At 39.4% G+C, this 72,011-nt stretch overlaps 1 protein-coding gene, 1 long non-coding RNA gene and 1 pseudogene across 2 annotated transcripts; all 3 read right to left on the bottom strand.

The window, feature by feature from the left end:
- Nucleotides 1-28,918: 28,918 nt before the first annotated feature.
- LOC130215768 (uncharacterized) lies at nt 28,919-35,478 on the bottom strand (annotated as a pseudogene).
- A 9,960-nt stretch (nt 35,479-45,438) lies between these two features.
- LOC130216011 (complement factor H-related protein 1-like) lies at nt 45,439-52,627 on the bottom strand. The gene is made up of 5 exons (XM_056447895.1): nt 52,478-52,627; nt 51,965-52,144; nt 47,983-48,150; nt 46,159-46,335; nt 45,439-46,067 (listed from the first exon to the last, which is right to left on the bottom strand). The coding sequence occupies exons 2-5, from the start codon at nt 52,026-52,028 to the stop codon at nt 45,883-45,885; spliced, it is 594 nt and encodes a 197-aa protein (XP_056303870.1). The 5' UTR covers nt 52,029-52,144; nt 52,478-52,627; the 3' UTR covers nt 45,439-45,882.
- Nucleotides 52,628-53,679: 1,052 nt separating this feature from the next.
- On the bottom strand, nt 53,680-54,219 carry LOC130216012 (uncharacterized). Its single transcript, XR_008835755.1, has 3 exons — nt 54,068-54,219; nt 53,874-53,979; nt 53,680-53,775 (listed from the first exon to the last, which is right to left on the bottom strand). It is a non-coding gene; the product is annotated as an uncharacterized LOC130216012 (long non-coding RNA).
- Nucleotides 54,220-72,011: the final 17,792 nt, after the last annotated feature.

Genomic DNA, 72,011 nt, shown 5'->3' with positions numbered 1-72,011 from the left:
TCAGCAGTCTCAGATACATCACTTCAACGACCAACCAACAACCAGTAAACTCATGTGGGAATTCAGCTCCACAGAGGGTCTTCCCCACATCACTAAGGAACGCAAATACATCACCAGATCCATTGCTGAACTAATGTATGATCTGCTAATCATGTTAAATGATAAATAACCCTGTCTAAGACACAATGAAGGTTGAATTGATTATTTGGTTCACTTGGTTAGGTTTTACATCTTGAAGTTTTACATCACATCTCTCCTAAACTCTTTTTTCCTTCTCTTCCTTGTCTGCAACCGGTATGTATGCATGTGTGTATGTGTGTTTGTGTTTTCATTCATTCATTCATTCATTTTCTTTTAGGCTTAGTCCCTTTATTGAATGAACCGCCAACTTATCCAGCACATGCTTTATGCAGCGGATGCCCTGGGAAACATCCATTCAGACTCATTCAGACACATACACTACGGACAAATTAGCCTACCCAATTCACCTATAGCACATGTCTTTGGACTGTGGGGGAAACCGGAGCACCCAGAGGAAACCCACACGAACGCGGGGAGAACATGCAAACTCCACACAGAAACGCCAACTGACCCAGCCAAGGCTCGAACCAGTGACCTTCTTGCTGTGAGGCGACAGCACTACCTACTGCTCCACCACGTCACTTGTGTTAGTTTTGTTTGAAGTCAATAAAGTCTTTTTTGAATTTAAAGGAAAGTGACCTGTGTATATTCATAAATATACTGCTTTAAACCTAGATCTTGTTACCCTGCTTAAGTATTAAAGTATTTTTACTTTCTTTTGAATAGCGATATATTAATTTTGGAGTCAATATAGCACTGTCTGTTCAAACAAGCGCTGGACGATTTGTTTGTTCAGTTCAAATGAGTTGATTCTTTTGAAGCTGCTTTACATTTGTTATATTCCCTTTTGAGCTAATTTAAAGTTAACGCACTAGGTAATTGTGTATTACGTGTGCGTGGCCCTACAAGTACAAGCCAGGAAAGGAGATGCATATTGCAGATTTATTTGATAAACCAGCTTAATTGATAAAGACATAGAAGCTCAGGTGCACATGATGGACCTGTGTCAAGTGACAAATTAGAAGAATTCAGAGAAGAAACAAAGAATGATTTGAAACCGATTAAACCCACAGAGACAGTCCTGAGTGGATGGCTGAAAACAAAGTGTCAAGCTTCAAAAAAAAAACTTGAAAAAGTTAAAAACTACTGGAATTACAGAGAGGAAATTTCAGTAATGGATGGAGTTTTATTCAAAGGAGAACGACTCATTGTTCCAGCAGCAATGAGAGCTGAAATACTTAAGCCAATTCATGAAAGTCACTTGGGCATTGAAATCTGTATATTTTGCCAGGGTTTTGCTGGAACACTGTGTGGATTTAACGGCTCTTTGGTTTGTCATTTCTGATGAGTCCTACACACGTCACGGCTGTTTACCATTTTATTGCTAAAAAGAAATAAATAAAAAACATTTTTTACCCCCATTGAATACTAAATGTTAGTGTTTTATATATATATATATAATTGTTTTTTTGTTTTGTTTAGTTTTTTATTAAAATGACCACTGAATTGGGTCCTATTTCACTCAAGTTTTGATTAAACCAATCCAGCCAGTTTAGAGAATACAGCAATACATACTACATAAATGTGCTCAATCACATAATTTTTAAAATGTAAACAGTTTTACAGCGTTTTTGACTAATGTATATGCAAAATTATTTGTCATATTAAAACTTTTTGTCATCAACTGAACAACTGATGTTCAATTGATTTTTTTTATTCTTGATTATAAACCTATTTAATACATTAAGTATGATCGTTTTTATAATAATTATTATAATAACTGTATATTGGTTATTTCTGATGACTTTATATCTCTCCGGTGATCTTCAAATTTAAAGACGTTGTTCAGTTGGCTTTGTGAAAACAGTTTGTACATTTATTGTTTTATAATTAATTACAAAAAGATGCTTTAACTTAATTCAACTTGTAGCTATTGAGTGTATTCACGTATTTGGCTCGAGACTTCCAGTCTCATTCACTTCCACTGAGTTTTAGATATTTAAAAAGAGCTTGTTATGCTGCAATAACTGGAATTTCCTATATTTTATGTGTAGTCATGAACATATGGTTTTTTTAAAGCAAGTATTTTGTCCATTTTCTGTTGTTTACTTTTCCTAGCCATCTCTCCCATAGGCAACTAAATGGAAATTCTAAAACAATAGCAAAAACAAGCAAACTTCAGCACTGAAGAAGAAGGTCAATAGAATGAAATAATAGATCATTTAAAAAAGTCATTTACATGAGGACGAGAATGAAACTCTAATGTGCGCTGTGATTGATTTTAAATACGTCCTCATATCTTTTGATTTTTCACCAAAGAGCAAAACAACAGAAAGTAAATGAGAACTGAAAACAAATTGGCTTTTTGCTTTTGATGAATTTGCTATTTATTATGCTTGTTATGCTTTCTTGTCTTCCTCTGGGTTGAATGTCTGCTTCATTGTCATTTTTTGAAAGACTGATTAAGTGACATAAAAGCTCGACATTGATATTCCTTGGTAACCTGTAAGCCCAAATTAGTATCTGAAATGTTTCAGCATACCAAAAATGTTTTAGCATGGTTTGTATTTTTACTAAAGTGAGACAAGTGTGGTGCTAATCGACAACAAGAGGGAACCAATAAACGGTCTGTGCACCATACCAATCAAGCAAATCAATTAAATTCATGTTCATTTATATATCACTTTTACAATGTAGATTGTTTCAAAGTAGCTTAACATAAAAGTTCAAGTAAATTGAAACTGTGTCAGTCCAGTTTTGAGAGTTGAAGTTCAGTTTAGTTCAGTTCAGTTCAGTGTGGTTTAAATTTCACTGCTGAAAGTCCAAACACTGAAGAGAAAATCCATCAATCCAAGCCTGTGGTGACAGTGGCGAAGAACAAACTTCACCAAATGATAAAACCATTTGTCCTCTGGCCAAACTTCCCGTGCAGAGCTACAGTCTAGGCACCGGAGGCTGGAGAACACTGGACGTCCATCGTGGCGAACTGCAGGTGTGAGTAGGTCAGCGGCGGGTGATCCTACTGGGCCACGGGATCAATGCGAAGACTTGTCTGTCACTGTGGTCTTTCAGGATACAATACAACTATTCATTGCTGGTACATGTCACATTGTTCATTGCTGGCCACTGATGCCATCCAAGACCCACGACGAGATGATCCCAAGGTTTCCATAATCCTGGACCAGGCCGTATCCTGAGCAGCTGCTGTGATGGTCATGGAGGACTGGAGAGCATGAGACTGATTCCTGTGACGCACCAGGGACAGACGAGTCGCTGACGTCCAGCTTCTCCAGCCTTCGGCACCTAGACTGCAGCTCTGCACAAGATGTTTGGCCATAGGAGAAATTGTCGTGCCCAACTGAGCCTGGTTTCTCTCAAGGTTTTTTAATTCTTCACTTTCGCCAATTGGTGAAGTTTTTTTCCTTGCCACTGACACCACTGGCTTGCATGGTTCTGGACCTGTAGAGCTGTGCATCTTCTAAGTGAAGCTGCTTTGACACAATCTACATTGTAAAAGCACTATACAAATAAAGGTGAATTTAATTGAAACATAGGGCTGATATCAAATGTAATAATAATAACCAAGAGATTCATAAACCATATCCAATGAGTAATAAAAATGCATAAAAGGCTTATCACAAGAAATAAAACAAGTGGATAGAAGCAGATATAGAAATAAATAATAGAATGTCAAGCAAGAAAATAGAATTGTTTACAACCTCAGAGATGTGCCATCACCACAGACTGTGGAGCCTGGTGCAGTCACATTGGACCAACACATATGTCTAAGAATGCCGGACGATGCACACTTGTCCCACGGCTGAGCTTCCAATGTTATTGCAAGAAGTTCGCACCTTTATAGTCAAAATATTGGTGCTGGCCAAAGGTCAGCTTGCTAGTTGAGAAAGTAGAGGGAGTTGATCTGGCTCTTCCCTCTCTCAATTAACTGTACATCATTTCTAATTGCACAGCAAAAATCAGAGGTTATCTATCAGCATGACTAAAGTCGATGTCTTAACCTCCCCTTCTAGTCACCTGGACATTTGTTGAGTACATCAGACTATTTGGACTCAATATTGTACCCCTGACCCTATTTGAGAAACAGCGTTGTTAAACTTAGATCAGAGACACCCAAACTATGACCCATGGTAATCTTTGATTTGGCCCGTCATCCCATCTGAGAGGGAGAATAACTGGCATGGTTTAGGTAGTCATTTCAAATTGAATTAGTTTTTTCAAATTAGCTTTATTGTTAAGCTATATAAAAACCTGAAATTGACTGTTTTAATTTAAATGCTGTAAATCAGTTTAAAATGTACATACTGTCCCTCGATGGATAGAGGAAAGTGCAGAGACTTTGGTGAGCTATCAAGGCAAAGGCAGATTCTGCTTGACCATTGTATTCAGCATTGAACTCCACTGTGGTATAAATGTGATTGCTTGTGTTTTTATTGCAGGTTCAAGGTGATGTTTTTTATTTATTTTTAAACATTATGAAATAAATTAGGAAATTACCCATGGCAATCAATGATATTTGGTTTTTGGCCCTTCATACAAAAAATGTGGGCACCCCTGATTTAGAGTCATGAAATTACACTCCCTGTCATCTGAACATTTGAGTACATCAGAAGATAATTAAATATTGACCTTTGAAACAGCGGTGTTTAACTTTAAAGTCATGAAATTTCTCTCTTTATCATCTGTTCTTTTGTTGAGTGTAAAAAAAAACAGACTCTTACAGTAATGTGATGTGCTGGTTATGCTCGTCATAAAAGACAATAACTGTGTAGTACAGTGACGGACAACTGAACAGCTTCTTTTTTACCTTTAGTAATGTTTTTATTTTAACATAAGCCTACTAAAACCACGTTGAAAGCAGTTTACTGTATCTGCGTACCATTGATGAATCACTTTGTAAGGAAAATATATATTTAACAATGAGAAATTACCCTCTGAAAATGACTTTATTAAAAAGTATTTGATCATTCAAGATTTTTAAGGCCTTGGAATTTCTCCGGTTGTGTCCCAAATTCTTATTCTCAGACAAAATAAAAGTGGTTGAGCGTACAGCCTGTATTTTTCATGACTGTTTTCTCATACAGTAAGCAACATCCTGTGTGCTTGTTTGTTAATAAATCCTGACACTTTAGCAGCCAAATTTACCTTGCTTTATCCACCTACACTTCTTTCAAATTTGTGTTCAGCTTGATTTATCAGTCATCCAAGAAATGTTTGACATGATTTTCATAATAATAATAATAATAAATCCTTACATTTATATAGCACTTTTCTGGACACTCAAAGCGCTTTACACATTTTTGGGGGGGAATCTCCTCATCCACCACCAGTAATCGGCAGAGGAGTGTAGCTTGATGCTAATACAATATGTTTTACATGTACTGCAGTAGTGTTAATGAATAAGCTACTGTACATATCCCACCTAGTTGCAGATTCATGCTTTACCCAACAACAACAAAATAATATACACAGCAAGCACACAGATTTACAGAAAGACACTTTCTCATACTGTATGTAAGTTAAGACTGCTGTAATCACAAAAAAAATAAACGTTATGATGACTTAAATCTGCATGATTAATCCGATAATTAATGGAATTTAATTATAATAAAATGATAACTTGAAAGATATTACAAAATAGAGATAGAGCTTAAATATCTTTAAGTCCTGGTCTATGTTCATTTCAGTTGTCCTCTGGTGCTCTCAAGTGGATGCAAATGTAAGTGCTTTAGGTCATAAACTCAAATGTATCAAAAAAATCAACTAAAACAATAGGAGCACACTGCTAAACATGCAATGACAGAAACAAGGAGAAACGCTACCATATTTACATGGTGTACTAGAGTCAGAATTTGGGCATTAAATATAAAAACATCCATCTTACCTGACGCTTCAGGCTCCTTTTGGTCTAATGGTTTGTGCGAGATATTTTCTTGTCACACTTTGGGCTCGTAGCAGAATCCTGACAGGTAAGCTTCATTTTAAACCACAACCATCCTGAGTATCGTTTACAATATTAATTTCTTCATGACCACACCATTTTCTTTACATCAAGCTGAAAGCTGTGTTGAAAGAGAACGCTAATGATTTGAAAGATCTTTAACTTTAAAGGTGCTGTATGTGAGTTTATGACTAAACTCACATACTAAAATATAAAAATACCATAATATGTTTGCAGCTATTTAAGAAACATGCTAAGTGAACATACCAACCTAGTTGGAAAGTATGTCTTTGTTATGGTCCCTTTAGCCCCCCTAATGCTAGTTTATCCAATGGGCTCTATGTACAGGTAGAGTTTTATAGCCAACGATAAACTTCCGGTGAAAGCTTAATGTGACTATTTTCAATTTTTACAAGGTTGTTTTTACAGCATCGATGTTGTAATGTAATTACAATACATTCAGTTAAATAGACTTAAGCATTCATTTGGTTGTTCAAGAATAAAACGAGATGAAAGATTGCTGTAACCATTAGTGCCGTCAGTAGCAACAGGCTAGCACAGAAATTCCATTGAAAATACTGGAGTAAAATAAACTGTTATTTTAAAGACATGGTGGGGGAATGGAATTTAATGTCCGATCTGAGACTCATATCATATATCTAACAGGCAGAGAAGATTGCTGATTTTGAAAGAAATCGGACCTTAAATGTGACAATTTTGAAATGGAAAGACATTTCACCGGATGCTTGGGCTACCTGGCTGAAAATTAAAAATCAGTGTGCATATAGCCTGTTATATTTTAGCACCAACGGTTGCCTTGGTGGAAAACAGCATATTTCATTCATTCAGTCATGAAGGCTATCAAAGCATGCATCCGTGTCCGAAAATGCGACCTCCAGTGGACAGTGGCTGCCTCCGAAAGGAGAAGGGGATTTAGTGTTCCACATGAGGTGTTTATTAATTACCAAATAATATAAATGTTACAAACATAAGCATTAGGTGAGCAGGTTACATTGTAACACTGTGTCCTAATAACACGCAATGTGACAAGATTTTCAGTGATAAGAAGCAGAGAATAGAACAATAGTCCCCTCACTGCACTACAACTAAAAGGTAAGGTTTACAATCTAATTAATACATATGAAACCTCTTTAACATTATTAAATGTACATGGCTGATATGTGTTGAGCCACAGCTCTAAAGTTCAATTTTAAACTATGTTTATTTTATTTTCAAGATCTGAGGTGAACTGTGCAGAGGTGGGGGCATTGGGTGCTTGAGAACCCGCCGTTTTTTCAAGTCGTATTCACTGCAGAGCCACTTGGGCAGAGCTGAGCTCTAGCAAGGGGGAGCTTGAGCTCCAGCTCCTCGTTGCTGCGCTTCTTCTACAAGTGATGTCACTGGGGGTTGGAGTTAGGGGTGGGGTGGGTGTATGCATTAAAACAGCTTATAGGAGGAGGAGCAAGATCTCATGCTTCTCTTCACTGAAGCCCAAGTCACTCTGCAGCAAGCAGCGTCTCCTTTTTTTCTCTCTGAGAGAAAGTGCCCCCTCAAAATGTAAGTGCACTTCATGATCTGCCCCCTCAAGCCCCTCACCCCACCACATGCTGTGGCCCTGTGGTTGAGAATAATGAAAGCAGTCACGTCTGATTCAGATCCTAATGTATTAATATCGCATCACTGCTTCTGGCTTACACCACACTTTAAACATGTTTATATTTCCCACAGACCTCAAACTTTAGATCAGTGGCTTAAACCACAAGATTATATTGCTAAACATTCTATAAAATGCTGGGTTGTTTTAACTCAGTGTTGGATTAAATATGGGCAAACCCAACATTGGGTTATTTATTTCAATTAAATTTAAATTACAGTGAATGTTTTGGTTTATTCATATTTAGCCACACTTTGGTTATAAAAACAGCCTTGTATTTATTTGAGATTAATATTGTTTTATCCGCTTGTTAAGTTGTGACATATTGGTGACGTATGAAATACTGTTTTCGGGTCCAAGCCGCTGCTCAGTTGAATTGAGAAAATATTTGTTTATGACATCTTTTTAGTCATATATCAAACATTAAAGTGCATTTTATATGAAATCATGGTGTACACAACAGTCTCTGGATCATTAAGTCATAAATTAACTGAAAGTTAGATTGGTTAAAAATCTATGGATTGGTCAAACAAGAGAGCCCTCATGTTGCTACTCAAGTGTTACCCTTTTTATTCAGAATGATCTCAAATAGCTGGAACATTAAAGAAATAAATAAGTGACTTTAATGCATTTTCAACTGATTCATTCAAAACGCAGATTCATTCTGTAATGAAACACCACTGTAATGTTTGGTTCGGCATTGGCTTTGTTTGATTTCTTTGGTTCTTTACAGACAACATACAAATTTGACAACATTGATCTAAAAAAGGGAAGCAATTTAATATTTACTTCATATTTTTTTAAATAATGAATAAAATCGCAATTGCAGACTTTCTAATATTTAGAAAAATAGATTTTTGTCTTTGTCATATTGCTTAAAGGGGTGGTCCACAGTGTATTTTTAAGGCTTGGTTGTGTTTATAAGATACAAAGTAATGTGTGCTCATGCTTCATTTGTAGAAAGTCATGTTTTTTTTTTCTCCATATATCTTATTTTAATTATATATTCCGGTCCACCCTCAAGAGGCTCTGATTGGTTAGCTAACATAATGTGATTCGCGGATTGGCTTCACGCCATGCCCCTTCAAGCACATGCTTTTGCGCTGTGTAAACACTGTCAGTCAGAGTAGCTGCCTGAATCAGACAGAAAAATGAAGAGCACACAGCTGACGCCTGCTCTCTAAAATAAAATCTGACAAGTGTCTTTTGCAAGACTCTCTGATCTCTCACTTTGGACATTTGACCCGCTGGCCTGTTTGTGAGGTAACTTTTCATCTCCTCTTGGCTGTTAAAGCGATACTTGTGGATCCAGACCTGGGCGTGTATGAGGTGCAAGTTTTCTCCACTGTGTCTATTATAGATTACCTGTGATAACCGCGTATTATACATACATAGACTGTAACCGCGGCTGTTCTTCCCGCCATCAGTGAACAACGCTTTCATTTCTAAAGCCGATAGCAGCCCTTTCTGTTGAGAAGGTGAAGACAATAACCAATCAAAGGGGTGTAAGACCTCGCCTGTCAGCGTTTAAAAAGCAGGCAGGAGAATATTTACATTAGTTTATTTGCTATAAATGCTCATTCTGTGCATGAGTTTTGTTTGATACATTCAGAAAGAGTGTTTTCTTTGAGCGGGTCAAATTAAGGGTACAGTTCATATATCTTACTGCTGTATTAAAGGACACAATTGTATTACAAGTAACCATTTAACTGTCACACCAAGAAAAAAACCAATAGAATGTTTTTATTTATTGCATTTCTTAACTCCTAATGTCGCTAGTTAACACAATCAATACATTTCCCCCAACACATCCCATAATTTCTAAAATATCAGCCTCTACCAAATGGTTGAGATGTTGGTTTATGGTAAAAGTACCAGAATGAATAAATATACTATAAAAATATGAAGTTTAAGACCAATTTAATTAAAACATAATTAAAATGAAACATTTTTGAATACTAAATCATAGCCATAAGCCATAAAATATTTCAGATTTTCATTTAACACAGTAATATACACGTTTTCTTTTTTTTTCAATAAAATCAAAATCAAGGGAATTAGAACGTTCGTTTACAGCGTTTACAACCAGTAATTTGTGCTCCGAAAATGGGTTTCTATAGCGTTTTCAGTGGATTATGGACTGTTTTTGTGAAACACAACTTTGAAAGGTATGTGTTAAAGCTGTTATAATCTGTCAGATCTGTGCTTCAAGCGTGAGAGAAAAACAGTATTGTAAGTCATGTTTCTTTTCGTTCTGCTTAATGACGTGCCCCCAAAAAAGAGATTTAAAATAAACAAAACAATATGATGTCTTTTGACTGCATTCTTTAATAACTACTTTACACAATACTTGTACTTTTACTTTCAGTACTTGAGTAGTAAATTTTGAAATAAACTACTTGCAATACTTAAGTACAAAAAATGTTGAATACTTTAGTACTTCCACTTAAGTATGGTGCTTAAAGAGCACTTTTACTTCTACTCAAGTCACTTTTTTATAGAGTACTTGTACTTTTACTTAAGTCTGGGTCTCTAGTACTTTATACATCTCTGGTAAGCAATATAAAATGTTCACATATCTTTTGCGAGTTTGTTATTTGAGATGTAGAATGCACAGAAAGCGTCCACATAGAGAGACACTGTTTTACAGGGGTTTGACTGATAAATATGAATTTGTAGCTAAATTGTTAACAGTGCCAAACAGCATTTCCTGTTGCCATAACATACCATTAATGCTAAAAATTGATGTAGTTGATCAATTTTAACAAATAAAAACACGTACAGGTTGTGGCTCACAATCCACAGCTTCGTCGGTTGGTGGAGTTTTAGCCGAATCCAGCACTGAACTGGGAGAGATTCTGGAAGCTGTCCTTTGTCAAATGCTAGAGCTATATCTTTTAAAATAATTCTCTAGAATATAATTAAAATTAAACAGTAAGCACTTTTCTCTTTGTGTCGCATCCTTTGGAATCCCAAATACCGAAACAGAACAAGCTCTGTGAAAATAGCAGCATTTGGACGGCATTTTAGCTTTCTCTACTACATTATAGCGCCTCTGGCCACACCCCTTCGCTCCGCAGAGTGTGTGCGCAAAGTGAATGCATGTAACCGGAAACCCTTGTGATCTCACTAGCCCGGCTGTATTTTTTTGTAGTACCCAAATTCATTCACTGTAGACTTTGCTAAGCTAACTCTGTAAAAGCCAATGTCTCTCCTTGCATTGAATTTTGAGTGTATTCAGAGATGTTGTTTATGTCCACACAGCTACGTTACACATCAACTGAAGGTTAAAATATGATATTGTAGTGGACCCCCCCTTTAACCACATCACACATATGAATCTATTTGTGTTGGGGCAATATGAGGGATTTAAGTTATTAGTTTTTACAAATTTAAGTGGATTGAACATAAAACAATTAAGTTGTCCCTAATTAAACCTTAAGAATTACGTTGTTTCAGCTCATTTTAAATAAGTAGTTTGAACAAACAGCTAACAATTTTTTTGAGCGTTCATTTTTGCATGATTAAACTGGTTTGGTCAGTTTGAAACAGATCTGGCAAGTTTATAAAGTTAGCTATAAATCTAGGCCCTCGGTCAGAATGAGAAGTCATAACAACTAGTAAGATATGCGTTCACATTCAAGTCTGCTTTCTCTGTTTCACCATCCACTGCAATACATTCAAGATGGCAAAAAAAATTACATCATCGATACTGGCAATTTAGCTGAAACTAACTCTTTCAATAAGCAATCAGTATCACTGACTCAAAGCCTCAGTTTATTTAAACACACTCACGGCACATTAAAATAGCTAATATTATAGATAAAACACAGTTATATAAATGAATAAGCAAAAAATAACAATAGTTACCTATGTTAAGATTAGAATTGAATAACGTCTGTACAGTGTGGTCAGACCAAACTTCCTTCTGCTTTCTTTATTCTTCCTGTCTTTGCATTGGTGCTTCAGCTGCTTTGCTTTGTAAAGGGAACAGATTTCATTATGTTCAGCTCAAGAATACATGAAGGCACTTTAGCTTCTGCTCTGTGAGTTTATTACATTTTTTTTTTTATGTTAAGGGTTACTGTTTCACAATGGTTTGAAGTTGGTAAGAGGATGTATTTTCTGTATCTTACAGATTTTTAAATCTGCTTTCAAGCTGCAGTGCCAGATCTACAAACTGATCTGGGATCAAATGTGACCCTAAACTGTGATCTTGATGAAAATTTGGTTTATTGGGTTTTACAGAAAATTCCAGATCCTCCAAAATTTATTGTACACTCAGACTCACCACTAGACCCACTTCATTACTTGAATAAATCATTTAAAAGTAAATATTCAGTGCAGTTTAAACATCGTCTGGTCATTAATAACGTCACTGCTAATGAATTGGGTGTTTATTACTGTATGAGCACAGACACCCAGCCAATATTCAGTAACAGCACCAGAATCTACATCATTGGTGAGTTCAGTAAAATAATTTTATTTATTTACACATTTATTATATACCACTTCAGCTAACAATACACACTAAATCATATTTAATCCTCTCGTTTGGGTGTTCCACATATGAGTAAGTATTACAATACTTTACTCAATTATTTGACGAGTGTGGGCATTTTTTTTTTATTACAGAGCCAACTCAACCAACGGTGAATTGTACAGAGCCATCTAAAATGGCTATTGGCGAAGTCTGCCTCTAGTAGTATCTCATTTGTAGAATTTATATTGTAAAGATAGTCATATTTGAATTTCAGATATTAAATGTATATCAGAACATTTTATACAGTTGAAGTCAGAATTATTAGCCCCTCTGAATTATTAGCTCCCCTGTTTATTTTTTCCCCAATTTCTGTTTAATGGAGAAGGTTTTTTACAACACACTTCTAACGATAATAGTTTTAATAACTCATCTCTAATAACTGATTTATTTTATCTTTGCCTTGATGACAGTAAATAATATTTGACTAGATATTTATCCAGACACTTCTATACAGCTTAAAGTGACAATTAAAGGCTTAACTAGGTTAATAAGGTTAACTAGGCAGGTTAGGGTAATTAGTCAAGTTATTGTAAAATGATAGTTTGTTCTGTAGACTATTGAAGAAAAATATAGCTTAAAGGGGCTAATAATTTTGACCTTAGAATGGTTTTTAAAAATGTATAACAGCATTTATTCTAGCAGAAATAAAACAAATAAGACTTTGACCAGAAGAAAAAATATTATCAGACATACTGTAAAAATGTCCTTGCTTTGTTAAACATAATTTTAGAAATATTTAAAAAATATTTTTGATTTCTGTTTGTACAAATGTAAAATAATTAGGTACATTTGAGCATATATTTGCATATAACAATAGTAAAACAAAATTTTACAGGCGTCAAATGCATATAAGCCTGATTAAAATGCTAAACCGAAACCAGATACAGCTGTGTTCTACTGGTTGGCCAATTGTCAGCCAATGACAAATAGCTTCAGTCACCTTCATTTAAAGTGGAGGTTTTCTGAATCCTTTATACTTGTATCTTAGTTCTCAAAGTTTACTGAACCTTAAATGGAAACAACAACAACTTTGCAGTATAAACATCGTCACATGATTGTGTTGTTGCGAAACATTGCAACAAACATTGTTTGTGTGCGTATGTCTATTTAGATCAGACATTTAGTTTCAGAAAATTTAAAAGGTGTCAAAAAAATGAAAGCTTCTTCTAACTGACATTCATTGTTATAAATGTCTAGCAATTAACAGACTTGGGTGTCAAAGCTTTTCATGTACCTGTCACGGTTCGGTGAGGGGAAAAAGGGGCGAGGACTCTTATTAATTTTTTATTAATAGTAAAAATAATGTAAACAGTAAAATAAACTACCCTGAGGGAGAAAACATTAATGAAATAAATAAATAAACAAGACTGGGCATGCTGGCAGGGCTCAGGCTGGAACACACAGGACTGGAAAACCCAAGACAAGGCAACATATGATGACATACGATGACGAACTGGCACAGGACAGCAGACATGAGGAGAATATAAGCAGAAGTAAATTAACACACAAACAGATGAACATAATTAACTAATAATGGGTTAACAAGGAGGGTGAGACTAGACAATAGTCGGGAGAGCACATGACACAAAAAGACAACACAAGCCATGTGCTCGCATAAAACCAGACTAGAACACACATGAATGAAACAGCGCGATGCTGACAGAACGAAACAAACACGAGTACAAAAGTGCACGTCTCATCGTTTCTGGACCGCTTCCTACCTATCGCCGAGGAAATGAAAGGTTCAATAGACTTTTTGCTCTGAATGAATGGCTATTAACATGGTGTAAAGAACAGAAATTGCTCTTTGCCAATAACTGGAATATTTTCTGGGAGCGTCCTAGGCTTTTCCATGCTGACAGCCCCAGTCGAGCTGGAGCTGAACTCCTGTCGCACAACATCTCCAGAATACTTCGCTCTATCTGACTAGTAAGTAAAAATTCACAAAATTCACCTTATAGCCATATAGTCTCTTTTTCGTCCCACTTAAATACTAGTTATATATCTGGCTAACCCCATAGAGACTGTGTCTGTTCCTTGTAATATTAGATCAAGAAATAAACGTACTGTGTGTTCCAGAAATAATCTATTAAAAATCAAACCAGAAAAAACGATAAAAAGTGAAAAAAACTAATTTCGTAAAGCTCGGTCTCCTAAACATCGGGTCACTAGCACCTAAAGCACTTATCATAAATGAAATAATAACAGATAACAATCTTAATGCACTCTGTCTCACTGAAACCTGGCTGAAACAAAATGACTATGTTAGTTAAATGAAGCAACTTCTCCAGGATTCTTATATACACATGAGGCTCGTCAAACTGGTCCTGGTGGTGGAGTTGCATCAATCTTTAGCAATTTTCTTAATGTTAATCAGAGAAATGGACTTATGTTTAACTCCTTTGAAGTATTAGCGCTTAATGTTATGCTTTCAGATATTATGCAAAAACCTATGTTATCTCTTGCTCTAATCACCATATATAGATCCCCAGGACCCTATGTCAATTTTCTAAAAGAGTTTTCTGATTTTATCTCTGACTTACTAGTCAAAACTGGTGAAATACTAATTGTAAGAGACTTAAACATCCACATAGATGACGCTAACGATACATTAGGGCTCACATTTATGGATTTACTACATTCAATTGGGATAAAGTAAAACGTTGTTGGTCCAACCCATCGCTTAAAGCATACAGTAGATCTAATTCTGTCTTATGGAATTGAGTTCATTGATGTAGACATTATACCACAAATTGATGATATTACAGACCACTACCTCTTACTATATAAGCTGTGTTTACCTGAAATAAGCAGATCCGCTCCGATATATCGCCCTAGTAGAACTATCGTTCCATCCACCAAAGATGAATTTATAAATAACCTACCTGATCTTTCTCTATTTCGAAATGCACCTGCAAACGCAAATGACCTTGATGTAGTAACCAGCAGTATGGATGCCATCTTTACTAGCACTCTAAATACTGTGGCACCCATCAAATTAAAAAAGGCTAGAGAGAATAAAACTACACCATGGTATAATAGTCATACTCGCGCTCTCAAAACAGCAACCCGTGCCCTGGAACGTAAATGGAAAAAAAAACGAATTTAGAGGTCTTTAGAATTGCGTACAAAGACAGTATGTCCAGCTATAGAAAGGCTCTAAAATCTGCCAGGGCTGAGCACCTCCGCAAACTGATTGAAAATAATCATAACAATCTTAGATTTTTATTTAACACCATCGCTAAATTAACAAATAATTGGTCATCTTTGGAACAAAATGTTCCGCCGTAAGTTAGTAGTGATGACTTCATGAATTTTTTTCAATGATAAAATAGAAGGTTTTAGACAGAAAATAAGAGATATTAAACTTTCTGCACCGCCTTATACTTCAGATCCAGTAAACACGCCACTGAATCTAAATAACCTACAGTGCTTTAAAATCATAGAACAGGAAGAGCTAGATAAAAATTATAAATAGTTCTAAACCAGCTACGTGTATATTGCACCCAATTCCAACAAAGTTACTGAAAGAATTGCTACCTGTTATAGGAGAACCTCTTCTTAACGTTATCAACTCTTCTTTATCATTAGGCCATGTTCCAAATCCTTACAATCTAGCTGTTATTAAGCCTTTTATTAAGAAACCGCAACTGGACCCCAGCAACTTAGCTAATTATAGGCCTATTTCAAATCCTCCATTTATGTCTAAAATACTAGAAAAAAATGTTTCTATCCAATTATGCTCCTTTCTGCAGACAATGTTTTTGAAGTGTTTCAGTAAGGTTTCAGGGCTCATCACAGTACAGAAACCGCATTAGTGAAAATAACCAATGATCTACTCCTAGCTGCTGACCAAGGGTGCATCTCGCTATAAGTTTTACTCGATCTTAGTGCGGCATTTGACACCATTGACCACAGTATCCTCATAAATCGCTTAAAGTCTACAGGTGTCCAGGGACAAGCTCTACAATGGTTTAAGTCATACTTAACTGACCGTTACCAGTTTGTGAATATTAATGGGCAGCCTTCACAAGTCAGCCCAGTAAAGTATGGAGTGCCTCAAGAATCAGTTTTAGGCCCTTTGCTGTTTACCATTTACATGCTACCCCTGTAAAGGCTGGATGACCAACAATTTTCTTCTCTTAAACTCAGACAAAACAGAACTATTACTTATTGGGACAAAATCCTGTACACAGAAGATCTCACAACTCAATCTACAATTAGAGGGATACAAAGTTAGCGTTAGCTCTATATAAAAGATCTGGGTGTCATATTAGACAGCAATTTAACTTTTGAAAATCATATATGCCATGTCACAAAAACTGCTTTTTTTCATCTGAGAAATATTACTAAGTTACGAAGGATGCTATCCATCTTAGATGCAGAAAAGCTAGTCCATGCTTTTATGACTTCTAGGCTGGACTACTGTAATGCTCTGTTTGCTGGCTGCCCACCATCCTCTATTAACAAACTTCAATTAGTACAAAATGCAGCTACCAGAGTTCTCACCAGGTCTAGAAAATATGATCACATCACCCCAATTTTATCCTCCTTACACTGGCTGCCTGTTAAGTTTCATGTTGAATTTAAAATATTGCTTCTTACATTTAAAGCTTTAAATAATTTAGCACCTGTTTATCTAACCAACCTTCTGTCTTGCTACAATCCAACTCACTCTTTAAGATCTCAAAACTTAGGGCTTCTGGTAGTACCTAGAATAGCAAAGTCGAATAAAGAAGGTAGAGCCTTCTCATTTATGGCTACTAAACTCTGGAATAGCCTTCCTGATAACGTCCGAGGCTCAGACACACTCTCCCAATTCAAAACTAGATTAAAGACCTATCTGTTTAGTAAAGCATACACTCAGTGCATCACTTAGCAGGTTTCCACACAGGTTTCTGCATCTTGTTTATATACACTTTGAACAGCAGCTACACTAATTATTCTCTTTATTCTCCATTTCCACCTTGGCATACTCTTCCAGAGGCCCTCAGACTATGCAGAGTCACTGATTCGATCCATGACCAGCGACGAGATGATCCCAAGGTTTCCATATCCTGCACCAGGCCGTATCCTGAGCAGTTACTGTGGTGGTCATGGAGGAGTAGAGAGCATGAGACTGATTTCTGTGAAGCTCCAGGGACAGACGAGTCTTCGCTGAGGCCAGCTTCTAGACTCTGCCGCTGAGACTGCAACTCTGCACAAGACGTTTGGCCAGCGGAGAAATTAAAATGGTCATGCCCAATTGAATCTGGTTTCTCTCAAGGTTTTTTTTTTCTTCACTTTCGCCAATTGGTGAAGTTTTTTTCCCTCTACACTGTCGCCTCTAGCTTGCATGGTTTGGGATCGGTAGAGCTTGACACAATCTACATTGTAAAAGTGCTATACAAACAAAGGTGAATTGAATAGAATTGAACATTTGAAATAACTGATACAGTATTTGATGTTCAAGATAAGAGGAACAGCTATGTACAGTAGTGCTGATTCTGTACATCACTTACTATAACCACAGGAGGAGCGAGCACTATCGCCAGCCTTTTCTGTCTTCTGTATTGTCTCCAGTCTTCCCTCAACAAGGCCTCTTCCTTTTGTCTTTTTCAGTGAAAACAAGCAATAGTCAAATTATCAAGAGCTTTTAAATGGCCACTCAATCCTCCATCTGGCCACTGCAATAATATTTCAACAGAATTGAAACCTTTCTGATCCTCATTAGGTTCATAAAGATAAGTATTTTTATATTAGATTAGATTCAACTTCATTGTCATTACACATGTACAAGTACAAGTCAACGAAATGCAGTTTCGGTCTAACCAACAGTGCAATAGCAGCAAGTGCAGGATACAGGTATAAGTTATAAAGTGCAGTTATAGAAAAACTATGATAATATTTACAGATGGATGTACTATGAACATTATATACAGGTTGTATTAGCTATGAACAGCGATTTACAATAAATGGATATATGTACAGGATGCTATTAATAATCAGGAGTGTGTAGATAGATAAACATAATTACAAATGTCCATGTGCAATGGGTATGTACAGTTCAAATAAATGAATCAGTGCAATGAATATGTGCAAACTTTAAATGTGCAAATGTTAAATGGTGCAGTGATTGTGAGGAGTATAAGTTAGAGGAGTGTGGGGGGTGTATTGGGGGGGGGGGGGGGGGGGGGGGCAAAAGAGTCAGTGAGGGGCAGAGTTCAAAAGGGAGACAGCTCTGGGGAAAAAGCTGTTCCTCAGTCTGCTGGTTTTTGTCCGGGGGAGCCTGAAGCGCCTGCCGGAATGGCAGGAGAGAAAACAGTCTGTGAGCAGGGTGAGAGGTGTCCTTAAGAATACTGCGTGCTCGGCGCAGACAGCATTTCTTCTGGATGTCCTCAATGGCTGGCAGTATGGTCCCTGTGATGCGTTAGGCAGTTTTCACCACCCGCTGCAGTGCGTTACGCTCAGCAACAGAGCAGCTTCCATACCAGACTGACACAGTTGGTCAGGATGCTTTCTATTGTGCAGTGGTAGAAGTTCACCAAGACAGCTGATGAAAGCTGGTTCTTCTTAAGTTGCCTCAAGAAGAATAGGCACTGATGAGCCTTCTTGACCAGGCTGGAGGTGTTGGTGGTCCAGGAAAGGTCCTTTGAGATGTGGGTCCCCAGGAACTTGAAGAATGAGACAGGCTCAACGGCCATCCCAATAATGTGGATGGTATCATGTGAGCCTGTTCGTCCCTTCCTGAAGTCCACAATGAGCTCTTTGGTCTTGTTGGTGTTAAGGAGCAGATTATTGTCGGTGCACCAAGTGGCCAGATGCTGTATCTCCTCCCTGTAGGCAGTCTCATCATTATTGCTGATTAGGCCAATCACTGTGGTGTCATCTGCAAATTTGATGGTGTTGGATCTGTTCACAGGCCTACAGTCGATGGTAAAGAGTGAGTAGAGGAAGGGGCTCAGCACGCAGCCCTGTGGTACACCAGTGTTGAGTGTGATGGTGGTAGAGCAGATGTGGCCTGATCTAACATTCTGAGGTCTGTTAGTCAGAAAGTCCATAACCCAGTTGCAGAGAGACGTGTCGATATCCAGGTCTCTGAGTTTGATCAGTAACTTAGAGGGCATGACAGTGTTGAATGCTGAGCTGAAGTCAACAAACAGAATTCGTGCATAAGTGTTTTTATTGTCCAGGTGTGTGAGGACAGAGTGCAGTGCTATGGAAACGGTGCTCTTCTGTGCTCCTGTTGCCACGGTAGGCAAAATGATGTGGGTCCAGTGTGGATGGCAGAGAGTCTTTCAGATGTGCCAGGACCAACCGCTCGAAGCACTTCATGATGGGTTTGAGTGTTACAGGGCACAATAGAGGTGGTTTTAAAGCATGTTGGCACAGTTGCTAGGTTAAGCGACAGGTTGAAAATGTCTGAATACCCCAGCGAGCTGTTCTGCACATGCTTTGAGGACGCGCCCAGGAATACCGTCTGGTCCAGCAGCCTTACGCACATTGATCCGACTCAGTGCGGTGTAGACTTCTGAGGAGGTGAGTGTGATAGGTGAGTGGTCGGTTGAGGAAGTGTTCCTGGTGTAGGGTTCTGTATTGTCTCTTTCAAAGCGGGCATAAAAGTGATTTAGCTTGTTCAGGAAGGAGACATTTGTGACTGTGGGTGTGGACTGGCTGGGTTTGTAGTTGCTGATGGCCTGGATGCCCTGCCACATGCGCCGAGGATCAGAGTTGGAAATGTGCTCCTCTAGCTTTAGCTTGTAACAGTGCTTGGCCTTTTTGATGCCCCTCTTCAGATTAGCCCTGGAAGTGCTGTAGGCCTGTGCATCCCCTGATCTGAAGGCAGTGTTGCATGCCTTCAGCAGGAGGCGCACCTCCTTGTTCATCCATGGCTTTTGATTTGGGTATGTGGTGAACTGTTTCTGGGTTGTAACACTGTCTATGGTGGTGTTGATATATTCCAGAACAGGGCAAGTGTAACTGTCAGTGTCTGTGTGAGAGCCACATGTGGCCTGGGAAGCAAACATACTCAAGTCTGTGTGTTCAAACCGGTCCTGGAGTGTGGAGTCTACCCCTGCTGGCCACACTTTGATGGTCCTTGCTGATGGCTTCACACGGTTAATGAGGGGTGAGTACTTGGGGGTGAGAAACAAAGAAAGGTGATCTGATTGACCCAAGTGGGGGAGGGGGGTCACAGTGTATGCCTCAGCCATGTTTGTGTAAGCTTGTGTAAAGTTTTGTTTCCCCTTGCGTGGCAGAAAATGTTTTGATGGAATTTGGGGAGCACTGTCTTTAATTTGAATGATTAAAATCCCCTGCAACAATAAAAGCGGCCTCCGGGTGAGCAGTCTGTTGTTTGCTGATGGCTGCATGAAGTTCATTCATAGCAGATAGGGCAGATAGGGACAAAAATACAAACTAGGCTAGGGTCAAAACACGGGAAAACAAAACAAGGAAAACGCGTTGTAATGTCACTTACGTAAACAAGACTCGGCAACTGGAGTGAGTGTGTGTGCTGCTTAAATAGTGTGTGTAATCAGTCTTTGACAATCCTGCGGTGGAGCGTGTGTAATCAGTCAGAATGAGGAAGCATGAATGTGTGAGCCAAATGCATGTATGAAAATGTAGTCCAACAATGGCGGATTTGTAGTCCATAAGTGATTGAATTCCAGTGATCTAGGGAGTTACGATCGCTGGTGATCGTGACAGAGCCTCTAAGGAGTGGCTTCCAGACATTGGAAGATCTGATGGATCAGATGGATCACATGGTTCTGGCAGCTCTGTGAATTTGTGGAACTCAGACTGCGGCTCTGGCCTTTCGTGGGACTCAGGAGACGCTCAGACCCTTTGTGTGACTCAGGTGGCGGCGATGTTGACTCTGGCAGCTCTGGTGGCGGCGGCGTCGACTCTGGCAGCTCTGACGGCGGGGACTCTGGCAGCTCTAGCAGTGGCGACTCTGGCAGCTCTGGCAGTGTTGTCTCTGCCAGCTATGGCGGCGGCGACTCTGGCAACATGGGTGCAAACTGCATAAGTGTGTGAGCGAGCGCATGTATGAAAATGTAGTCCAACAATAGCGGATTTGTAGTCCATAAGCGATTGAGTGAATTCCAGCAATCTAGGGAGTTACAATCGCTGATGATCATGACACAAGCACTGCTTCCCTTGTGTTTGGCAGTTGTGGGTTTAAAGGAACTCGCAGGCGTCCTCCAATTGTTTTTCCTTTAAATGAATGTCAGCATAGTGGAGCATCCCTCCAGAGTCCTCAAAGATCTCTGAGATCTTCTCTGTTATAAGTTTTTTCTGGTGAGAGAAAATAAGTACGTGTTTGAGCTCAGTTGTACAGTCTAGTATTATATTTGGATGGGTGTGAGGGTTCAACAGATTTATTGGGTCACATTCTGCAGTTACTGTGATTTTCCAGGAAGCGTCCTGTTTCTGCTGCTGTATTTTTTCCAGCTGCTCTTTCTCCTCCAGGGCTTTTCGGATGTGGCGATTGTGACGGGGTACTGTGCCTCTGTCAACTGAGTTATTTACAGTTCTACTGGCAGACAAATATGGACATTGATTCCGGTCAGAGAATTAGGCAACAAAGAAGTAATCCTCTGCAAACTTCTTTAATAACATTTGTTAAGCAGTCAGTGCCATCAAACTTTCCATCAATTATGTTGTGGTCTGTAGAACAGATCAGGAATACAGTATAAATATAAGGTATCTTTGCATATTCACTTCAATGAGAAATCACACCATATAAACACTTATTAAACAGTGATAACAAAGGAACAAATATATACATTATAATAAACAAACTGATTAATTAAACTGGCAGTAAATGGCAATAGGCAGAATGACGCAGCATATATTGTACACTGTATTCTCTCGCGGCTAGCACGATCGATATTTCTCGCCGATCGTGCCGCGATCATCGTCATATATAACAAACAGTCTCTTATATCAAAGGTGTAAATGTTCGTTCAGTGATAGTCACATTATTACTCACATTTGGTGCATGAACGCACAACATGTAGGAAGAAAGGGAGCGCATTGTGATCAGGCACCGGCATCCATATATGGGAGGTTGCACCGCTAATAACGGTCCGTGTAAAACTCACTGATTATTTTCAGTTCCTAGTGGGCTTTCTGACAGCGATCATGAGCATTATTGCAGTTTTGCAGGGGGTCCATCTTCTTTTCACTTCACAAAAACACACAAGGCAAAAACACAGAGGGTCAAACACTTACTGTCTTCTGTTCCCAAAGACTGAGAAGTCATTTGACAGACACTTACAGATTTTTCTTTATGGCCTCATAGTGCTTGAGGGCCTTCAATCTTTCATATCTTTCCTCCATCATTAACATCAATTTCCAGATGTTACAACTGGTTATGGGATTTTGAATAAATTCCATGCGTGTCCAAGAAAAAAGGTCAGGAGAGGTTTTTCTTCAATGTCAAAAATCTTAATTTATTGGATACAACTGAATAATTCGATTTACAGAACTCTGTTATCCTCAATGCAATGCAAAATTTACATTAAGGAGGTGCGCAACAGATTTCATTTCCTGACTTTAACTTATATAGGCAGCTGATATTAACAGGTAGAGTTTAGTGAAATTTTTCATTTGTCAATCATTGTCTTGTCCTCCATTGGCCACACCCCAGACATAAGTCCTCTTTTTCTATGAATTCTCTACATAACAATAAAAGCATAAAACTTTCTGTGCTCTGTTCAGTTTTAACACCTTTCTCAAGACAGGAAGTTTCTGCTGAGCTGAATTAAAGTTTGGACCAGCATCTACTTCTGCAAAAATGCTAATTAGTATGTACAGCATCCCACACACAACAGCAGAAGTTCAGTTAATTTATGAGCCTTAAATGACCAATATAAATAATTGTTTGATGAAAAGAAAAAGAGACAAAGGCTGGTCTCCTGCTTTTCTTCTTCTACAACCTCTTCAATTTTGGTCTTCTCTCTTCTCTTGTTCTCCTCTCTCCAGGCCTTTACTGCAGCTTCCATTCTCTCTTTAACAGAGATTCTTCACAAAGAGATAACAGTAACAGAGAAGATTAAAAATCATAGTAAGAGAAGCAGCGTCTGTATTTTGAGGATGTGTAGAAACCGAACAAAATCAATTCTGCACATAGGCATGATGGTATTGTATTGTCTTGACATCAGAGTCTGGCAATCAGAACATATTAATGACTATTTAATGACCTCAAGTGTGGCTTAAACATTTATCAAAGTCAAAAGCCATTATTGTTATGTTCATATTTCCTGAACTGTTCAATTTCTACTTTATTTTCAATGTTATAAAATATAAAGAATGCAAAGCAATAATTATTATTAAACATTTAGTCATTTAGCAGACGCTTTTTTCCAAAGCGACTTACAAATGAGGACAAGGAAGCAATTTACACAACTATAAGAGGAGCAGTGAACAAGTGCTATAGACAAGTTTCAGGTGTGTAAAGTCTAAGAAGCAAAGCATTAGATTTATTTTTTTTTTTTTTGAGAGAGAGAGTACAGTTAGTTTTATAGAAAGAGAGACAGTTACAGATTAGGAAGGAAAGTGGAGACGTAATGTAATGGAAAGTGATGTAATGTACAGTGATGTAAAAGTACTCACGTTTGCTGGAGCTCTGGTTGGCGGATTATAATCCTCACGGATTGTTTTGTGATCCTGCTGTTGGTGAAAAATAAACATGTTAATGCTATATTATCATTATCAATGCAGGTTTAAGAATGACTGATGATATTTGTACAAACACATTTAACACTATGATTGTCTACTCACAGTTCCTTCTGCCTGCCTTCTAGGCGGTGATTGTGGCTGGAGTTTAGACAAATCTCCAGGAGTCGCCTGACCTCTCGGCGTGGGAGAACAGGGTCTCAACTGACGAAATGTGCTACTAGCCTTGTCTTTTCTGAAAGAGATCACAGTAACAGATGATCATGAATCACAGTATGAGAAGCAGCGTTTGCACTTTTAGGATGTGCAGAAACAGAAAGACATACATTTTGTTATATAAATATACATTAAATGAAACTTGGATTACCTAAAGAGTTAATTTACCCACAAATGAAAATGATAGGGGGATCCTCCTCAGGATCCAGATACAGACGAAGTCCTGCACCATATCATTATTTTAAACATGAATGTGGTTCCAACAATTGAACATATGTTAACTACACAGGAAATGTGTTTTGAATTCAGATTGTTTGAGCAGCTCACCTCTGTCTTTGCTATGGCAAAAGATGGTGGTGGTGTGTAGACAGACTCGAGTTCTTTGGGGTCGGTGGCCGTCTCCAGCTGCTGTTGGTGATAAAAATATATATTTTTTATATTATAATTACAAATGCAGGTTTGTTTAAAGATGCCATGATGTTTAAACTTATTGTGGTAGAATATACATTAGCTTGAAAGATCATAAAACTGTAGGTAATAAACTGTATGAATATATATATTGCTACTTAAGACATTAAGCATTTTTGTTGATTCCCTGCAGGCATTATTCCTCCAAGGATGCACAATAAGGCTCAAACAGGCATGTTTGCTGTAATCCCATTGTAATTTAAAATGGAGTCGCTCAGTCTGCCAGAGAATATACATTATGATGATGGAGAGGTTAAAACAAACAGCCTGAGCTTTCTATGACCCTTTACCAGTCTTTCTTAATGCTTGTCGGTGTTGGCCGGACTGAATTACATCCTCCAGTGTCTCCACCTGAGATACTCCCCCAACTGTGATTTTTTTCAGCTTTTTTTTCAGCTTGTACACCATGACCTGACCCTCACTGTCCCCCACCAGAACACAGTCTGTCACTGGACTGAACAGCAGAGCTGTTGGATTCACTCCTGGACTCGTCCCGCTAACAAAAGTTGAGTACAAACTACTGACTCGCAGGTCCCAGATCTCTACTTTGCCCTTGCTGACAGCACCAAAGACAATAGCACAGTGTGGAGACCACATGATATCAAACACAACCCTTTGGCCTGAGGTGAAACCCATCACATGTGTCTGGAGGTTTGTTAGCAACAGTAATCTATTGTTGTGGAACTGTAAAAATACAGTGCCCTGCCATTTTAAATTAACAGCATGATACTGTTTTGTTAGATACAGCATACCACTGTTATTGTAATATGAAAATACAGTGCCTTACCTTTTTTACATTTTATCTACAGCATACTTCTGTTAATTAGAAGCATAAAGCTATTAAATTACGAGCTATATTTTAACCATGTTATTTCAGATTAAAATGCTAGTATAAACTACATTTTAATTTGACTGTGGATTCAAAAAGAGAAATAAATCCAAGTTATATTTCACAATTTTATTTTCAAACAACACAAGATAAAATCTGCATTATGTTTGTGAAAATATAAAGCCAAAGAACAGGCAAAAATTGTAAGTTCTCAATAAATGTTGAGATCACATTCAGCATTGCACAACAAAAAGCAACTTACCGAATGTCTTAAAAAATAGTAAATTGCCCCTTTAAAATTTAGTCTTGAATATAAAATAAAACAATATATAGCCCCAAAATGAGCTTCAGCAAAAAAAGGCCTCTGGTTTATATAAAAATTTAGCAAAGTTAGGGGGGGGGGGGGTGCCATCTAGCTACATTTTAAATAAAGTCCCATTAAAAAAATTCCAATAGTTTCTTTAAAAGGTTTGAAACCTTACGGTTTACGGTCATGGTCTTCTCCTGAACTGTCTTGCCAGTTTATTTTTTGATGTCACATTTCCCCTCACAGCCTTCCCCTCGCAGGTTCCCTTCTCTGGATTTATACCAGCATCTGAATAATATGAATAAAAGACTTTCTGTGAACAAGGTTTTAAAACTGTATGATTTACAAAAATAAATAAACTATCTGCAAAAGAGTTATTTTCTGTTCTGAAAGAAATTTTTTGTGAAAAAGCACATGCATTTTTGCACCACTAAAATGATTTTCCCTGAAAAAAAGGTTATTGTTATATGATGAAGATTAAAGATATGAAAGGGGCATTAAAATGTTAAAATGTATGACTTTTGAACAACACCAGTGACGTGTGTGTGTGTGTGTACAGTTAAAGTCTCTATTAGCCCTTTAGAATTATTTATATATATATATATATATATATATATATATATATATATATATATATATATATATATATATATATATATATACACACACACATACATATACACATATACATATATATACAGTTGAAATCAGAATTATTAGCCCCCCTTGATTTTTTTTTAATTTTTTTAAATATTTCCCAAATGATGTTTAACAAGGCAATGGAATTTTCACAGTACGTCTTATTTGTTTTATTTCGGCTAGAATAAATGAATAAATAAATTAGTTATAAATTTTTTGAACACCATTTTAAGGACAAAATTATTAGCCCCTTTGAGCAATTTTTTTTGATAGTCTACAGAACAAACCATCATTATACAATAACTTGCCTAATTAACCTAGTTAAGCCTTTAAATGTCACTTTATGCTGTATAGAAGTGTCTTGAAAAATATCTAGTCAAATATTATTTACTGTCATCATGGTAAAGATAAAATAAATCAGTTATTAGAAATGAGTTATTAAAACTGTTATGTTTAGAAATGTGCTGAATAAATTCTCTCCGTTAAACAGAAATTGGGGGAAAAAAATAAACAGGGGGGCTAATAATTCTGACTTCAACTATATATATATATATACTGTATATATATATATATATATACTGTGTATATATATATATATATATATATATATATATATATATATATATATATATATATATATATATATATATATATATATATATTTATATAAATTTTTCCCCCAATTTCTGTTTTACAGAGAGATTTGTTCAACATACAACATACTAGTTTTAATAACTAACTTGTAAAAACTAATGTTAAGTTCCCCTCAACTCTGTCTAGGGGGACACAGGAACGCAACAGTATATTAGTGGAGTTTTGTGTGTGTGTGTCAGCAGTGAGGTCCCATGAGCAACTTCTCAAAAGGACTAAGCAAAGAAAATGCAACTTGAATAAAGATTAACAATATTTATTAAAGGATTAATGGAGGGTTCCAAAAAAACAAAACAAAAAACAAAACAAAAAAAAAAAAGCCTCCAAGAGGGGGTTCAAGCCAAAACAACAAACAAATGTTCTCTAATTGAGAGAAAGGGAAGAACTGAATAATCTATCAAAGAAAAGAAAAATACATAAAAAATACTCACTCCCTTACTAACTTAAACAGGAGAAAATGGTTACAAAAAGGAAAATGGCACCCCCTCCCTACTAACCTAATCCCAAATTAACAGAATAAAGAGTGGATAAAGTAGTATTGAAAACAAAAATTAACTTACAATCAAAAAGAGTTTGAGGCAAAAGCTATAACAGATGATCAACAGAACTTAAACAAATTAAAGCTCCTTATCAACAAATAATGCTTAAAGGATCAAACTGTGTGTGTGTGTGTGTGTGTGTGCGTGCGTGCGGGCGTGCGTGCGTCAAGCCTCACAAAAACAAAGCATCCACACGCAAAAACGCTAGGTTACTTGCGTAACCCCGGTTCTCTGAGAACAGAGCGAGGTATCTCACTATGGGAAACGCCTCAGGCGTGACAGACTGTGGAAGCACCAATTACACCACGTCCGTCCGAGGACGGACAAATCACAGCTCGCGATTAGGAGCCCACCCTCTCCTTTATAATCCGCTGTGATTCCCCGAATCGGCATTCGAAGCACGCTCTTCCCGAGTGTAATGCGTGAAGGGAAGTCTGGTGAGATACCTCGCTCTGTTCTCAGAGAACCGGGGTTACGCAAGTAACCTAGCGTTCTCTTTCAAACATTCGCTCGGTATCTCACTATGGGAATGATATATACCACTCCCGTAACGCATGCTTTCCGAAGCCCCGGACAGAATCGGTAGAAAGACAACCTTTCAAGCTTATAAGGGACACACATTAAGAACCGCGTGAGCCAATGAAGGCGCGGTGACGTCAAGGCGGTAAAACCTGATAAATGTATACAGGGAAGACCAACTTGCCGCTTTACAAATATCTCTTACCGAAATCCCTCTGAACAAAGCCCATGAGGTAGCTATACCTCTTAAAGAATGAGCTCTTAAACCCTCTGGGGAACGAAGACCCCTAGATGTATAGGCCAGTTCGATCGCCTCCACTATCCAGTGCGAGACCCGTTGAAATGAAACAGCCTCACCCTTACGGCGAATGGCCCATGACACAAATAACTGATCGCTTCTTCTAAACGATCGCGTCCTGTTCACGTAGAGGCGTAACGCCCGTACGGGACACAAAGTGTGTAACTTACTCTCCTCCGCTGACAAATGCGGAGGGGAGTGAAAGGCATGCAACTCAATAGCAGAACAGTTATAAGCAAAATCACTGACCTTGGGAACGAATGCCGGGTTTGGTAGCAGTGTAACCCTGTCATCATCCCGGCTAAAATCAATGCACGCTTGATGCACCGACAAAGCATGCATCTCGCTCACTCGCTTAGCTGAGACTAGAGCGAGTAGTAAGGCCGTCTTCACTGATATGAGCTTAAAAGGAATATCCTCCAGAGGTTCGAATGGGGCTCGAGTTAAAGCGTCCAGAACGAGAGACAGATCCCATGACGGGACCAGCCATTTCACCGCTGGTCTCACAAGCTTCACTCCTTTCATAAAACGCCATATAAGGGGGTGCCGTCCCACTGAAACCCCTTCGAACCCTACATGGCAAGCGGAAATAGCGGCCAGGTAAACTTTAATGGTAGAGAACGCTCTCCCATTATCCAGTAAGCTTTGCAAAAAGCAGAGAATATCCCTCACCGAGCACTGGAAGGGGATAAGCCCTTCACTAGTGCACCAGTCCTCAAACACACGCCATTTCAGGTCGTACAGTGAGCACGTTGAAGGAGCCCTAGCGCTCTGGATAGTGCTTATGACCTCCCGTGGAAGCCCGAGAGCATTTAGATTTAACCCTTCACGGGCCAGACCCAAAGGTTGATTTGTTCTGGGTGAGGGTGAAATATCTGTGCCCCCGCTTGTGACAGCAGGTCCCGTCGCAGCAGGAGCGGCCAGGGCTCTCCTTGCAGAAGTTCGGCGATCTCTGCCAACCACAGCCTGCCCGGCCAACGGGGGGCTATAGAAGGAGAGACAACCCGCTTTCTCTTACTCTGTCCAGGGTGGGAGAAATTAGACTTAACGGTGGGAATGCATACAGCAGCATGTTTGGCCACGGGTGCACCAGCGCATCCACACCCAACGGCGCATCCTCGTCCTCGAGAGAGAAATACAGCGGACATTTTGCATTTGCCCGCGAGGCGAAGAGATCTACGGCAACCTTGCCGTACATCTCCCAAATTTGATTCACCACCTGCGGGTGGAGAACCCATTCACCGTACGTCGGGTTGCCCCTCGACAGAAGATCCGCCCCACATTTCTGACTCCCGGGACGCAGTGAGCTCAAGTGAGCGGCGCTCCAGACAATCAGCTTGCACGCTAGATTGTGCAGCTGCAACGATCGCGTTCCCCCTTGGCGGTTGATGTACGCCACCACCGTTGTGTTGTCCGTCCTGACTAAAACATGAAAACCCTTCAAGAATGGAAGAAAATGTTTTAACGCCAGAAAAACTGCCATCAGCTCCAGCATGTTTATGTGAAGCTCGCGCAGTCGGTGTGTCCAACGACCGTTCACCGATCTGCCCTGAAATACGGCTCCCCATCCCGTTAGGGATGCGTCCGTAGTGACGACTTTTCTCAGAGACACGCTCCCCAGCGGAGCCCCTGATCGGAATATGCAGGGGTTTTTCCAGTGGTGGAGAGCCATCACACACTCCGTGGATACCCGTACCCTGCGCGCGAGGTGCCTGCGCGGGCACAGGCGCTTTGCGGTAATCCAATGCTAAAAATCTCTCATCTTTAATAAACCCAGTGGGATCACAGACAGAGATGAAGCCATCATGCCCATCAGACGGAGACAGGTTCTGAACGAGACCAGGTTTCCTTTGCGAAAATGGGTCAGGCATAGACCGAACGCCGTAATCCTTCTCTCCGAAAGCATGGCGCGGTAAGTTACCGAGTCTAGGCGCAGGCCCAGATACTCTATCTCCTGGGACGGAATCAGCTGGCTTTTGGCGTTGTTGATTCTGAATCCCAGCCTTGTGAGATGAGACGAAAGAGTCTCTGCATCCCGCTCCACGCGCTCGCGTGTGCGGGCGCATATCAGGTAATCGTCCAGATAAGCGGATATGCGCAGACCCTTGTGTCTCAGCGGAGACAGCGCTGCTTCCATGCATCTGCTGAACACCCGCGAAGCTAGACTGAGCCCGAATGGAAAAGTAACAAATTCGAACACTTCGTTCTGAAAGGAAAACCTGAGATATTTCCTGTGTGCTGGATAGATGCATTTACATTTACATTTAGTCATTTAGCAGACGCTTTTATCCAAAGCTACTTACAAATGAGGACAAGGAAGCAATTTACACAACTATAAGAGCAGCAGTGAACAAGCGCTATAGACAAGTTTCAGGTGTGTAAAGTCTAAGAAGCAAAGCATTAGTAAAAAATTTATTTATTTTTTTTTGTTTTTTTGAGAGAGAGAGAGAGAGAGAGAGAGAGAGAGAGAGAGAGAGAGAGAGAGAGAGAGAGAGAGAGAGAGAGAGAGAGGGCACAGTTAGTGGTATAGCCAGAGAGGCAGTTGCAGATTAGGAAGGAAAGTGGAGACTAAACAGTTGCGTTTTTAGTCGTTTCTTGAAGACAGCAAGTGATTCTGTTGTTCTGATGTAGTTAGGGAGTTCATTCCACCAACTGGGCAGATTGAATGTGAGAGTTCGGGAAAGTGATTTCTTCCCTCTTTGGGATGGAACAACGAGGCGACGTTCATTCACAGAACGCAAGTTTCTGGAGGGCACATATATCTGCAGAAGTGAGAGCAGGAGCAAAGCTAGAGGTCACTTTGTAAGCAAACATCAGAGCTTTGAATTTGATGCGGGCAGCAACTGGCAGCCAGTGCAAACGGGTGAGTAGCGGAGTGACATGTGCTCTTTTGGGTTCATCAAAGACCACTCGTGCTGCTGCGTTCTGAAGCAGCTGAAGAGGTTTGATAGAACTAGCTGGTAGCCCGGCTAGCAGAGAGTTGCAATAGTCCAGTTTGGAGAGAACAAGAGCTTGAACAATGAGTTGAGATGTATGTTCAGATAGGAAGGGTCGGACCTTTCTGATGTTGTAGAGTGCGAATCTGCAAGATCGAGCAGTTCTAGAAATGTGGTCAGAGAAGTTCAGTTGGTCATCAATCGTTACTCCAAGGCTTTTTACCATTTTGGATGCAGTGATGGTTGCTCCATCCATCTGGATTGAAAAGTTATGGTGAAGAGTCGGGTTGGCAGAAACTTCAAGCATTTCCGTTTTCGTGAGGTTAAGCTGGAGATGATGATCTTTCATCCAGTGTGAAATGTCTGACAGGCAGGCTGAAATGCGAGCTGGAACCGAGGGATCGTCAGGGTGAAAAGAGAGGTATAGCTGGGTGTCATCAGCATAGCACTGGTAGCAAAAACCATGTTTCTGGATGACTGTTCCTAAAGATGCCGTGTAGATAGAGAAGAGAAGTGCCCCAAGAACAGAGCCCTGAGGTACCCCAGTGTTTAGATGCTGTAGGTTGGACACCTCTCCCCTCCACGACACCCTGAATGACCTGTCCGAGAGGTAAGAACTGAACCATTGAATAACAGTGCCTGCGACGCCCAGTGACTCAAGCGTAGATAGCAGGATCTGGTGGTTTACAGTGTCAAAAGCAGCTGATAAATCCAGCAAGATGAGGACAGATGATTTAGAGTCTGCTTTAGCCAGTCTGAGATCCTCCACGACCGAGAGCAAGGCAGTTTCAGTTGAGTGGCCTTTCTTAAAGCCAGATTGCTTATTGTCCATGAGGTTGTTTTGAGTAAGAAAGTCTAGGGCTTGATTAAACACTACTTTCTCCAAAATCTTGGCCATGAATGGAAGCAGGGATACCGGTCGGTAGTTTTCAAGTAGCGTTTGATCCAGGTTGGGTTTCTTTAGCAGTGGGGTTACCCTAGCCTGCTTAAATGAAGTAGGGAATAGACCAGAGTCAAGAGATGTGTTAATTATGTGAGTCAGTGTTGGTATGACTGCAGGAGAAATGGCTTGCAAGAGATGAGAGGGAATGGGATCAAGCGGACAGGTGGTTGTATGGCTTGATAGCACGAGATTGGACACCTCAGACTCAGAGAGCTGGGAAAAAGAGGTGAGTGTGTGTGGTGTTGGTGGTGTATCTTGTGTGTTTGTTGTAGGTGCAGCAAATTGAGCACTGATTTTTGCAGTTTTGGTGCAAAAGAATGTAGCAAAGTCATCAGTAGTGAGTGTGGAGGATGCTGGTAAAGGAGGAGGATAGAGGAGGGAGGAAAATGTTTTAAAAAGCAAGCGAGGATTGGTGGCACTGTTGACTTTCTGACGGAAGTATGTCTGCTTTGCAGAAAAAACCTCAGTCGAGAAAGAAGACAGAAGAGTTTGGTATGTTATGAGCTGTTCAGGATTTTTAGTTTTTCGCCAACTTCTCTCAGCAGCCCGAAGTTTTGAGCGATGCTCACGGAGAACATCAGAGAGCCAGGGTGCAGGAGGACTGGCCCGGGTTGGTCTGGATGTAAGAGGACATAGTCTGTCTAGACATGATGTTAGCGTGGAGCAGAGTGTATCAGTGGCACTGTTCGTATCAAGTGCAGAGAGTTTGCAAGATGGAGGAAGAGAGTCAGAAACAATGGTGGATAGTCTATTGGGTGAGAGAGAGCGTAGGTTTCTGCAAAAGGCAACTAGAGTTGGAGTGTGTGGCGGCTCAGGAGTAATGTGGATGTTGAGAGAGAGAAGGAAATGATCCGATGTTTGTAGTGGAGTTACTAGTGTTTGATCAGCGAGGCAATGTCGAGTGTAAATAAGGTCTACTTGATTACCTGATTTGTGAGTAGCAGAAGTAGGTGCTCTTTTGAGGTCGAAAGATGCAAGCAGAGTCTGGAAGTCAGCAGCTTGAGGTCTTTCAATGTGGATGTTGAAGTCACCTAGCACCAACAAGGGAGTGTCATAATCAGAAAAAGATGAGAGAAGAACATCCAGTTCATCTAAGAAGTGACCTAATGTACCCGGTGGGCGGTAGATGACAACCACATTTATGCAGAAGGGGTGGATAATGGTGACTGCATGGAATTCAAAAGAGCTGATTTTTGGCAGGGACAGTCTCTGAGTGAATTTCCATTCTTTGGAAATCAGTAGTCCAGTCCCACCCCCTCTCCCTGTCTGACGAGGAGTGTGGGAAAGAGAGAAATTAGTAGAAAGAGCTGCATGTGTAGCAGTGTCCTCCGGTCTCAACCAGGTTTCAGTTAGAGCCATGAGACTAAAGTCAGAATGAGTGGCTATGGAGGTAATAAAATCTACTTTGTTAACAGCAGATTGACAATTCCAGAGGCCCACAGAGAGAGAGAGTTGTGAAATAGAGGATACATGAATTGATCAAAGGTTGTGAGGGTTGCGCCTGCAGCATACCTCCCGTTCTTTGCGAGTGTTAGTAACAACAGGAATTAGTAAACACATAATAAGAGTGCAAGGAAAACAATAATGAGTGCAGAGATAACGTAAAACAATAAAGTAATAAAAAGTACTCAAGTGCTTTGTCGGTGTCTTTGCTCGGTGGAGTTGCGCAGGTAGAGTCGATGGTCTTTACCCTCGTCGGTCTTCACACGAGGCTGCCCCGACCGCTGCCGCGGTGAGACTAGTCGCTTATATACACCCCCGAGCGCTTTGCTGATTGAGCTCAGCTGGACACGCCTCGAGAGTAAAACACCCGAAATTGCAGCGGCGGGGGCGCGAAAAAACCTCCGGCTCGGCACACAAGCTCTTACAGTAAACAAAGGAAACAGTGGCTCAAGCTTGCTAGTACTAAACACAGATAGCTGAAAACAATTTTAAATGTCCAACAACCAAAACACAACCAGCTGAATTAAGTCTAAGTGTTCTCGAACCAAACACAGCAACTGAAAACAGGTCTAAATGTACTTACTTGGTGTTGCTCTTGATGCTAAAGTGCTTCTCCTGCTAGCTAAACCTAATGTGTTCAAATATATAGTCTTTACCTGGCGTTTGGACACGCCTCCAAGTTAAAAAACACCCGAAATTGCAGCGGCGGGGGCGCGAAAAAACCTCCGGCTCGGCACACAAGCTCTTACAGTAAACAAAGGAAACAGTGGCCAAAGCTTGCTAGTACTAAACACAGATAGCTGAAAACAATTTTAAATGTCCAACAACCAAAACACAACCAGCTGAAACAAGTCTAAGTATATGAAAGATGCTTATATGAAATTAAGCATCCTCGAGATCGATCGAAGCGAACCAATCGCCCCGGCGGATCGAACGAGTGAGAGCTCCTACTGTGAGCATCTTGAATTTGTACTTCCTTAAGTGCTTGTTTAAAGCACGCAGGTCCAGTATTGGGCGCAGACTCCCATCTTTCTTTGGGATTAGAAAGTAACGTGAGTAAAAACCCGTCTAAGTTTCCTCCACTGGGACTCGTCTTTTAGCTCCCTTCCCCATGAGGGAGGATATCTCTGCCTCCAGCACCTGAGCCGAATCCTCGTTTGCCACAGATGCTATAACCCCGTTGAAAGGAGGGGTTTTTCCAGCAAACTGAAGCCTTTAACCCCTGGTTACGGTTGCGAGGACCCATGGGTGCGGAGAACACTCTATCCAGACCTCCGGGTGAAGAGACAGAGGCTGCTGCCGAACCGGCCCCACTGATGGAGTGCTGGCGCCCTCTTGTGGCCAGAGAGAAATTTGGCCAGGATCTGTTTGGCTCAGAGACTGGCCCGTCTCTCGGCTTTGAGCTTTCGCTTTTCTCTGTGTTTTTATTTTGTTTTTGGCTTTCTGCGCCCTCGGCATTGAGCCTGGATGCGACAGGGCATTTTTTATTTGCCATGAACACAGGGAATGAAGTGCTTTGTGACAACGCACTTGCAAACGTGTGCCTGAACTCGGCAGACCGCATGGTGGCCGAATGCTCTGCACATGAACTTGTGGAACTGCTGTCGGCAATCCACGGAACATTGTGTGTTGAGGGGAAGCTGAACTGGCCTGAACACAACTCTGAACCATTTCTCCGCCCAAATTCCACCTCCTCTGCATTTTTGCGGGTAGGGAAACAAACGCGGCGGACTGTGGAGAAGACATCGCAGAAAACCCTAGGTGCTGCCCGTCTCTCCTCTCCAAACATAGCGTCCTAGGAGTCCCTCTTCTTTTTGGCGGAGGGGTTAGCGGATCTGGACTTTGCAGCCGCTGCTGCGAATGACTGCTTTCCCCATGGCTTAGCGTTTGGGGCAGCGGGGGGGCGAGCCGTCCTTCTCCTCGTCCTTCTTTTTAAGGTCGCATCTCTGCCTCATCGACGCGACCGACTGACCGAATAACCCACTCGAGTCTACGGGAGCGTCGAGATAATCCAATTTTTCCCTGTCCCCGATACTCAAGAGATTCAGCCACAGCGATCGCTCGCCCGCAACGGCGAGAGCCATGGTACGGCCGGAGCTTTGCACCGCCCCGCGTGAGGCGCGCAGATTGAGGTCTGTAATGTTGCAGATCTCTTCCCAGACTGCCGGGTTTGGATTTCCGGCGTCCAGCTGCGTGCCAAGCTCCTCCAATAATTCGGCTTGATAGGCCGTCAGCAATGAAGTGACGTTCAAAGCCCTCACTGTTAGCGCCGAAGATTTATATATCTTCTGATACATGGAAGCAGTGAAGCGTTCCATTTTACCTGGGAGGGACGGTGTGGCCGATGAAACAGCAGCCCGCCTGTTTGGATGCAGGTGAAGAGCCAGCGTCTGCTCGACCACTGGAGGGTTAGAGAGGGTTAGTCCCCCCATCTCGCTCACGTCGAGTGACGAGTAACCCTTGACGGGCACTCGGTTGGTAAAGGGTTTATCCCATGACCGCTTCATCTCCGTGATGCAATCTGGGAGAGCGGGATGTAGTTGTTTTGCTGGGGGAGCGCGGGGAGCGAGGCTTTTCCCGTCATACACATCCCGTTTAACTCCTGGATGACCAGGAGTCACAGGCCACGCCACGCCGAGCTTGGCGGCAGCACGTTTGCAAACCTCTGTGAGGTCGCAATCCACCACGGTCTACGCCACCTCACCGCTTTGCGCGCTAGTTGGCCTGGATGCGTGGGAAGAAGGGCGGATGACATCCTCCTCCTCATCGTCCGGCTCATCTCGGAGGAGACGGGCTAGTGTCTCATCATCCTCCTCCTCATCCCCTTCCATCTCATCCCCGCCCGCCAGTAGCTGCTGGTCGAACAGCGGCTCATACACGGGGGATTCTATCTCCATGATGTCCCCCCACGAAGCAAGATCCCACAGAGGAGAGGATTTGGCGTCATTAGCTGACGACGGAGCGGCAGAGAGAACCGGATCATCCTTGGAAGATGCCGCCACTCGAAGCCTTCTCTCCAAAATCCTCATCGGCATTGCCTGGCAGTGCACGCAGCTTTCGGTGTTTGCCAACGAGGCCTGGGCATGCTTCGCACCCATACATGCGATGCACATCGGATGTGAACACGGCCCGAGATCATAAATCCGCACGCTGACGGACAGGAGCGCGAAGAGGCCTCCTTCCCCTTCTCCACCGTGACTTTAGACATGCTGAGTCAAAATCAGAGTTAGCTCGCCTTAACGCGTTAGCTATATCAGTTGCTGCTAGTAAAAGCAGTAAAAAATACTCCGTAACGAGCAAAGAACCCACGACAGATTCAGATGACTGAGCTGCATTCGGCAACGTTAGCCTTGACGGTACATTTGTGAACAGAGCAGCGCAGCCTGGGTGCTTAAGGAAAGTCTTCACGAGGAAGAGTGCTAGAATGCCGATTCGGGAAATCACAGCGGATTATAAAGGAGAGGGTGGGCTCCTAATCGCGAGCTGTGATTTGTCCGTCCTCGGACGGACGTGGTGTAATTGGTGCTTCCACAGTCTGTCACGCCTGAGGCGTTTCCCATAGTGAGATACCGAGCGAAAGTTTGAAAGAGAACACACTGTTCTAGTGGAGAACTGCTGTTTAAATGCTCACTGCTTTTCTCGTCCTCCAATCACGGAGTGGTTCATAAATGGCAGCAGGTGACGGTCATTAGCTCCTACTAGGGTATAGCAGAGAAAGAAAAAAAAAGAAAAATACCAAACAGAAACAAATACGTCCAGGGACATAACACTAATAACTGATTTATTTTATCTTTTCCATGATGACAGCACATATTTGCCTAGATATTCTTAAGATACTAGTGTTCAGCTTAAAGTGACATATAAAGGCCTAACTAGGTTAATTAGGTTAATTAAAGTCATTGTATAACGATGGTTTGTTCTGTAGACAATCGAAAAAATAAAGAATAAAAACTACATTTATTCTACCTAAAATCACACAAACTTTCTCAAGAAGAAATAATATTATCAGAAATTCTGTAAAAAATTATTTGCTCTGTTAAACATCATTTTGTAAATATTGAAATAAGAAAAAAAATTCAAGGAGGCTAATAATTTTGACTTCAACTGCACACACACACTACATATATACTATATATAGTATTCAGCATAAATGAGCACCCCCTTTAAAAAATGTATATTTGTATAAATTTGCAGTGAATATAGACAATATATATTAGTGCATTTAAACAAAACATTAAACAGTTATACCTATTAGAGTAATAGTTTTTTTTTTCCTGTTTATTATTAAAGTTGTATTTATTTTTTTCATAAAAATATTTACTGGCGTGTACTAAGTTTTTTAGCTCCAGTTTTGGTTTTTGTACTAACTAATCTAATGTTTATGCACAAATATATAATTGTAAAGTATTCTATTCAAAATATTAATATGAAAGACAGATTTTTGAGAGGTAATATTTAAAAAGGCTATTCTGCTCACAAAGGCTGCATTTATTTGATCAAAAATAAAGTAAAAATGTTGAATTATAAAATGTTACTACACAATTTAAATATTTAAAATTTTTCACATTTTTATATTTTCTTATTGAACATAGTTTTACATTTAATTTATTCCTGTGATTTAAAGCTGAATTTATATCACCATTACATTAGTCTTCAGTGTCACATGGTCCTTCAGAAATCATTATTATATTATTGGTACAAAACCACTTACAATGACTCTTATAATTATCAGTGCTGAAAAATGCTTCATAGTATTTTGGAAACTGATATATTCTTTTACGATTTTTTGATAAAAAAAAAAAAAAGAATAAAAAAAATATTTTTAATCTTTTTTGCATTATAATAAATGAATTTACTTTCATTTATTCATTCATTTTCTTTTTGCCTTAGTTCCTTTATTAATCTGGGGTTGCCACAGCAGAATGAACCGCCAACTTATCCATCATATGTCTTACGCAGTGGATGCCAGCTGCAAGTGAACCTAGTGAACCTATCACTGGGAAACACCCATTCCCACACATACACAACGGACAATTTAGCTTACCCAATTCACCTGTACCACATGTCTTTGGACTTGTGGGGGAAACTGGAGCACCCGGAGGAAACCCACGCGAACACGAGGAGAACATGCAAACTCCACACAGAAATGCCAATTGACCCAGCAGAGGCTCGAACCAGCGACCTTCTTGCTGTGAGGCGAAAGCACTACCTCCTGAGCCACCGCGTCGCCTAATTTACTTTCATGCTTGAACAATTTATTTTGATGAATAAAAGTAAATCATTTTTAATGGTACTTTTAAATAGTATTGCATAATGTGTATTGATGTGGTGGCGCAGAAGGTAGTGCTGTTTTTTCCTGTCTTGATCACAAAATACTTACTATGCAGGATCAAACGAGGACTCACAGGCAGGTTACCCATCTTTTCAAGATCAGCAGTGGTGGCAGACATTTATTGGTCAAAAATAAATAGTAAAGAAATTGTAATTGTAGAGAAAGTGTAGCTCACAATGTGTTTTCTTCCCAATATCCTTCATGGTGTCTGTAAACCTAAAATTTTTAAACCTGCATATTTTTAAACATCCTTTTACATGTAGGAATGCAGCAACGAAAAACAATATTTGTTATTTGTGTATTTTCATATGTTTCACATATGACACAACAATACCACATGTTTCTCCACAATGACAAGAATACATAATGTTATAACAAGATAGTCCTCTAGTCAACCAATTATGTCATCAAGTCTATAAAATCTTCATGAAATGGCTGACACTGACACATTGCAAAACGTCTTGTCATGCTGCTATTATAATAGTACTGCACGTTCACAGTAACTTGCTCAGTTACTCCTTACTCACATAAATATTAAAAGCTCAGCAACTTTAGGTAACGTTACCAAGCATAACTCTATTCATTTTCTATATAAACTAACCGGAATAACGTTAAAAATGACAAAGGTCTCACTCAATCTTAAAATGTTGTTTTTAGAAGCACCGGAGTTATAAATAAAAAGGCATATCTGTAATTTATCAATATCAATATCAAATGGACTGAATGTGCAAGTTACCACATGAAAAAAATATTGATTCTGTACAATCTTCACTCAAAGTTCATGTAAAATCTAGGTTTAACAATCTTACCTGCGTGTGATGTGAAAATGAGTCCTTCAGCTACCTTCAGCTTGCTAAATTTGGTTAACATTACCCCTTTCTCCTCTCAAGACATTCACGCGGTCAGATCCTGCAATTAAATAAACAGGTGCTTTGGTTATGTGTTGACTGGATGTTTATGGCATAATATTTAAATTTAATAAGTAATTTAAAGATAGTACGATTACAGATAGAGCTTCTTACCCCGTCGAGAATATCCAAATTATCCAATTATCCTTGTAAGAACCATGGAGTTGCAAACAGAGGCATGCAGTTGAAATCTGTCATAAAATGCAGGGCAATGTACCAGTTAATGTAACCACAAATTATAACGTTCAATCTTTGCACTGTTACTAAAAGTTTAGGTAAAATATCCATCCAGGCCCCAGAAGTTATGTGAGGACTACCGAGTCCTTATGCTAAGCAATATCTTGCTTTTCAAATTCACGCAGTCAAATCACTGTTGCAGTTGTGAGTTGATTGGATGTTTAAATGTGATTTTAAAAACGGTATGTAGCAAGGTCCGTTGTTGAGGGAAGAAGAAGACAGGGTCGGCGATTCAAGTAAGCAGTAAATTGTATTTTTTTGTCAATGAGTGCACAACACCCGTAGTGTGCGTGTGTGTGTGCTCTCTCCCTCTTCTCCCGGCTGCTCCTTCTGTTCTCCTTAAGAAGGTTGTCTCTCCGGCCCAATCACTAGAATAAACAGGTGTTATTTATTATTTCTGATTGGCCTGCTGATTAGCCGCCGGGCTCCAAGCCTGCTCTCCCCCCTCATTGGAAGTCGGCCACAGCCATCTGCGCCCCCGGCCTGTGGACCACCTTGAATTTAAAAGGCTGTATCGCTAGATACCAACGGGTGATCCGCGCGTTGGTATCCTCCATGCGGTGAAGCCACTGGAGAGGAGCATGATCTGAACAGAGGACGAATTCCCTGCCCAGGAGGTAATAGCGAAGAGTGAGAACGGCCCACCTGATTGCTAGGCACTCCTTCTCTATGGTGCTGTACTTAGCCTCACTCTTACTGAGTTTTCGGCTAATGTACAGCACCGGCCGTTCCACTCCTGCCACCTCCTCGGAGAGAACCGCCCCCAGACCCCAATCGGGTGCATCCGTCTGTAACAGAAAGGGGAGAGCAAAATCAGGAGCGTGCAATAGTGGCCACCCGCAAAGTATAGATTACACCTTTGAGAAGGCCTGTTGACACTGCTCCAACCATTGGATGGTATCTGGTCCCTCCTTTTTAGTGAGATCAGTCAATGAGCTGACGAGGGCCGAATAATTAGGGACAAAACGCCTATAGTATCCCGCCAGCCCCAAAAACTGTCTCACCTCCTTCTTGGTCTTAGGTCTCGGACAGGTGGCAATAGCTGCAGTGCACCTGCCCGTGGCCTAAGTGGAAGCCCAGATACCTTACTTCCACTCACCCAATTGCGCATTTCCGTGGGTTAGCCGTGAGCCCGGCCCGTCTCAGCGCCGACAATACTGCCCTCAGGTGTTGCATATGCCGCTGCCAGTCATTACTGTAAATGATGATGTCATCTAAATAAGCAGCGGCATATGCCACGTGAGGGCCGAGTATTTTATCCATCAGACGCTGAAACGTTGCCGGTGCCCCGAACAGCCCGAACGGAAGTGTCACGAATTGGTGTAATCCAAACGGCGTTGTGAAAGCCGTTTTTTCGCGGGATATTGGAGTCAAGGGGATCTGCCAATAGCCCTTCGTTAAATCCAAAGTCGAGTAAAATCGAGCAGCACCTAACCAGTCGAGCAACTCGTCAATACGCGGCATTGGATAGGCGTCGAATTTCGACACCGCATTTACCTTGCAATAATCCACACAGAACCGGACCGAGCCGTCAGTCTTGGGTACCAAGACAATTGGGCTGGCCCAGTCGCTGTGGGACTCTTCTACTACTCCCATTTTCAACATATTACTCAATTCTTCCTGAATCACTTTTTTCTTGTGTTCAGGTAGGCGATACGGCCGGGTCCTAACCACCACGCCCGGTTCGGTCTCGATATGGTGCTGAATCAGGTTAGTACGACCGGGCAGGGGTGAGAACACATCAGAGAATTCACGTTGGAGGTGCCGGATATCGAGGAGCTGGCTCGCTGAGAGATGATCCCCTCCGGTGACCAGAGCGCCCGGCCGTTCCCGGCCGGGGCTCTCTGGCCCCAGGTCATCCTCGTTAGTAACAAGCGTAGAGAGCGCCACTTCCTCCGGCTCCCTCCACTGCTTCAGCAGATTAATGTGATAAATCTGACGTGAATCAACCTTGTCCGAACGAACCACCTCGTAATCGAGATCACCGACTCGTCGTGTGACCATAAACGGCCCTTGCCACTTGGCGAGTAATTTAGAGCTGGAAGTGGGTAATAGTACAAGGACTTTATCTCCCTGTGCAAATTTATGTAGTTTAGTGCCCTTGTCATATCGCCGGCGTTGGTCATCCTGAGCCTTAAGCAAATTTTACGTAGAGAGCCGCCCCAGTGTGTGGAGTTTTGCTCTAAGGTCCAGAATATACTGAATTTCATTTTTACTCTTAGAAGGCTCGTCCTCCCAAGCCTCTCTAATGACATCCAAAACCCCTCTGGGCTGTCTGCCATAGAGAAGCTCGAAGGGGGAAAACCCCGTGGAGGCTTGGGGAACCTCCCGCACAGCAAATAACAAGGGCTCTAAACCACTTATCCCAATTTTTCGCGTCCTCGTGAACGAATTTACGGATCATTGATTTAAGCGTGCGATTAAACCTTTCCACCAGCCCGTCTGTTTTTGGGTGATAAACGCTGGTGCGAATGGATTTAATGCCCAATAATCCATAAAGTTCGCGCATGGTGCGTGACATGAACGCGGTGCCTTGATCAGTGAGAATCTCCTTGGGGATTCCCACTCGGGAGATTATACGAAACAGAGCTTCCGCAACACTTTTTGCTGAGATGTTACGGAGCGCTACTGCTTCCGGGTAGCGGGTTGCATAATCCACTAGGACTAGTGCAAACCGGTGCCCGCGTGCGGATCGCTCTAATGGCCCGATGAGATCCATACCAATTCTCTCGAAGGGCATCTCCATAATTGGTAACGGGCGCAAAGGCGCTTTTGGGGTGGCCGGTGGATTTACCAGCTGACATTGACACCAGCTCCCCGTGAATGCCCGGCCAAAAGAATCGGGTCATGAGGCGATTTAATGTGGCCGCCTGACCTAAATGTCCAGCCATAGGATTAGCATGAGCCGCCTGGAAAAGCATTTCCCGGCGGCTCTTTGGTACTAATAATTGGGTAGTATCTTCTTTTGTCTGAGCGTCTTGGGTCACTCGATACACCCTGTCATTAATGATCGCAAAATATGGATAGGAGAGGGGCCGGTCAGGCTGGAGGTTTTCCCCATCTATCACCTGCACTCTTTCGAGTGCATGTCTTAGCGTGTCGTCACGCGACTGTTCCAGGGGAAAGTCTTTACACCGGGAAATTCCCAGCCCTTCCCCTGAGACAGCGCGTGATGTCACCGCTTGGGATTCCCCCAGCTGAGCGACACACCCCCTACCCGGTGATTTCTTCTTCCAAGATACACCCGCACATAAGACCCCTAATAATATATTAAATCCAGGCCAATTGGTTCCCAGAATTAGCGGGTGTTTGAGGTGCGGGTTAACTGCTACCTCAACGCTATGCTTTTTACACCGGAATTGAATGTCTATCGCCGTCAGCGGGTAGTGAATTACATCCCCGTGCACACACCTTACCCTTACCGTGCGGCTCGTATCCAATGCCGGGTCTTGAAGCAGGCTTTGGTGGATGGAGGTTTGGTTGCACCCCGAATCCACCAAAGCTTGATATGTACCCCCTTTTATACCCACTGGTATCCGGTATAGCCCGTCGCGACCGGGGGCAACGATTGGCGTGGCAGGGACCCGAATCAGCGCACTCACCTCCTTCATGGAGCAGACTTTCTCACTATACCCCCAGGGCCAGCTAGACCAACCGATTGAACCGGAGAGAGACCTGGCGCTGTCTGGGGAACCACCAGGGGTCGTGGCTCCACCCTGCTGTACGGATATGGCCCCGCCCCTCATGGGACATTTGGCAGATCCGCCTCTGTGCACCGCCGTCTGGGTGCTGGTGTGGGTGGTCCCCGCAGTCTGGGCCTGGGAACAGGAGGAGAGAGAGGGAGAGGGGGAGAAGAGAGAGAGGTTATTTCGCCGACCCTGGACCTCGCCACCAGGTGATCCTCCGCCAGCCAGATGGCCGTCTCCAGATCCTCTGGCCGGTGGCACTGGACCCACTCCGATGTTCGGGAGGGGAGGCGGGGCCATCCTTCACCAGCCATCTGCGGCAGGCGTCACGGAGCTGCTGAGCGAACACGAAGGGCCGGCCACTGGCAGTCAGCTCCATGGAGCGGAAGTGCTGCCGCTGCTCTTCCGGATTGCGGCCGGCCCGCTGGAGAACGACTCGCTTCAGGTGAGCGTACTCCAGGAGATTCTGGGCCGGTAGCTGCTGCACGGCAATTTGGGCTTCGCCCGACAGCAGGGGGGTAACTCTTACCGGCCACTCGGCCCGCGGCCAGCCACACGCCTCCGCCAACCTCTCGAAGAGGTTCAGGAACACTTCCGGGTCGTCCTCCGGTGCCATCTTCTGTAGCGAGATGGGAGGGTGGGCGGCAGATGTTGGGGCGGGCCGGATCTCCTGGACCAGCAGACTCTGGATTAGCTCGCGGTCCTCCCGCTGGGCCTCTACGAGGACTTGGAAGCGTCGTTCCAGATTTTCTCTCAGCTCCCCCAGCGCACGATGTTGTTGTTGTTGTTCGGCACCACTGTAGCAAGGTTCGTTGTTGAGGGAAGAAGAAGACAGGGTCGGCGATTCAAGTAAGCAGTAAATTTTATTTTTTTGTCAATGAGTGCACAACACCCGTAGTGTGCGTGTGTGTGTGCTCTCTCCCTCTTCTCCCGGCTGCTCCTTCTGTTCTCCTTAAGAAGGTTGTCTCTCCGGCCCAATCACTAGAATTAACAGGTGTTATTTATTATTTCTGATTGGCCTGCTGATTAGCCGCCGGGCTCCAAGCCTGCTCTCCCCCCTCATTGGGTGTTCGATCATGCTTACCTCTCCACACGGTACTTTACAGATAGTTAGTCGCATATAGAGCTACAAACTTACCTCATGTAGATAATCCAAAATGTCCAAAATATAACAGTTAAATTACACACACACACACACACACACACACACATATATATATATATATATATATATATATATATATATATATGTATATATATATAAAGAGATTGTGAAGTGAAAGTTAAATTAACAGAACTTTTGATTAAATGTAAAGCAACTGCTTAGACCCTTCCTGTTTCAGCCCATTGGCCCCCACTGGAATTCACTATATAGTAATTCTAAAAAATCCTGGAATGTTTTCACCATTTTTTTTTATTTGTTCTCAACTAAATAAATACATGAACATCCTGGATGAATCTGGGATCAGGGAAATTTTGAATTATTAAGTGAAACGATCCTTTAATGATATCCATGTTGGATTGAGAAAGCTGATTTAAAAGGAATATCTGTATCAGTGTTCAAAAAGAGACCTAAACACAAGGAATAAATCACAGAAATAGTATTTATTAATAAAGGGAAATAAAGCAGTCGGAAAGTCAGCCTTCTTTTGAGTGCTGCAGGACTGAACCGGAATGGAAAATAACCCTCCAGTGGAAAAACAGGAACAGAAAATATGCTGACAGACCTCAGATGTGAAAGCGGATCACAGGGCCTTTCACAGAATGGGATTACTCAAACACAGACTACGGGCAGAACAGATGTGAGCCAATGCACAAGAAGGCAATGACGAGTATGTCTTTGTACATGTAGCTTGTAACAAAAAAACAATTATCAAGCACAGAGCGAGAGAGCAGAGAAGCTCAAACAGCCAACAATCAGATAAATGAGCCTCAATATTGTCAGGCTGGTAAATATGACTGTAGATCAGCCACAGGCACATCTGATGACCTCAGCTAATTGCTGTAGGTCTGATAATACACAAACACATCTACTGACATGATTCAATGCCCAATCTCCCATCAGAACATGTTACTTTCTTGTAGTGTCCTGTCCAAACAGTCAATCCATGCTGGCAATAATAGTCAACATAGTCACCATGCTTTATGTAGCCTGTTTGTTGATCAGGTCGCATGTTGTGTGCTTCAAGAATATCTTGTGTTATTTGACAAGGTTCTGTGACAGAGACAAATAAAACTGATGAAACATTAAGTTCACTTCATGATTAGAGTGATTCAAGAGAATCATCTGGAGAAGAATGACTCACTCAGACATTTCGGAGGGGTTCTCCATCTCCCGTTTTCACACCTGTAATATTGCTTTCTCTCACTCAGCACATAGTAAGCCTGGCATTCATAGTATACCTCAGTAGGGATTTTTTCATCTGGATTCCTACTAAAATGACTTCCATTTTCAATATAAGGAGGAGGTGGGCAGATGTCACCTAAACAAATTACAACATCAGACACATTTAAATCCATTTTATGTTTATTATAGTCCACTTTATTTTTGTGACCATTTAGTGTACATGTATTTTTTATGATATTAAAACATTTGAAAGTTGTGTTTTACACACAATTCACCCATTCGTCATATTCAGCTGACATTTCAGTTTGTTTCAGTATTTTAGTATTCATTCATTTCAGTTGTCAATAAAGATATCCGAGCATAAACGAACCACTAAAAAGCCCTCGTATCTGAATTGTGTGACCCTTTGTAAAGCCTGCCCCACTTCTTACTGTCCAACAAGCTCTCCATTTCAGTCATGGAGCTCCCCTATCAACTTGTGCACTCAGGGAAATAGTAAATAATTTCTGGAAAAATAATGTTATTATTTTTTTATTCATGTGTAAAGATATTTGTGTATTGCTGTACATTGTGTGTGTTTTAAGCATTTGAACCTGCATAGGCACATAACTAACGCCATCTGTGCTAGACTTTAGACCAGCTTTTACTTAGTCAATGGCGCAGTCTATTTCACTTTCTCAGAATTGCAATGTGCCAACAGTGCGCTTTAGCACCCCTCCTTTATTGACCAGCACACCTATGAGTCTACTTAGTGGCGCAGTCTATTTCACTTTCTCAGAATTGCAATGTGCCAACAGTGTGCTTTAGCACCCCTCCTTTATTGACCAGCACACCTATGAGTCTACTTAGTGGCGCAGTCTATTTCACTTTCTCAGAATTGCAATGCGCCAACAGTGCGCTTTAGCACCCCTCCTTTATTGACCAGCACACCTATGAGTCTACTTAGTGGCGCAGTCTATTTCACTTTCTCAGAATTGCAATGCGCCAACAGTGCGCTTTAGCACACCTCCTTTATTGACCGGCACACCCATGAGTCTACTTAGTGGCGCAGTCTATTTCACTTTCTCAGAATTGCAATGCGCCAACAGTGCGCTTTAGCACACCTCCTTTATAGGCCGGCACACCCATGAGTCCACTTAGTGGTGCAAATAGATTTGCTATTTAAACGACGTGGTGCAAAACATGAAAATTAGGGTTGTGTTGGTCTGAAAATAGGAACAAATCGCACCAAACATGTTTTGTGCCTTAGTGTATAATAGCGCTTGTAGAGGTTTGAGAGTTTTCTCTGAATATACCAGCTACAGCAGCAACATGACTGCAAATTATACTACTGTAAAATACTACAAACAAGCATCTGATTTATGTGTTAATGTGTTACAGTCGTGATCTTCAACCACCTTTTGAATCACCACAAGATTCCATACCCTGTATATGTGTGTGTATTTCACACTGTCATCCCTTGACTCCTGTGCACTTTTTTCAGCACCATGGTAGATTTGTTGATTGTGCAAAAATATATTCTCTAAATGTTCATATTTTGATTATTTCCCATTTATTTCCGTGGTCTTGTTTGACCCCGCAGACCACAAGTTTATTTCATACTCTTGGTGTTTTAGAGTGTTGCCCCTTCACTACTTTGTGCTGATTTTGAATTAGGACTGAATTAAAACATTTTGCTGCACAAATAATCAAACTTTTTGTACAAATTGTCAGTACTCTTTTGACCTCTGGCTGTGTAAGTAAATTCATAGAGTTTATGTCCAAAACATTTTAAGTGACTCACTTGTGCAGACAAAGTTTCCAGTCCATTTTCCATTTTCACAGATCCACTCTCCTTCTGGAATTTTATCGTATGGCTTCAAGCATTGGTAGTTCAGAATTTCTTTATCCTGGTATGTGTCTTTATCATTTGCCAGTGCCATATAATTCTCAAGTGGCCTGAGACACCTTGCTAATGGATGAAGTAATTACACAATTAAAAATCTATAAATAGTCATATATACATTTTGTGTTATCTATGATAAAAATATGCACAACTTATCCTAGGAAAAATATGTGGAGGGAAACTGAATGGAATAATGTGTATTATTTAGCTAGATGAATATATATTCGTCATCCTATTTAGTAATGTTTTAGTATAATCTTTGATGTTTTCAATAGCAATACCTGTATTTAGTTTAGCATTTTCATTGATTAACCAGCCCGGGCTCATCTCAGTCTATATTTTTGTGACATGTAAAATACGTTGCTCTTGGTATGTTTTGTTGCATGTTTCAGATGACTAATCCACTAGAAGGCACTATCTACATTTTTGCTAATCTAAAATATATTACTTATGATATGTTTTCAGATACAAGTGCATCTATATGTCCAGAGAAGGTGGGTTTGTTATACAGATCATGTAGACCAGTGAACCACTGACCTAAATCCTATCTTAAACCCAGCCAATAGTGTTTCAAAAGCAAACATAAAAGAAAAGTGATTTATTGGCAGAGTTTAGCTCTTTACCAGACTTAACGGCGACCTGTGATGGGAGCATCAACTTCCTTGCCATAGGAAGAGCGCTCTCGGCGAGGAAAAGCCAGCATGAACGGGTCCAGTGGGGGAGCAGTTTTCTGAACCCACCAAGAGATGACCTACTCCATAACGCACTGCTCATCTCACAGTCCCCGACAGAGACATCGAGTAGGCTTACCTGGGATATGGGTGTGCCAAGAAAGCGTACTTTGTTGGCATGGAGCATATCTGCCTGGGTAAGCCAAGGGTGGCATTACAAGGGTGCCCATTGTCCTCCCCAGGGCAAGAGCAGCCGACTTGAAGGACATGAGAGCATAGTCCAGCAAAACGTCCAGAGGATGGGAAAGGAGCCCAGTTCGACCGCCACTGTACACGTCGTCACAAGTACTGGTAGGAATACTGCTTTATTGACTAAATAAGCTTAGCAGAGGTACTCTTCAGTCTCTAGTTTGAGGCTCTAAAGCGAAAATCTAAATGCTCGCTTCACAGGAGCCAGCTGATATATTCTGTTAATAAATAATCACTGACACCTGTGGAGCTGAGCTCTGTCAATTCATTTGGCATTTCATTGGCCCGTTTTCTTATTCCTCAGAATGATTGGTCGTCTTGTGATTTGCCATATGTCTTTCCTATGAAGGGGAACAGGTTTCGACATGCATATGTTATGCTGGATGCAATTAATTAATATGTACTTTAGTCTAACTAAATTTATTTGTGGCATTTTATTTATTGGGATACTTCAAGCTTGCTAAATTGGAACAACTTATTTGTACTCAATTCCCTTTTGTTGTTTGAAAGTAGTGCTGGGGTTGTAGCATCATACTAAAGGACATATACAAAATACTTGAGGCTGTAATTTGAGGTGCTTCAACAAAGTACTGAGTTTAAAAGCTGAGAATATTTTTTTCTTCTTTGCATAAGGTATTTTTAATATATTTGCAAAGATTTCAAACAAACATCTTTCACATTGTCGTTGTGGAGTATTGTTTGTAGAATTTAGATTTGAATCCAATTTGGAATAAGGCTATAATATTAGAAAAATTGCTACGTCATTCTACATTTTTTAATGCTATTTTATAACAACTTTCATGTTGCAGGTTGACATGTAGGAATATTCCTGAATAGGACAGTGCGATTAATAAAGGGAAGATAATGCCTTTTACATAAAACTGTAATGTAACTTTTTACTCATATTTCATAATGAAATGCATTAGTGTTTTATGAATTTTGCCGTTGGCAGGATTTTTTTATAATGCTTTAATCAAACTGCATCAGAAAACAGATTGATGGAGTTCAATTTCTAAAATTGTTGATTATTAATATAAAAACTACTAAAGATTAGTGGAACAATCAACAAATTATTCAATAAATTCATCTATATAAAAAGAGTCAGTGGCAGTCCTAAAGTTGACTTTTTTTAATGGATGTGAACAAGAGAGAGTGAACAAGGAGAGGCTTCAATATGCCGAGTTGAGTACAGCATGTTAACTTTTGTTCAAAACAGCTAATTACTTTTCAGATTGACAACCTGTTCACTAGTGAGACACTTAGAATTTACTCTGAAATAAATGCTTGAGATAAATCATAGAGTTGTGTATAAGAAAATGAACTGTGACTGTTATAATTCTGATGGTAATTCTGGGATTCAGAATCATTTTTAATAATAAATTGTCACCTTGGAATTATAAGGTTCTATCTGCGTTCTGAATGATTTTGAGATTTTGAGCTTTTTGCATTCCATAGCAAACAGTATGTGTGTAAGATTTGTTTTTTAAATAAAAAGTCTTACAATATAGACAACTTATAAAAAACATCCCATAATGTAAATAAGTTGTCATTTAATAAGAATATGTCAATAACTCAATGTGGCAGGACAGATAATTGGTCTCATAGTGTCATTCATTTGAGTCTTTGTTTCCGTCCTATCACCAAATGGCATTTGGGCTATAAAAAGGGGAAAACATTTGCTACCTGGAATGTCACCTGATGAGCTGCGGCGCCGTGAACGCGCTTCTGTCACTTCTCAGACCTGCCAAGGGCACTTGGAAGACTAATCGGGTTGGATATTGTTCTGCTTAAAGTGTTTGCTGTGACTTGCCAAGGCTAAAGTTGGTGTAGAGACTGGAAACGGTAAGGAAGCATTATTTCTTAAGGAAGCAATGTGATCGATCTGGGAACACTGTATGCCCGCTTCCTCTTCTCAACTGCGAGGACCAGACGCAGGTGCGCGGCTGTTTGTTTGCTGTGCCGGCTGTTTGACTGCAAACTATGTGATCTCTGCCTTTTTGATTTGACCTCGATCCCCTTTGGCGAGCGGTAGGTGTTTGCATGTGTTGCAAATTGTCTAATAGGAGGTCTTGTATTATAATTATAATGATTTTATTTCTTTGTTTATAGGCTGGGTGGCATTCCGTAACGTGAGCTCCTGTCAGGCGCTCCACGTTCTATTTGCGGCTGCAGTGCTGTTCTGTTTTCCTAATTTGATTTTTAGTTCTTTCTAAATTTGTTCCTGTTTTCCAGATTTAGTAGTTTATTTTGGTTGCAAGGATTTATTTTTTACTAATTAGTTTGCTTATTTATACATTCTTATAAAGTGAAATTGTCTTTTGTTTTGGCTGGATTTAATTGTTTCTGTGATCTTGATTTATTCATTCAGCTTGTTTTGATTAGATTTTTTCCATATTGTGGTTTTTTTTTTTTTTTTTTTTTGATTGCAGGACGTTAGTCTGAACTGACTTGTCCGCTTGTGACAGGGCCTGAGCTCCTAGGACGGAAGGCTAATTCAATGGGTGATTTTAGGATATATTTTCACAGTGTGTAGTGATCACTTTGTTTGTTTGCGCGTGTGCCCTTTACACAGTTGAATGTAGTGTTTTCACTTGCATGAAATGCACTCTGGCCACCTTCCCTGGCTGGTGAGCTCTGGCCCTTGGGCACAATTTAGATATTTACGAACTATAGTGTCAATGTTGGCTTTAATGTTTTTTTCAGACTTGTAAAAGAGATTATTTTTGTACTGCGCCAATGTCTCTGACTCTGATTGGTGGAGCGAAATTGTGCGTGCCTGTTTTATAGGTGGTGTGTGTATTAGTTCTTTGGGTGAGATTCCCAAAGTGGCGAACTTGGGTAAATCTGTGTAATTACTATCATATTGGGGGCCCTTCCTTCATCCTGCCACCCGTCACATCAATATGTTATGTTTGCTTTGTCTAGGAAAAAGTTCTGAATTGAACCATCCAGAATCTCACCTTCACATGTTGGCGTTTCTTCCCACTTTCCATTGCTGCAGAAAACTGTACTTTTTCCAATCATTACAAATGGGCTTCGGCATATGTATGAAATACTTGATCCATGTATATAAACCACTTCAGGTTTAGATGTAATGACAGAATTAATCACTTTTGGAGGAATGCCACATCTCACACTCTCTGAAAAATAGAAATTTATGGTAAACACAAACTCATAATTAGACAAAAAAATCTGAGGTTAATATTACTAGGTACTAAATATTAAATAAGAGCAAATTTAACATGTACAGTATGCTATAAATGTTAGTAATGTAGTAGCTACTTGCTAAATATGTCTAAACAGTCTAAGAAAACATTTCAAGAGACAATTGGAGAGAAATTCATTCTGAGGTTTTGTGTAAAATTTCACAAACTCCAAAAAAGACTGACCTTAAGCTTGTACATAAATTCTGTTCTGCTCACTGTATATTGATTTCGTTCATCACAATGTAATCCTAGTTTAATAAGCTCCACCGTTACAGGTTGGTGTTTCCCATATACCTCTGATGCACTTTTATAGAAGGAGGATTTGATATGAATCCTGGATCACAATCAACTTCAGCGGATTCTTGATCTTAAGTTTTAGTTTTCCATTCTGAACACTGGGCAAAGCACCACATTCTTCCTCCCCTTTAAAAGGCAGATTATAGAAAACACCTTTTGAGTACATTTATCAACTGTTTCACAACTGAGACTGAGAATAATCAAACTCACGGATAGCACAGAGGAACATCAGACCAAGAGCCTTTAACACACGTCACTAAACTCCACCATTCTCCAGTGAATGGTTTGTAACCCTTGTTGCAGGAGTACAATATTACTGTTTTGTTTAGGGGTTGACTAAATCCATTTTCCACATAATATCAGGACACTCTCTTGCTTTGCTGCAATAAAAACAGTTTCAAGACACTTCACATTCTTATTTAAATTCACATATCTTATTTAAAAGTTCACAAGTTACAGCTGTAAAAGGCATTACGTAGTTGTACAGAAATGACAAACAAAAAAACTGTTCAAACTGTACAAATTTGTTGACACAAATAAGTACTTCAGACACATTTTTGAATGTTTTAAGAGCTATTGCATTTGTTCAATTACTATATAAAAACAGCAGGAATGGTTAAGAAATAAAATATTATATTCGTCAACTTATTCAAATATTGGTGTGCTGACTGCCATTCATCAAGCTCTGCAGTAAAAGTAAATGTCAGACTAAAGTAAAAAAAAACTAACTATTAGTTTTCAACATTAAACCAAATAGGTCAACTTCTCCATTTGTATGTCAGGTGTTTGTGAATGTTATCTCTGGGTTCAAAGAAAAAAATACAGGAATACACATAATGTAAGTTGTATAGAATGAAGCACAAACACTTAATCAAATAAACCAAAGTGAATAAACCTATGCACTTTGAAACCGGAGCACTCCAGCCACGTGTCTGTGACTGACTTCCATCTATCATATTGTCAGGAGATTCACTCTCAAACTGAATAACTTCACCATATTTGCCATCATTTGTGTTACCCGATGCAACTCACATCTCTGTCTGTATGAATGGCTGGACATTTCACAGCTAGACAAGACTTAAAAATCTGCAAAAAATCTAAAGTATTCTGCAAATTCTCTTAGTAGTTTGAGACCAACATAAGTGTATGACTGAGAAAATCAAAAGAAAATAGTGAGAAAAAAGCATACCATTCACACACAGGGACAGCATTGTCCCATCCTTGAGATCTGCCATGTACGGTGATTGATTCTGCTTGTCATTTCATACCTGTCACAGTGTTTAACACTCTTTACAGTTACAAGGAATGTTAAACTGAGGATGACAGTGATGTTATATAATAGAAATAAACCATAAGACAAGTTTACCCTTCCTGGCAAGGTATACACCACCGTTGTTCCAAATACATACTCAATCCCCACTGAAATTATAAAATTGCCATTTGCGGTGTCCCTGGATGACCGCACTTTTTCTCTAATAAAATCAAATGAGTTTACGTAATGTCATTCATTCTATAACCCTCCAAAAAATGATTTGAACCACATTGATTTTTTTTTCTTACTTTCACATGGTCGCGCATGTTTCTCTCCATTTTCCATCTTCACATCTTAATTTGTACATGCCAGTAAAAACCTGTGTGGCAAGTCACTATCACCGTTTTTCCATCATCATATGAAGGTTCTAAAACTGGTTCTACATTTTCATATTTAATGTCGTCTCGAAGACATCTGAAGAGCACAAATAAACACTACACTTTACAACAGATTTAACGATCATATGGATGCACGCACACAAATATTTTGAAAAGTGCTTGTATAGTGCACAATATAACATTTAAGGATTGTAAGAACTTTAAGTGCACAATATAACAATTATATTTAAATCAATAGAATTTTAATTAAATGGACTTAAAGTTATACTTGCCTTTACACTGGCCACATTTAAGAACAACAACAACCAAACAACGAAGCCCAGGAGTTTTACAGGAACTCTCATTTTGAGCTCATTCACAAGTAGCTATTTTGGGTTGGTCTGGTTTCTGAACCTCTTGCTGTTCTGGAGATCACCAAGTAATCATTTACCAAGTCAAAAGAAGTTCATTTTTAAACCACAGCTCTCTGTGGTCAAGCAATATTCCCTGTTAAAAAATTGTAGCAATTCATATTACCATAAAAGATTGTCATAGAAAACTGAGATCTCTTGAAATCACACAAAACCTAGAACATGTCTAACCCTTGATAGATTGTTAGTTCAGTCCTCATCTTCAGTCAAAAATTTGGGGGTGATTTTTGATAGCAGTCTTTCGTTTGAAGGCCAGATTTCAAGCATCTGTAAAACTGAATTTTTTCATCTTAAAAATGTTGCCAAACTTCGATATAAGCAATCAATCAATGATGCAGAAAAGCTCTCAGCTAGATTATTGTAATGTGTTACTAGGCGGTTGCCCTGTTGGCCTAATTAACAAACTTCAGCTAGTTTAAAATGCAGCTACTAGAGTGCTTTCTAGAACAAAGAAATATGATCATATTACTCCAGTTCTTTCACCATTGCATTGGCTCCCTATTAAGCATCGTATAAATTTCAAAATTTTATTGACTACCTACAAAGCCCTGAACGGCTTAGCTCCCCAGTATTTGAGGGAGGTCCTGGTGTATTACAGCCCATCAAATCCACTACGCTCAATTAATTCCCAGAATATAAAAATCAACTGTAAGCGGTAGATCTTTCTCATATCTGGCACCTAAACTCTGGAACAGCCTTCCTAGCACAGTTCGGGAAGCAGACACACTCTGTCAGTTGAAATCTAGATTAAAGACATATCTCTCTGCATTAGCATACACATAAAACACAACAGCTTTTTTTAAAATCTAAATCCTCTAAAGCAGGGGTCACCAACCTCGGTCCAGGTGGGCCGGTGTCGCTGCAGGGTTTACCTCTTACTTGCCTCAACACACCTGCCTGGGTGTTTCAAGTATACCTAAGACCTTGATTAGCTTGTTCAAGTGTGTTTGGCCCTCAAGGAACAAGTTTGGGGACCCCTGCTCTAAAGGATTGTTAGTCTGCATTATTTAGGGTAACCAGAGCGTGGGACACTTCCCAAATGTCATTATAGTTTGAACGTCATCTGCACTTATGTTAGTCTGTTTTTATCATTCCCGAGGTTTCCATAACCCTGGACCAGGCTGTATTCTGAGCAGCTGCTGTGGTGGTCATGGAAGTGTGGAGAGCATGAGAGTGACTCCTGTAAGACCCCATTGACAGACGAGTTTTCGCATTGATCCTGCAGGGCCAGCCTGTACACCAGCCGGTGACCCTTCCACCTGCAGCTTCTCCACGAATGGACGTCCAGCGTTGTCCAGCCTCCAGCACTTAGACTGAAGCTCTGCACAAGAAGTTTGGCCACAGGAGAGATGGTCGGGCCCAACTGAGCCTGGCTTCGCTCAAGGTTTTTTTTCCTTCACTTTTGTCAAATGGTGAAGTTTGTTCCTCGCCACTGTCACCACTGGCTTGCATGGTTCAGGACTTGTAGAGCTGTGCGTCGATGGATTTGCTCTTCAGTGTCTGACCTTTCAGCAGTGAAATTTAAACCACACTGAACTGAACTTCAACTCTGAAAACTGGACTGACGCAGTTTCAATTCACTACAATCTTCTATGTTAAGCTGCTTTGACATAGTCATATTTGAGTAACATATGAGCAAGAAACCATGGGCAGTCGACAAAATAAATCTTAATTCTGTTATACAGTTTTCTTTTTATTATTTAATATTCTTCTTGATTCAAATCAATTAAATACTTCATACATTATACTAAATTAGATATTAACAAGAATGAAGATTTGCAACTCCTTCAAGCTTCTAGATACTGCTATAGTAGCTGTTGCAAAATAGATCTGTAACTGCCATTGCAAAATGACCATTAGAATTGAGAATTTGATAAAACAGATACTGATAAAAAATTAAACTGAATTTAACTGTGTGTTTGCTCTGCTTAAATTGTTGTTGTCTACTAAATGGCCTTATGTTCCTTATCTCAAATTTTAAAAAGAATGTTTATCTTTTCTTGTTTTACCATAAAAGCTGGATGTAATTTACTGGATCTTACAATGTGGGCTTTGGTAAACATTGAAATGCAAAACTCAAAGGTCTCCAGCTTTATTTACAAATGGTTGCTGTGTGAGTTTTGGCAATGAGTATATTTTGTTGTGTTTGATTTATTTACAGTAGTCTGCAAAAATATCTTCAGAAAATGCTGCTTAAATTATTTGTCAAGCCAAATGAAAGGGTATGCAGGTATTTAATCAATCATTAGTACAATGGAAAAGCACATATTTCGCAATAAGTACATTGTAAGAAATGATTAATGTGTAAGTATGTATTAATTAAGGCTGCTTAATATAAAGTTGGACCTTTGTTTTGGTTTAAATACTAAACACGCTCATTGGATTAGATTCTCAAACTGGGTTTGAGCAAGGGAGCTCCTGAGCAAGACAACTCTAGAGAGTCAGTTGGGGAAAGAATTAAAATAAGAATAGTAATAATGCTAATAAGAAATAATTTAATGAATAAATAAAATATTACAATAAATTACCATTAATAATGAATAATAATAATAATTATTATTATTAATGTTGTTATTATTTTAAACAATAAAATAAGTTACAAAATAATGAAAATAATCCAGAATAGTTTAAAAATGAATATTTTCAAATAATAAAATTTTAAATGTGTAAAAGTTTTAAAAAAACTTTTTTACAGATAGTAGAGTCATTTATAAAATACAAAACAATACAAATAGAGTACAAATGAATAAACTTGAAACCATGAGTGTGGGTGCTCACATGAGAGACCCTGGCTTAGATTTTTTTATTCCAGTAACAATAAATTCTATAAATATCAAAATTAAACTGACCAAATTCATAGGCTTTAAACATCTAAATTACAATCAAATTTGCAATAACTGATTAACTGAATAACTGAAACTATTTATTTTATTAGAAATATTGGAAACACTATATTTAGGCGTCATTTTTACAGTGATCCTATTAATTTACTTTAAAGTAAAATAATTAACTGCATATTATAAGATTAAAAATATATTAACCTAAGAATACAGGTTTGGTTTAGGGTTAGCTGCATGCAATTATGCACACGGAAAGTGTAACAAGGGAACCTTAAAATAAAGTGTTACAGAAGTATTTATTGAAAATGTTTTTCTAGGAATAATGTAAAGCAGAAAACAAGAACATATGTATTTTCAGAACTACTGAGTGACACACCCTCTGGACAACTGCACCCCCATGTGGCTTGGTCCATTTAAATGTATGATTGTTGCGTGTGGCGTTCACTCCTACCCTTAATTATTACTTCCAATTGAACTTGTTTGTTTGTTTTTCACTTTTCAGTTCTCTATTTGTTGATTTGGTGGCGTCAGGCCTTTAAAACAGACGGAAGTGGACTTCTCGCGATCTCCCCTCATTCCTCCATGCCACCACAGTTTCTCAACACTGGTATGTAAAAATATGTGTTTAAACAGACACATACATTTAATAATATGTAAACATGTTCGTTCTGCTTGTATTATTCTAAACACAACTAATTTTCTCTTAAATGAGCACAAACAGTTACTAAAGTAATAGAATGCTTTCATTAGCCAATAGATCTGTGCATTCTTACAGTGACACCTCTGTTCTCAAAAAACAAAATGAGAGATTCATTTGTTGCTCTTCACTAAATAACTGTAGTAATGCTAATCAATATTTAAATTCAGTAAAAAGTGAAGAGGATTTTATAACTTGATTTAATTTCTGTATAGGTCATTATTTTAATAGGCAAAATCTTTTATTTTATTGTCAATATTTTTTTAATGTTTGCTATGTCTTCTATTTGAAGCTAATTGTTGCCCCATATTTTTACATTCCAGTGTTGAGAGGTATGGCATAATATGGTTTGCTAATCAATAAATGGCTAGCTCTATCTGTTAGTTTTACCGTCAGCTAATGTTATGGAAGGGCATAGATGTTATGGCAATTAGTAACTGTAATGTAACTACCCCCATCATTCCTTCCTCAGGCAAATGTGTAAATATTTGGTCTATTCACCACCATTAGGTGTTATAACGTTACTTGCATTGGCATGGTTATCTGATGTTTTCCCAGCTTGTAGTAGTCAATCAAAAAGCTCTTAATTTTACATTAGCTGTTTGTTGTGTTACAGTTCATAATGTTTAAAGTGCATTTATTAAAAACTTTACATTAGTGGAAAAGTGCACATCATTAATGTTAGAGCATAGCTTACTAGCTTAGCAATACCACATGGTGTATTATACTGCAATTCACAATTTTTTTACATTCTGCTTATTAGCATTTCACTAAAATGACAATAAAATTTTAATTGTTACTTATGAATTAATATAATTTGTATATCAGAAAAAGTATATAGTGTATTTTACAGTAATCTACATCATGCATGTATCTTTAGGTTTTTCATTTATATTATTGCATCTTTTTTATTCATAAAATCACATGTTTATTATTAGACTGGTGTCACATACTCTTCTGTCTTTAAATGCGCTGCTGAGGTTTCTCAGTCCCACCATTGCAAATCCTTCTTTCTAAGTATTTTAAATGTGCAATTGCTTTATTTAAATAAACAAATGCCCAAGACAAAGCTATTTAGTTTCTTATATTTACACTAGCAGTAGAATTTACTGCGACGCGATGGGCGCCACCTGAAATCTTGCCTAGGGCCCCAAATTGGTAAGGGCCTGGCCTGCTGGTGTCTGATGTTGCTACTTGCTAGAAAGTGCTTGTCTGAGCGTGCAGTTGGGTCTCCGTACCTGCTGCTTCACCTAAACCAACAGCAGGTGGCACTGTCTGAGAAAACGATAGGTCTGGAAGTGCAGGTCTGAGCATGAAGTTGGGTCTCCGGGCCTGCAGCTTCACCTTACTCTCGGATTGAGCAGTCGGCAGCAGCAGTTGCTCTCCAAAGACTGCGCTCACCAAAAGGATGACGGGAAACGACTGGCTGATGACACAACTTAATGCTCATTGGATGAGACTGACAAACTACACTTTATTTTCCATCTTCCGTTTTTACTAAGGTTTATACCTGGCTTTGTTAAATAACTTTTGTTTTTGTATTTTCGTTGATAATTTAAAAAAAGTCATAGAGCATTACATATGGTTATTTCATTAGATTTACACACAAACAAAAACAAAACATCTTTGTAAAAACATAACGTGACCTATCTAATATAACTAAATGTTACTAATAAATCATTAGGGTGTGCATGCGCTGTATTTTATTTCTCTCAGTTTAAAGTCCTGTTTGTTGTCATTTTCACTTTTTTTGTATGTTTGTGTGAATTTTGTATTGTAAAATGTAAAATTTCCTCCATGAAAGTAAATCCAGTACATACATACAGTAGGTGAGAGTTCAAAGTGGCTATTACCGCCGTGGCTTATACCGCCGCCGTTTGAAATAACTGCTGCTCTGTTTTTAGTGTAGGACCGCAATTTGTGAAAAAGCCGCCAGGGGGCGCAAAGGGACGGGATGCGAACGGAAAGAAATAGCCTTTACAGCAGCTTTAAATATGCTACTGTGCTTGTAAGTGATATTAAACAATAGGTCAAAGCATTATAAGTCCTTCATTAATCATTTAAAATTTGTTAACACACTTTATTGTAAACTTTTTAAGTGCAAAGAGGACTCGTTTTGGAATTGAAGAAATAAAAGACAACTAACATGACACACACATTCAATACAAATAAGTAGTCTTAAATAAATAAATAAAGCAGTCTTTTAGCCTGCTTTTAGTGTTTGCCGTTTTGATAGGACTAAGACAAGACTTTTTCATTTATGTTTTTATTTATGTTTTTCTTTACATTTTCGTTGTTGATTATATTTTACTATCTTATTTTATGTCTGAATTAATGTACATAATAATAAACGAATAATGAAAATAAATTAATAATGAAAATATGCCTAAATAAATAATTTATTTAAATATATTGCGGCGAAACACTGAGAAACGGTCAGGGGCATGGTCTAAAGAGCTTAAGTTGAATGCTGCTTCATCAAAAGCAAAAAAAATAAATTGACCTACCTTAAGCAGATCACTAAAAGTATAATAAAAATAATTTTTTGCTCTCTCTCTCTCTCTCTCTCTCTCTCTCTCTCTCTCTCTCTCTATATATATATATATATATATATATATATATAATTATGTATTTATTTAATTATATATAATTATAAATATATTCTTAATAAACTTCCCAGCCACAAATATTAAAAAAACAAAACTGGGCGAGGATTAGAAAGAATAGGATGCTTGTTATATAATTTAAAATGTTATTCCTCTTGTCCAATTTCTTTATGCACATTTTTTCACTCGCTACTCTGCCAGGAACTTCGCCAGAGAGCACCTTCAAAAATCTCAATCTCATGGCTCATTCTTCACGAATATAGAATTAAAATAATGGCGCGTTTGGTTCATTGGGCATCCCGCGGGTGCAACCAACAAGAGTTGTGCATTTTAGTTTAACTTTTTGAGCGTTAAAAGCAGTTCGGTGTTAGTTTTTATTTAAATATATCAAGCCGAAACTAAACAGCGCATTCTCTCCGCCTCCTCGTTCATAGACCGGGACCAACTGCTGAAGCAGGCAATAGAGAAACTCCGTCATTCATCATAATCTTAGCTGATGTTTCGGAGTCGAAAGAATATATTAAAGAGAAATGTTCTTTTAACAGTCCCTATATATTTAATCTTTTTCTTTCTTTTTTCCTGTCATTTCTCTTCAGCAAATTATATTTTTTAAAGCTGCTTGATTCTTTTAAAACCGAAAGCAGAGCCCGTCAATTGGTGTTTTTCCATAAGATACGTTTATCCTACGATAATTTATCCTCTGATCCTTTTGCATAAAGGTTTTAATAATAAAAAAAAACAGGTCACTTAATTACTTTCGATGTGCTAAAATATTTGTTAAACGAATGTTATTTAAAAAAAGCATATGCACATATAACAATTGTAAAATAGTCTAAAATGCATGGTCTAGTCAGAAATAAAGGAAATTAGTTATATTTAATGCATAAAATAGGCTAGCCCCTTTTATAAATTGAGTTTAATTGATTTGAAACTTTTAATTGCATTTTAACGTCCTGTATAAATAATAAAAGTTGCATCAGATTGACGAAAAAACGAATATTAATACCTGCAAACAGGGCCACGGTTACTTTTTTTTCACTGACTGGCATGACTGGCAAACGCGTCAGAAAAAAAACTGCTGAATCTCTGCGAATATTTGGTTAACTTATAAAACAAATGTCTGGTTTAGTGATGTTAGTAATGCATAGAAAAATGTAAAGCAGAATTCTCCTGAGCTCATTAAACCACTGATGAAAGCGACGGAATCACTGGCCCACCACGTTCTTACGAACATATTTTATTTATTAAAGGTATTATTTCATTGACCTGAACATAACCAGTTAAAATATAATTACTAACCCATCGTTTAAAGCAGGCAACACTCTATTCAGCTATGTTCTGTGTTTTTACTTAAAAATATTTTCGTTTTGGCGAATGCTTGGAGCGTAATATAGATATTTTAAAAAACAGGTAGTAGGGGTGGGCGGTACACCGGTGTCATAGTCATCACCGGTGTGACATTGCGCCACGACATGGATTTTCTAATACCGTCAATACCGTAATAAATCAATTATGCGCCTTGAACGGCTGCATTTTCATCAATAATAGCTAATTCTAAATAATAAGGCATTCAATTTTCTTCAAACGTTCAGTTGTGGTCTGAATACATGTCCTTATACTACAGGGCTCGAAATTGCAACCATTTTGGTCGCATGAGCGCCCAAAATGTAATCTATGCGCCCTCATAATATATTTGGGAGCATTTGTGTGTCTGAATATAATAAACAGGGAGCTTTTGTTACTGCAGGAAATACAAACGGCTGAAGAGTGAAAAGTGCACAGGTTTGCAAACCTCACCTAAAGTTATAATAATAATAATGGCGCAGATGACAGCGATCATGACATGAGCTAAATGTTGATCCGCCAGCTGAGATCAATCGAGTGTTTTCGGAGAAGGTGCCCGAATCTTGATGCGTTGCATTCACCGCGTGTTCAGCGCAAATGTCCGCTAAATATAAAATCTAACACTGTACACATCATCGCCAAAGAAACTCACCTTTACTAAGTTTACACTGAAACTATGACTCATAACAAAGAGCGGAATTGCGCCGGTGGTCATCATGAGAATCCTGCTCTGTCTGCTCATAAATTGGTGCGGCTGACTCGCCTGCTTTATTCCACCAACACAGAGAAATGAAGATCAGCTCATAACGAGACTGAGCATTTACAATGAATAATATAAATAGTAACGAAGAACAAAAATATTAGCCTAGGCTTGTAACAACATAAGTCAGATGTTGAAAAACCTGGCTGGGAAGACGGCGATAAAATGAATTTTCTGTTCTTCAACGAGAAAATAAAATCGCAGACACGACACAATGACGGCGTTAATTATACAACGCAGTGTTTACGATCATATTAACAACTAACATTAATATCAATAACTCCTCTGGCTTTAGACTTTACCTTTTAGAGCTTGTTCTTGTCGGCGCAATATAAGTTTATTGCATGTATAGCTACGAATCAGATTATGAAGAATGATTAAGAGCATGCTTTTCCTTTATTTCATCCTTTTCCGTAAGGTGTTTTATTTATTTATTTATTTATTTATTTATTTATTTATAATTTTTTAAATAATGATGACAATATTCACTATCTAAGCATTCCTCGGTATACTACCAACAAATTACGCCCCTGTACCCAAGTAGCCTACCTAAGTTAATTTACATTTCATGTAAAAAATAAGAAATCAAAAAAGACCAAAGTATTATACTAAATATCCGTACAAACGAACATGTTTGTTGTTTAACTTTCGTTGATAAAACAACACAATACAGCCTATAATAATGTAGGCTAGTTAAATAGAAATAACTTTAACTGCTTGAAACAGTAAACGTTACATTTTAGAAACTTCACAAATACTAATCAATAATAATATAAATAGTAACGAAGAACAAAAATATTAGCCTAGGCTTGTAACAACATAAGTCAGATGTTGAAAAAAAAAACTGCGTCTCTCCGCCTTTTGTTTTCTATTCATATTTTAAATTCTTTGCCAGAAAAACTAACATGTTGACTTTGTTCGGTTTAAGAGGAGACTTATTTGAGATTACAATGTTTCCAGCAGCACTGAGATGTGTGCCTGTAGCGCATGCAGATACTTTTTCGCAACCGTGGCAAAGAGGGTATCTTGCTCCGCCGCCTGCATTTCTCGGAAACCAGCTCTACATCGCGGAGCGGCGCGTTCTCAACTACCAAATATGCTGCTCCATTTCTCATCAACGTCTACTATTTATCAGTTTCTCTTTTGTATTTGGCCATTTTTGAAAAGGCCTCTCTGCCATACCTGGCTGGACTAGCTGGGCATTTGCGTTCAGTAGATGACACCGGAGCTGGCTCCGCATTTCATGGGCTGGGTGACATGACCGCAGCTCTGGAGGTTCGACGTGTTTGTCCATTTAACACTTATTTTTCTAAACAAGCCCAACAAATAGCTTCATCCTAATTATTAATTCGCCTTTCTCGTTCGCCACGAATCCAAAATAATTCCAGATTGGGGATGTAATATAAGTTTTCCAGCGAGGTTCATGGCTGAACTTGAACTTGCTGTATCACGTCTAAGTTAACGTTATATTCATAAATGTATAGGCTACTTGGCAACAAAACGGAAAACGTGTGTTCTAGAGTGATTGTCATCACGGTGACCGTCACAGCCCTTACATATGACATTGCATACATGTTTTATAAGCTATAAAATGAATGCCTCAGTTTGGTGCGGAGTTATCATTATACCAAAATCAAGAAAATCTTTGGATTTGTTTGATTCGTAGATTGTAGGCTATTTTAAAAGCTGATATTATATAAGAACTATTAATAACTAATTTTCAAAAAAATAAAATAAATAAAATAAAAAAGGGGTTTGTTGGTTGTAGCCCACCCTAAATCATCAACAGCCTGCTTTTTTAAGTTTATAAAGCGGCTCCAGACAGCACAGAGGTGATCTGCATTAGAGCTGGTTAATGTCAACTCTGTGTGAAACTGTGACCAGAAATATCCTTCTTTCAATTTGCTTCTTTGGCAAAATGCGTCTGTAGAAACGTGTGTTTGCATGTGTTACCATCCAAAGGGTTAACAAATATTTGTTGTACATTTAGTGGCCGATCACAAAGCGCACGCCTTTACGTTCCAAAAACGCGCGGCGCACTGCGCTGCCTTTTATGGTTGACAAAAAAAGAAGCCCTGCACTCTTTTGTATGTCACTAGAAAACGACTGAATCACCTGGTGTGCGCGAGTCGAGTTGCTGTCGATGTTATAATTGTAATTTTAATAATATTGTGATATTCAAGATCTATAAATACAACTCTGGATAACTTGAAACAGCGACCACAAGTACTCTCCTCCATCTTTAAAAGTTTGCTATACTCACATTGACAACCCAAACCCCGCTGTCACCTCAACAGAAACCCTGCAATGCTTTCATTTGACTGAACAATGAAACAGAAGTAACACGCTTTTCCGCTCGAGCACACAGCACACAACGGCAAAACTTGAAGCGCGCTGACCGAGCATAAGATCATGTTTATTACTAAGAAAACTAACTCAAAATTATATTTTAATTGAACACATCTGATCACATAAGGTACGCACAGAAAAGTCTGTTTAGTGTTGTGGAAAGGCAAAGCTGAATATCTGTGGTTAAACTGCCACCCAGCGGTCAAAAGCTGCTGGCGCACCAAGTACCGCTGTCGCCGCGGTATGAATGGCGCCATAAGGAACACATTGAAGTAGTAACATCTGTAAATGCATACATACATACAAAGGTACTCATTGTGTGTGTGTTTTTTTATATGAGAAGTGAATGAGGTGTAGTAAACAAAACACACACACACACACTAACACACACACACACACACACACACACATACACACACATACATATGTATGTGAAGTCAAAAGTTATGTTTAATAGACCAAGAACATTTCCACAGTACTTCCTACAGTCTGATAGTTTTCATTCTGGAGAAAGTCTATAATAAGCTCCTTAAGATTTTTTTTATGTCAAACAAACATTTGTCATGACTTGTCACTCAAAAGCATCTTGCTTTAGCTACTTAATTTATAATGTAGCCAAATGAGATTTCTTGAAAGCTTTCTTGCTGTATAAGCTGTTTATTTTGTCATTCTTATAACATTTGTTGAATATACAGATTTAAATTTTAAATACACCCTTTTAAGTAATGAGCTGTTCCTCTTCTGTGATTGTGACCATCTTTTTGTAAAAACAGTGATATTTCAATTACATCCAATTCCACATTAAAAAATACTAGTGTTTTTGAACTATATTATAAAAATAGCCTATTTAAATTCTATAGTTGCTCTGGTATCACAACAACTATAAACATAGCCCAATACTGAAAAAAACATGTTCAAAACATTATAATATTTACTATAAATCACAATAGTATTTTTCCAATGGTGACATTTCCAGGCGGCAAAACAGCGAGATTCGGGAAGTCTCTGACTTCTGATGTAATTTTCGAGCCCTCCTCTTACTGCAGGCGCCTGCTCTCGTCAACAATGCAGTCACGGCAAGATGCACCTCAAACGAGCCGACTTTTATTTTTACTTGCACTTACATCTTTTTGCAAGTAGGGGTACTTCTGCTTAAGTATGCTTTTTTTAAGTACTCGTTCCAGCACTGCATTACCCTAAATATATAAAATGTCAAATTAGAATCCAACACAACACCCTTAAACTAACAATTGAGGCAAAGTTTAATTGTCTGATTTATGCTGCCTGAAAAAGTCAGAACAGTCCTCTGTTTAAATCTCATTGACATTTTAACAATTCTGTGATTTTTGTATTATTTTTCATCTGTCCAAAATGTTCATAGAGGGCCACTGACCTGAAGAGTTTGGCTCCATCTTTAGCTAAACTCACCTGACTCAGCTTAAAGAGACAATTCACCCAAAAATGATCATTTACTTAACCTTGAAAACCTATTTGAGTTTCTTTCTTCTGTTGAACACAAAATAAGATATTCTGAAGAATGCTGGTTTTTGGCATCCATTGACTTCCATAGTTATTTTTGTATTACTTACTCTTGAGATCAATGGGTGCCAGCAATCAGCATTACATTTTTTTTGTTCAATACGAGAAAGAAACTCATAGTGTAAAACCACACAAGGGATAATTCATTCATTTTTTTTTCCGACTTAGTCCCTTTATTAATCTGGGTTCGCCACAGCGAAATGAACCGCCAATTTATTCAGCATGATTTTGCACAGCAGATGCTCTTCCAGCTGCAACCCATCACTGGGAAACACCCATTCCCACACATACACTACGGACAATTTAGCTCACCCAATTCACCTGTACCACATGTCTTAGGACTTGTGGGGGAAACCGGAGCACCCAGAGGAAACCCACGCGATCGCGGGGAGAACATGCAAACTCCACACAGAAATGCCAACTGACCCAGCCGAGGCTCGAACCAGCAACCTTCTTGCTGTGAGGCGACAGCGCTACCTAGTGCGCCAAAATTGACTATTTTTTCCCTTAAAGATTGATTGTAGATTTGGAGGTGAGTAAACAAGCAGTGTTCATTTCAACCCAGGCTTATTCTTAAAATGTAGAGACCGTGAAATACTTCCCAGGAGCTACATATTTTTGCAGTTTTTGCGAATCCACGAGAGGCCGCTGTATGCGCTTTTTTGCTTTTTTTCAAATTTCTCTCGCACCCGCTGTTCTTGCGTAAACCCACCAGAGGCCGCCAATCGATCGACCCACCCTCCTCCTTCCCTAAACCCAACCAACGATTTACAAAAGCAGTCCAGAAAATAAAAAAGCCCTCGTCTGATTTTTACATCGTTTTCGGATTTTACCACATACTCACCCTGTTATTCACTTGTTCATTTTATTTTATGGATTCTGTTTTTGTCTTACCTGATTTCTGGAACCGCTCTTCCCTGGACTCGAACTTCATCGTCATCAACTCCACTCTGCATCTCAAGTCCACCGACGTACATGACGAGCTAACTGGACAAAGTGGTTGCAGTGGGAAAGCCCTCCACACGGAGGTAAGTGGTCAGCTGGTAAGCGTGAAAAGGACAGCGCCATACCGCCCCATAGCATTCGTTTAAAAAAATTAAACGCAGCCATACGTACCTCCGGCTACATAATTTGCGGTCTCCAGAAACGTCCATGGAACTACATTTTCAGAATGAGCCTTTGTTGGTTAATTTACCTGACAATTTTTTATCATAATTTTCGTGATGAACAAGTTTCTGCTGACGAAAATTAAATAAAAATGAAGTGATGATGACGACAACTATAATATAAATATACTGACATTTTCATTGACTAATAAAAATGAGACGAGAATGTGATTGAGGGATGTTTTTTTGGAAAATATCCAATCAGAATTAATCTTGGTTTGTGATCGTCATGATAACAGCCATTTACAGTGTACCTGTACCACAAAACTATTTATTCAGGACGTCATTCAGCGATGTGATTATTTCTTACGTCTGTAAGGATCTAATGATACTGTAGTTCTAAAATCTACGTCTATCAGGGAGTCACCTACAACATACAAGATAACAAAACTGCCTTGAAGTGAAGCGCACTTTTATTTTTTGCATACATCTTCACTTTAGAACTCCTCTATGGAAATTAACAGAGCCATGGGACTGAGTGCACATTTTACAAGATGACACATTATCATTTGTCAGTTATGTCAGTACTCTACTTGTTTAATCAGTGCTATAGCTGAGCACCATGCACTGTAATACAAACTACAACAGCAAAGTTATTCACTGCTATACACTATTGCTATATACAGATATTGCAAAGTGGACTTAAACTATTTTAAGCCCTTTCAAAGATTTACTGGCTTGAATCTGTTTAACAGCTTGGTCAAAAAAACTAGTAGTTTACCACATTAAAATAAACAATTTGTTAAATAATTGCACAATCGTGCATATTCAGATGACTACTGTACTTACATGTGGATTGATTGCTGACAAACGATTTTACACAGAGTATTACTTATGATATAAATAAACAATGCATATCTAATTTTTGGTCTTCAATGGAAAAGCTATATTCCATATTTTAATAAGACAATACATAAATGTATAAAATATTTAATTAAATTACACTTAAATTAAACCAAATATTGGGCAACGCAGTGGCACAGTAGGTAGTGCTGTCGCCTCACAGTAAGAAGGTCACTGGTTTGAGCCTCAGTTGGCGTTTCTGTGTGGAGTTTGCATGTTCTCCCTGCGTTTGCGTGGGTTTCCTCCGGGTGCTCTGGTTTCCCCCCACAGTCCAAAGACATGCGGTACAGGTGAATTGGATAGGCTAAATTGTCCGTAGTGTATGTATGTGTGCAAATGAGTGTGTATGGGTTTCCCAGTGATGGGTTGTGGCTGGAACGGCATCCGTTGCGTGAAGCATATGCTGGATAAGTTGCCGGTTCATTCCGCTGTGGCGACCCCAGATTAATAAAGGGAATAAGCCGAAAAGAAAATTAATGATAAACCAAATATATTTTAGTCAACTAAATCTCGAGCAGATTTAGTCGACTAAAATCTTATGAAATTTAGTCGACTAAAACTAAAATGATTCAGAAGACTAAAATATGACTAAAACTAAAATGGAATTTTAGTCAAAAGACTAAGACTAAAAACTAAATCGAAATTTTCTGTCAAAATGAACACTGTAAACAAGTATGCAGTAATTATTTTGCTAGCAATAATTTTTTAGTTCAGCAAGATTTTAATATAGTACAGTAAATACAGTACAAGAATCATGTTTGTAAATAAAACACAAACTTGGTCGATATGTTTTAATTCTTCAGTTAACGGTTGAAGAAATATGTAGACTTAGAATAAATTAAAGGTAACCATTCTGTTAGATGATACAACTTTGTATCACAAATTACCACAATAGGCATCACATCAGAGTACAGTAGCTGATTATGAATGAATGAGTTTCCACACTTATGCATAAACATGGTCGTGCGTCTGTCCATCTTTATTCTTTTGAAGAATCTTCACTTCTTATTTCAAGAAACTGTAAAAATACAGTACAGTTATTTTATATTCATCCGTTTACTTAATGAAATTATATTACTGTATGTTAAAACATGTTTAAACATAGATTTGAATTTAAATGCCATTCTCAATAGTTATTGCTGAAATGTAATTTTGTTACCTTACAAGGTATCTTACCTTAAGGGGTATCCTGATTAAAAACAACAACATAAAAACATGTAAATACATTGAATAAATCAAAGTGAGAAAGAAGCAATTGTACTCACAACTTTGGTCAAACTGTAGATTCCCATTAGAACAAGACATGTCCACATACGCTTTCATCTCACTTCCTGTAGTCCATCCATCTCTACAGTTAAGTCTATATGTGTCTGAATGCTTTATATAGACTTTTTGCTTAGGAAGCTGCAGATTGTACTTCTCCACAATCTTATCAATTTCACAAGGTTCTGTATAAGAAACAACATCCAGTGATTAAACATAACATGGAAAACAGGACAAAACCTTAACAAAATATGATCTAGTGACTCACTTAGACATTTCGGGGGAGTTTCCCATATCCCATTCACACACTTAATAATTCTCCTGCTGCTTGTCAAGCACAAAGAAAGACTGGCAGGTGTAAGAAACTGCGGTGATAACATTATTTATGTTTTACTGATGGTGCTGTAATCTCTATTTTTAATGTACGGTGGTGGTAAACAGGTATGACCTAAAAAAAAAAAAAAAAAAAGATCAAACACATTTTCTGCTTAGTTTTAAATCTTGTAGACTCCCTCACTTTTTACACTTAAAATTTTTCATTGATACTGTCTGCAACCACACTCCGGATTTAAGACCGAATCATAAAGATTTAGTGAGGATTGTTACTCAGTAATTAAACGTGAATTAAACGTGAACTCACTTCTGCAGTCAAACGTTCCGTTCCATTGTCCATTTTGACACATCAAAGCTCCATCTGGAACTTGATTGTATGGTTCATTACACGTGTATCTCAGAATTGCAGTACATACTTTTTTCATTGAAAAGTGTGACATACTGCAAGTTCTTTGTTGGTTGGAGACATTCAATTGTTCCTACAAGTACAATTCAATAAAATTATAGTATACTAACAATTTAAATGCAATTAAGTCAAATAAACACTGTAAATATGTTACTCTACCTACTCTCCTGCAAATGTAACAATACATGAAATTTCCAAGCTGAAACTAGAAATCCAATTGTTTTTCTTTCCACTAATATTTTGATTTGTATTACTTGGACAAATTATTAATTAGCACACACACACACACACACACACGCACACGCACACGCACACACACACACACACACACACACACTTCAAACTGCAAATTAAGCAAGAGGAAATGATTCAGTAATTGCTATGTTTGTCTCACATTAACCTTGCTGAACATTAGGTTCATCATAGGGTAAATGTAATCACAGGCACGTTTTATTAAATAACATAAAATGTTTCTACATATAAACACAAAGTGAAACATTTCTGTACCTCCACATTGTGGATACGGGTAATTCCATCTTCCATATGGCTGGCAATTAATTGCAAATTGGCCAGAAAATCTCATGTTGTCAACAGTGCATATAAACACCAAGATATTTCTGGTCGACGCTACAGAGCAATGCGCACCAGAACAGCCCGACACAGAAACAGTTTCTTCCCTCAGGCAATCCATCTCATGAACACTTGATGATAATAATTGTGGAACCAACATCACTACTTGCCATACACTTTTATACACATATACACTTATTTAACAACACACTTTACATGCCAATTTGCACATAACAGCTGCACATATAATGTTGTATATAGTAATAAACATTTACATACACTTGTCAATCTGTATATTTGCACTCACTATATATATATATATATTTTTTATATATATATATATATATATATATATTTATTATCAGTTTTTTGTCCTGTCTCTGTAATCCTGTTGCACTGTAGAAGCTCTGTCACGAAAACAAATTCCTCGTATGTGTGAACATACCTGGCAATAAAGCTCTTTCTGATATGTCCAGTTTTATAAGGTCAAGAGATGGTTGGATATCCAAATACAATTTTAACGTTTTTGAGTTCTTGCTCCTGACAGGTACCATCTGTATGTATAAAAAGAGAACAGTTCCCCTTCATAAGGGAACTTCTACGTGTGTCTGTATAAACAGACTTTGGGAGTGCTTTAGACGACCAATCACTTCTGAAGATAAGAAAACGGGCCAATTGAATTGGCGGAGCTTAGCTCCACAGCTGAAACTGATGAGCCAATTAGGGCT

The sequence above is a fragment of the Danio aesculapii genome, chromosome 22 (genome assembly GCF_903798145.1).
Source record: "Danio aesculapii chromosome 22, fDanAes4.1, whole genome shotgun sequence".
NCBI lineage: Eukaryota > Metazoa > Chordata > Actinopteri > Cypriniformes > Danionidae > Danio > Danio aesculapii.
The sequence above is the reverse complement of the archived record's forward strand: the minus strand, read 5'-3'. Positions and strand labels throughout refer to the sequence as shown.

Coding starts and splice junctions, on each gene's coding strand:
- LOC130216011 (XM_056447895.1), bottom strand. CDS start 52,028: ATGATTGGAAAAAGTACAGTTTTCTGCAGCAATGGAAAGTGGGAAGAA. Junction 48,151..51,964: donor AGAAACGCCAACATGTGAAG/GTGAGATTCTGG, acceptor TTCATCCATTAG/CAAGGTGTCTCAGGCCACTT. Junction 46,336..47,982: donor TGGAAACTTTGTCTGCACAA/GTGAGTCACTTA, acceptor TAATTTGTTTAG/GTGACATCTGCCCACCTCCT.